The following is a 72,089-nucleotide window of genomic DNA, read 5'->3' on the forward strand; positions in this document are numbered from 1 at the left end:
CCCTAATACACACGCATGTTGGAACCTACCATGCAGACTATTTCTTGATGTGATATAAAGCACCTGTACAGAATGAGACAGGAGAACTTTTGAGTGCATATTCAAGCTGGTGTGAAATCTCAGGAAGTTTTAATGGCTAACAATGGTGAATGAGGACGATTTGAGTTAGTGAGACATTTTTTGGGAAAGATTTGAAAGGAAACATTCATTTAGATGCATAGGAATTACTAAGGTTTTTATAATCAAGCCTTGAGGAAAATTTGGCTTTGGAAGCAGGAGATGCTCAGTGGCTCTGCCCCAGGAAAGTCTCCTGGAAAGGGCACCTCTGCTTATGCTCAGTACAGGGAGAACATTAGCAGGGAGGGAAAGTCTGCTCCCCATGACATCAGCTGTCCCTTCTTGGACATTCTATTGTCTCCTAGAGAGTTCTGGCATCCTCTGTGATGTCACCAGTGTTGTAGTGACAACCAGTGCCCTAGTTTCTCTCAGTCTGAGTCTGGCGGTTACAAGCTAAGACATGTTTTTCCGTCTTCGCAAGCGTTTTGGGAGGGGGAACGTCGATTCTGGAGAGACTAGAGTGAAGGAGTCTGGCCTTTCGTCTCAAAGTAATGATGGAGAAAGACAGCACTTCTGGGTTATGTGGAGTAAGTTCTGGGCAGTGTATTTTGAGCTTCCTGTCAGGGGGGCTGCAGGCTTAAGCTGACCTTTCTAGCAATGGGCCACAACAACTGGAGCATCTGAAAAAGAATTGAATTTCCATGAATATCACAATTCCTTATAGTCAAGGATTTCAGAACTTTAGTTTCCCCATCCCCACTGGGAGGATATGGTAAGGCCAATGCTATTATACTGTGAACTTCTGGTCTTTACTTTTCAGTTCATTTGTTCTCCTACATTGATATAATAACACCATCAGTAGTCATGGATGGTCCTCCTTTTCTGAGTTTAGACAGGGCAGCAATGTATTTCACTATCATTGCTTCTTTAAATACAGTGGGTATCTGACAGTAGTAACAGGGAGAGATTGTGCTCCAGGCAATAACCTTATGTTGTTAGACCTTCTCTGATTTCTTCTAACTGGCAGGGTCATTGTTAGCTTTATATATTAGAGATGTGTGTTACAAACATGTTTCTAAAATACCAAAACTATTTGGAACGTGTAGACCAAGATTCAGCCTGTAACCTATTCGCACTTCTGGGGCATTTGGTATTTCACATAGGGACACTGATAAGTCTGTTGAACATATCCTCCCTGGAAATGTGTTTTAAATCCAAAGTTGTTGGCTTAGAGTATCAGGGTAGGACATCTGAGTGTCTCCAATCACTCAAGTTTTCTGGATGGTGAATTTATCATCTGAGTTCTGAAGCCACAGGAGTGAGGGTCCTGAAACCAAGCTGTACCCTGTTCAGCTGATAATAATCCTGGAGAAGCCATCTCCGTGGTACATGTAAGCACGTGATGTCCGGCATAGGGCACACCTGGCTGCTTACATCTCTTGGTCTCTATAGAGTAGTGGGAGAACTGAGATCCCCTGAGGAGGTCTCTTAAGCATAGACCAATCGCCTAGCAGTGACACTGGGTTCCTGGCTTGTTCTCCTGTTTAGGCCTCACTGAGGTCTATGAACACTCTATGCATTCTCCCCATGCAGGTTCACTTGTGTTCTTCTACCGACAGACGCTGGGAGAGAAAAATCATCCCCTGGCACTGAACTAAGCAAGAATCAGGCCAAGAAGGAAAAGGAGAGGCTGATTAAAGACCTGCAGCTCATTACCGAGGAGAGAAATGACCTGAGAGATCGCCTGAGGTTTCTGACAGAGAGATCCATGAAGAACAGGTATGAATCGCTCCAAATGCTCTTGTTTCATTCCTGGGTCTGCAAGGTCACCTTCTTATCCTATTAAGGCTTTGGGTTCTAGAAAGCTGTGCTTCCCTAACCACCCTGTGCTAAACCTCTCCTCCCATATAGTGGAGATTCAGAACCTGACCCTTCCTGAGGAGTGAGATTGAAAATGGACTCATCTGCTTCCATTTATTGAAAAGCAGAACTTGTGGTCTGAATGAAGAATTCAGGGATAAAGTCAGGGAGAGTGAGTTCCCAGTGTGCATTTGCAAAGCCCTTGACAGCTGGTGGCTTTGCAAGATTGTAATTGCAGTGAGTTTATGGTGAGTCTCTGTACTTGCTAGGCAGGGGACTGAGTGCTGGAAGATCCAGGCAGCAGCCTGGGGTAATATAGGACCCACCCTGAGTTCATATATTCCTAAATGCCGATATTCATTATATTCTATCATTTGGGGCCAGGCCACACTTCAGGCCAAATCCATATTATGAAGACCTGGAGAGAATGGAGGAGGTGGTCATGTCAATTCTGCACAGCTTAGAGATGGAGAACACTGAGGTCCATGAGAACAACCATAAGCTGAAGAAGGAGATGACCTTCTCTAGGTAAGTCCTGGTCAGAAAGGCTATCACTTGTGGAATGGCCATTTCTGACTTTCTTTGTTCTGGATTGGACGGTCTTCAGCTCTGGTTCTATCTCTTGTGCTATTTACCCATCAGTGTTCCAGGGTCATTAGGACTCAGTTTTCAGTTCCATAAAAGACTGTTACTCATCCCAGGATTGTCTAGGCATCTTCAGAAGGCCCTAGAGAGAACAGGACTGATTGAAGTCAGCAGAAGGTTATTAGGCTGACCTAGACCTATGGTGTCACACCAGGTTTTACAAAACTCAGTGTGTGGACCACATGGTTAGTATGACCTTCTCTTGGTTCTACTGACCTCTTTTCAGGGTGTTGGCCCAGTACTAATTGATGTTGGCCCCATGCATTGGGCTTTCATGGATAGTTGTAGATCCATGTTCTTTCTCAGAGGTGTGGACACTAATTGGTGTCAGGCCAAGCAAACAATTTATTCTTCCCCGAATTAACTCTTTATGTTTTGTGCAGCAGCCTTATATGTATCAAGATGCATTTTATTAATTAATTATTAAGTCTTCATGGGTATGTGGGACCTGGTAGAGTTAGTGGGACTTGGGAGTAGGAATGGGAGAAAGGGCCAGCATGATCTTACTATGCAGACTGTATTTCCAGAAACCTGCTCAGCCAGCTCCTGATGGAGAACACATGTAGGAAGAAGTTGGTCCCACTGAAGCAGGAGAGCAAGGAGGTACATCTTGATTGTGCACTGAACCAGAAATATTTGGTTAACTTCAACAAGAAAGATAAAGACCAGCAACGTCCAGACCCAGCATCATCTGGTAGGGTTGAGCAGCTGTGTTAGCTTAAAAATATCTGATAAAGTTTGCCAATTTGATACATCTTTGCTCTCTCCTACCACCTTTGTAATTTACACTCACAACCAGCCAACCACCTCATGTAATGGAATTGTTCATTGCTCTGCCTATGCACAAGTATTTTAGGAAGTTAACCACTTTTCAGAAACTGAATTATTATGCAAGCATATTTTGCTGCTCTTTTTGAAGCTGCAGTCTAGAAATGGTGACAGATGAATAACATGTCATATTACTGCATATCCATGTGATACATTGGATCCTATGTAGAGTTTTGAACAATCTCTTGGTTCATTGACAAATGACACTCTGTGGTCATGTGACCTCTTGTGTAGGAAGCACCTTTGGGATAAGAACCAAGTGCAAATGTCAAATTAATACTTGTCATTGGCTTTAACCTTGGTGACATATGGACATCTCCTTTCTTCCTGCAACCCAATGAGGTTCCTTCCATTGCCCTGTTCTTGGTTTGCACTGGTATAAGTCTGGGTCCCATATTGGCAGCCCACATTACTGTGAGGCTCTCTGGGGATTTTGCCCTGCCCACAGAGTTAGCAACAATGGTATCACTTAAAATGTCCATGTTGACTGTCCAATAGAACTGAGGTGGTAAAAGGCAGCATTCTGACAGCTGGCTTGCATTTCCCCACCAAATCAGTGTCTGAAAAACTGCCTTCCTCTCCCAGGTCTCAGAAAGTGCAAGAGAGCTGGAATTGGACACACCCCAGTAAGAGAGCTTCCTGAAGAATAAGTTGCTTTCTCAGGAGTCCCTGATGACCAACATCCTGAATGGTAACAACATTTTTTGGATGAGTATTCATCCTCTGAGTTAATTTGTCATTTCTTAGAGACCCTAAATTTATATACCACTAAGCCAGCCTGACTGATTGAGGTCTTACTTTCTTCTCAGAAAACAGCACTTGAGAGACAACTTGGGGGACCGCCTTTCATTATGTGTGCTAGAGGAGAAACAGCAATACGTCTGTGCTTCTAAATGTTCGTTAAGAATATGCTTTTAGAAATATTTTTGTTATGATTTTAATTGAAGTTTTCTTTTTGTTGTTTCATATTTATATGTTCTTGTTACTATTTTTACTTTCAAATATTTTTAAATATTTTTATTCATTTTAATCCTGTTTTGTTGTAAAAATGTATTTGTTATGAATAAAAATTGAATTCTATCTCTTGACTCTTAAGACCATCATTCTTACTCAAGGGTTCTGTCCCTCCTGTGGACTTAGAACTGACAGCTAGAGATTGATCTCTGCATGTTCCATGGAGCCTGGGCTAATAAGTGAATTCAAAGTCACCAAGGGCTACCCAGTGTGACAGTGTCTTTTGTGTGGACAATGTGGCTATGTCTCTGACACACACTATATGATGTAATCACTGACATGCTTTACCCAATTGTTAGGGTCCATGTGGTTCTTCTGAGAGAGCAGCAGATGCTCTACCCTGTGAGTCATCACCACAGCTCCTGCAGGTGGCTTTTGTTATTCCATATGAGGTGCTGTGTTAGGTGGACAGGATCACATACAATTAAATAGAGAGATCTCAGGAGATGTATGTTCACAGGGAACTTACTGAGCTGTGCGTGCTCAACGTGTTAGGTTGTCAGGCATCCCTACAGGGCTCTGGTGTTCCCACTGCTCAGTGTGGGTCAGGATCATCCTCCAGCATCACTTAGTTTCCATATTAGAGCAGATCTTTCACCTATTGTCAATGATGACCATATGTATTCTGCACATCTGATAAAATACAGACTAGAACCTTGCTCCCTGTAAGCCAGATTGGTATAATGAATTTTTGAAAATTATTTTAATCTCAGCAGTTTAGGGAGGAACCTCCAGAGCATCCATAATGAATGCAGCCTGCAACTATGAATACAGGTTTCTGTTGGAGAGCAGGCCTGTGAAGCCCAGAACCTAGGTGGGACAGTTCAAGCTACCCTTTTTCCATGACCAATCTGGGATCGTATTGAGAATGTATTTTTTCCAGGTGACAGATTTCCAATTTATGGAATTGAACTAACTTACTGAGAGTGGAGGTGACTCAGGGAGTTAAAGTACAGAAGGACCAATCCAGAATGTCCATAAAAGATTGCTGTCACCCCAGGGCTTTTAAAGGTCAGCAGCTAGAGAAACAATGTAGTATTTGGTTATTCTCATGCTTAGGTCTAGTCATTCAATATAAGCTGACCATGACACAAAAAGTGTCATCTGTGTCAAAACTAGTTGTAACTAGATTCACCCCACACTATCACATCACCACCGTATTTGAGGTTCTCAGTTACTATCTAAGAACCTGGATGAGGCTGGGTCTTGCTACACAAACTCATAATTTATGTCTTCATGACACTGTATGCTTTGTTCTGTCGATGCTACCATTGGCATACAATACCTTGGATACTTTGTGCTAACATCTGTGACCTGAGACAATAGTTCATGTCATCCTAACCTGAATAAACTGTCCTTAGAGTACAGTGTGGTAGGAGGGGCCTTCTTTTCCTGTGAGATAGCAAAACATTTCCAGTCTTCAGTCAAGTCTGACAGCCATTGTTCAGTGCCTGTCTTAAGATGTGCACCTTTTCAGCTGAGAGTCTTCATCCAGGCTGCTCTGTAATTCTGTAGAAGATTAATAGGGTTCCAGCCCTAGGATTTAATTCAGTGTGACTGTACTTGCCGAACATGCTCAAAGCCCTGTGATCCACCCTAGCCCTCTGTGCTTTAGAGAAAGAAAATAAAGAACCACATTGCACTTGAAATTTCTCCTCCAACAAAAGGAGAGCCTGCACAGGGCCTTTAAGTAACTCTAAGCCCCAGCTTCCCCACAGCTCCCTCCATCAATTCCATTATTGGTGTGTTTTCTTTACTGCTCACTTTCTTCCTTGTGTGCAAAGAATGTGCACCATGTCAGTAAAGTGTGTGTGTGTGTGTGTGTGTGTGTGTGTCTGTGTGTGTGTGTGTGTCTGTGTGTGTGTGTGTGTATGTGTGTGTGTGTGTGTGTGTGTGTGTGTGTGTGTGTGTAGTCCCTAGTGAAAACTGTCGAGGTGCATGCAGACTCATGCTACTACTGTCCCATGGCACTTTGGAGGGAACACTGAAATGGTGGCTACTTTAATACAGTCTAAACCGGGTGTGCATGTTTTTCAGTAAGATTTTGTCATCATCACCGCTACAGAGAGCAGAAAAAGCTTCAGTAGTTACATGGATGTGATCAATCAGTGTTAGTGTGTGCATTCAATAAACTATCCATTTTTGACTAAGGTAGATGCTTCTGCGTTTTGTGGGGTGACCCATTGTCAATGTCTAGTGAATTGGGGGCCCTGGGTACGGTCGCATACCCCCAGGACACAGGGGGTGCAGAGCAAAGGCAGAAGCAACTGCACGCAGTTGCATGCTTTATTAATCCCTATATAGCTGGGAATGTGCATTACTACAATTTTCATTTTGTCAAGATACCATAAGATCATTATTCCCAGGATACCAGGAACAACTGAGGGAAGACTAAACAAAGAAATACGAATAAACAAAGGCTTCTTCTCAAAATATTTATATAACAAATCACCTCTCTCATTATAATCAAAATATACTCACCATTACCAAGAGAGCGTGAGAACCACTTCCACAGAAACAGGACACAGCAGAAGATAGCTTAAGGCCAAGTGAGAAAAACATTTTCTTCTCCAGGGTGGCATTCTAGCTCCTACTTGTATCTGTCACCAGGCCTTTCTTGACCCTGCCTGGGAGCTGCATATCTATGTCTTAACAATTCCTTCTTTTTCTTTTGTTTTAAAAGAAACACTTTCCACAACATAGCAAAATGTACTTGTAGGGGTTTAATCATGTAAAATTAAAGCAACATAATACATAATGTACATAAGATTATGGCAAAACTAGCTCCTCCCAAGCTATGGAAAATCCTTTGAAGCCAAGCCTTGGGATCTAATCCTGTCAATTGATCATCCAATAATTTAGCTATTTACATAGGAGTAGTATCTTCTAGCTGTTTACCAAAAGACATTCGAGCATCATATTTCAAGGCATTAATTACTTTTGTAGCACTTTCATTACCTTCTAAATAGGCTTGAATTAACTTCCAATCATGTTCTGTATCATTATCCATATATTTATTAACACAAAAGTAGTAGGATTTCAATCATATCTCAAATCCTCATATTTTTCAATAAATAACATCTTTCCACCCAACCATTCTACTGTTTGTTTTGAAACATCTACTTGATGTTGAAGTCTAGTATCAGTTTTAGTTTGCTCTATCCATAAATCATGTGAATCTTTATGCCAGTCTTCAACAAAATGCTTTGTCTCAATAGATGTTTTTAATGCTATGCTGGAAATGGCTGCCAAAGTAGCAACAGAAATAAGGCTTAAAATAGTAGCTACAAACTCCAATAATTCTTTTACTGTTCCTCAGCAGATTATTAAAAAATTCAATAATCATATAATTAAGAGAATCTTGAGACCAATGATGTCTCAAATTAACAGGCATCCATACATATATTTTTTGCTGAACATCATAATAGAATATTTATCTATATTAAACTGAATAAGTGAATTAATACATGAATACTAATGACAGTTAGTACAAGCAAATCCATTAGCAAAATTAAATCTACCTATTAAAAAGAAATATGGCATAGGAATACAAGTAGTAACCTTTTCTTTCTTAAATGTTGTAAAATTATACTGAGAGGCAGATTGAGCAGTCCCAGAAAAGCTTCCATTAGCAAGCACATCTTCTTTTAATGCAGTGACAGTCCTCCACAAATGAGCTTGAAACGCATTAGGATCTTCCACAGAGGCCAGTCGAACATCAGCAATGCCTCCATCTCCACATTCCATCAGCAAGCATCCATTAAGGCGTTCATTCTCCTCTCAGTTCATCCTGGTAACATTTGACAAATCACAAGTGGTAACATTCCATTCTGAACATGTATTAATAATTGGCCATAAGGACCCCAATTTATTCATTTATCTTGAATAATGTTTCCAAACATACCAGGGCAATATTTCCAATTGCATGGGAGATATTTTAAGCCTACATAAGTAAACCAAGCACAAATAGGATATACTGGCTCGCTAACAAATGTAATGTTATTCCAATTTTGGTTATAGACCAAGCTGTCAATCCTGGAGCCTGTAACAATTATTCCTGGTAATCGCCAATTTTAATAACCCATTTGTAGGCCTGGTCTCTTTCCTAAACACAAAGGCATCTTTAATCCAGCATAAGGAAAATTATACAAAGCTCCATCACATCTATTCAAAAGGTCAAATTATTCCAAAGAGATGGTAAATGCTTGGGGTGGTGTATAAACCACATCTGTTTCCCTGCCAAGTAGCAGGTTCAAATAAAGGTGGATAAGGAATATAAGCCTGATAACTCGCATTGGCCGCAACAGAAGAAACCGTGAGTAAAGCACACACTGCTAACAATACGTGCTCAGCAGTAAAGGACTTTCCTGTAGGAGACAACATAGTTTTCCTTTCAGTGCTTAATCCCTTCACCTAGGTAATGGGGTTGTCACTGCATCGATCCTTCTCCGTTGTCATTTGTTGACACTAAGAGAAGCCAGGGCCTCAGTAATGGAGGACACCTCCTTCATCTCCGGAGAACATCCATCAGGAGAGAATGTAGCTGGTTTAACTGGCTTCTTCTGAGGGTGGGGAGCGGTTCTTATCATTCTGTGCTTGGATCCGTCTCCTGGGTAACCAGAATTGTCCCCCATCCTGTAAGGAGACAAAATCCTCTCCCCTCCATACAGTAATGTCCCTTCCTGTCATTCAGCATCTCGGGCAATTTTTATCCATATTGTCTGTTCCATGCCATCAGGGAGAAGTCCAATAAAGTGTCTATCTGCTCTGCATATAACTTCACCTTGTGGTAAATTAAGAAGAGTAATAAAAAATAATGCTTATGCCAATATTACTCTGGGACTGGTATGCCAACCCCGTTCAGGCTGTGTAAGGTCATCTCTTTTCCTCCTTTTTAATTTTATAATTTGTCATTTCAGGGTATGGTGAACTCTTTCAACAAAAGCTTGTCCTTGTGGATGGTATTCTATACCAGTAATATGTACAATGTGATATCATTGACAAAATGGTTTTTTTTTTTTTTTGCTCTGATTGGTATTTTATTTCTCCTTTACAAGTTCCACATAATAGACAAAGGCTTTTTGATAACATTGTTATCTTTGCTGGAAATGATCATATAATCATTTTAAACAGCACAAATGTGCACATACAGGACTGAGGTTTCTGCAGCCTGTAAACACCTCTGTGGGTTTAACCAGGAAAAAAAGCAATTAACTGACAATTCAACTGTAACTCTTAGAAAAACACCGGTTTCCTTACCAAGCACGAGTGTCCTGTACAGGGACCTATCATCCCAGATGGCAATGAGTTCAAGCCTAGGGCAGCCAGGAGCAGCTCCCCATACCGGGTCAGAGACCCTCCCCACCCAGCACTTCTTCCAAGTGCTCCTTAACCTCATCACAGGTGACAGCAGTCTCCCCAAGAGAGGACAGAGCAGCAGACACATTGGTGGTGGTTCCTGAGTGTTGTGTGCGGCATTTCACATCCAGCGTCTCAGGAACGTGTCCATGCAAGCATGCGTACCATTCTTTAGACTGCTCCCCTCATTTCTCGAGTGAGGGGACCAGGCCTTCCTAATTCACTTTAGGTGCCTGGGGTAACAAAGTATTTCACCAGAAGGGGTGTAAGCAGTGCTATCTGATAAGAATACGAAGAAGGAAAAAGCAGATATCTTAAAGAAAACGTGTGTTCTACTCACACTAAAATATCAGACCAATGCACAATATACTGCAAAACTGTAACACAATACGGCCAAACACAATGTTCAAATATTGAACTGTTCAAGCATGTGAAGATCATCTTCTGAAAGACAAACTGGGTTCTTATTTTGTAGCTACCTTTGTGTAACTTAAACTGCTGTCCCTCAACAAAGTCTGACACTCTTGGTACTTGTTAGGAAGTTGGATGAGACAATGTAAGCTCAACAGTCAACTCCCGGGATCTCCCAGCGCTCATTTTCAGCATTCGTCTGAGGACTGGGCATCATCTTCATCCCCCACTTCTCGGTATCTCCCTGAAGACTCCCCTTTCTTGATTGTAACTCTGCATTGTAATTTTCAGTCTCTCGGCTAGTTTCTGTGCTGCGAGCTTTGCTCGCATCTCCTCATAATTCTGCTCTGCTCTTTCTGCAGAGCCAGCGACTCTCCTATGGAGAGCAGCTGTGCAGGCAGGGGGTGGAGCAGAAGAAGGCGAGCTGCTGTGACATCATCAAGATGCTGCCTAACCCTGCGTCTCTGCTCTTCTGAGGAAGCAGGAGACTGAGCCCTCTGACAATGACTTGGTGAGTCACTCTGTTGTGTGGGTAACACATTGGTCTTAAACTTATGAGGAGGGGGCACTGGGTTTCTAGCTCACATTTCTAGCACTGTCATGTAATGAGGCTTCTTAGGAGTCTCACTCTGCAGTTCTGGAAAGTTCTCAGTGCTGGTGTTTTCTTCTGAGGGTTCAGTCTGGTCTGCAGTTGTGATCTTTTGCAATTTATTGATAAACAGACTGTCGACGCTGCTGGAAACCTCTTCCACTTGACGTGAATGCTGGGGGAGATGTTCATTAACTTCAGATGGGGGAGCCTGGGCTGTGATGCGGACAGACAGGCTGGTACTCACTGTGCAGCCAGTCTCCAAAGTCTCTTCATTGCCTTTGTGAGTGAGCTGTGTAGGTCCCTGAGTTTCTGAGGTTGTTTTAGATGATTCAATGTCTACTGACGGACATTCAGGAACTAATGATGAAGTATCAAGCATCAGGTCAGAATTCTGGGCCTTGTCTATGTCGGTATCAACTCTTGTGGTTGCTTTATTCCTTAGCTTACAGTCAACACTAACAGGATGAAGTAGTTCAGTTCTCCCTCTGACCTCTTCACTTTCTGAAATGGCAGCTTTCAGTTTGGCAGTGGTGTCTGAGATCTTTTTACCTTTGTAGGGCAATTTGCAAATGAATTTTTCTTTGCTCAAAAGTCTCTCCTGGTGCCTCAACCTCTCCCGCAGCTCCGCCAAACTCTACCACCCCACATCCTCAGGAACTGGGGGCTCGAAGCCGCGGGGCAGGGAGCACATTGTGCATGGGCTGAGGCTGGCCCCGCAGGCAGGGTTCCCCAGCAGGGCCCATGGCGGTCGCAGGCTCCAGGGCAGCGGCAACTCTGGAGCACGTGCAGGAGTCGCCATTTTCCCGGAAGAGCCGATAAAATAGTTTAAATTGATAAGAAATATATGTTGGTCCATAATCAGTTTTAATTTTAGAAGGCGGTCCCATAACAGCAGAAGTTTCCAATAGATGCTGTATAACATGAGCAGTGCGTACTCCTGGCAATGGTGTAGCCCATACAAATATTGAAAAATTATCTATGCTTACATGTATATATGAAAGGCGACCAAACTCAGAAATATGGGTTCCATCCATCTGCCACGATGTATTAGGTTGCATTCTTCTGGGATTAATTTCAGATGGAATACATTTTATAAGTGAAGGCTCACAAATACCACATTAGCAATAATTTGTTTGGCTTCAGAATAGGGAAACTTATATTTAATATGCAAATATCCTGTATTGGCATGATTGTAACTGTTTTCTTCTGGGGTAGCAAATGCCACTAATTGATCTACCATATGATTGCCATGTGTTAAAGATGCTGGCAATCTTGAATGTAATCTAATATGTGTAATAAATATTCTAGAGTTTCATAATAACAATAGTCCTTTAATATGTGAGAATAACATTTAATATAGGCTCAGATGTAGAAACAACAGCAGTTGCAATATTCTGTACTACTTCTACAACATAAGCTGACTCGGCTTTAATATTTTTACATCATGAGTAAAATCCGGCAATACATTAATTACTGCTAATACTTCATTTTGTTGTACTGACCGAAAAGAAGATTCTTGTCCCCAAAATTTATCTTTGGTCCAATAAGCCATCTGTCTTAGATCTTTGGTCTTAGAGCCATCTGTAAACACAGTAACGGCAGATGGTAATGGATCAACAGAAATTAGTGTATTTATCACATTTTTTTTTTGTTTTCTTAAGCAATCCCAGAATTTACTATGGGGAAAATGAAATTCAGTATTTCTACTGTAAGAAATCATGGCTAATTGAAAAACTTCAGACGTCTGCATTAAATATTCCACTTTATTTTTGCTTAATGAGAAAACAAAAGCAGCACAATCATATCCCCACAGTGTAACAGGTCTTTGTATGCCTTGCTGAATAATTAAAGAAATTTGTTCCTCATATGTTGTTAATGTTTTATTAACGTTAAATTTAATATATATCCATTCTTTTTTTTAAAGATTTATTCATTTATGATATATAAGTACACTGTAGCTGTCTTCAGATACACCAGAGGAGGGCATCAGATCTCTTTACAGATGGTTGTGAGCCACCATGTGGTTGCTGGGAATTGAACTCAGGACCTCTGGAAGAGTAGTCGGGACTCTTAACCACTGAGCCATCTCTCCAGCCCTATATATCCATTGTAAAGGGAACTCATCTTGAGCAAAAGTGCCTATAGGATATTCAAGAGTATTTCAATGTATAATTTAATAACTCTATCTGGATCAATACGTGCCAAATATGCATCTTTCCATTTTCAGAAAAGATATCCTCTTCCATGCCTTCATATAAGCATTAATATCTCCAGTTTCCTTTCTAGGTAATAATGCTCCCCTGTACTCTTCATTAGAATTTTCAAAAGCAAGCATTTTCAGCAGTTGTCCTCTAGCTTCCTCTCCTACCACTGTTCTTTCCATTGTTAATTTTAGTATACATAAAAACTTAATATATGGTTCATAGAAAGTTACTGCCTTTTTCAACCAACCACTATCATCCTTTATAATAAGTTGGTTGGGCCACACCTTGAACCGATGATAGACATTGTCCCAGGATAGACATTCTTTATCAGCAGGTCTCAGGGTAGAACTGGATATGTGACCCTGTGCTATAGCACTGTCCAGAGTGATAAATGCAGCTTCTGAAGAGGAATGCAGGCTTGGCCTCTAGACCTCCACCTTCCAGGCCTGTCTGGAGAGCCTGATGCCCTGGCAAAAGAGATTCCTTCTCTCCAGAGGAGCACTGCAGTCAAATGACATCTCAGTGATGAAAACTATCAGTCGCCAAAGGCATGCCACTGAGCAGAGATAGCCTCAGTCATGCACCTCTGACCATCCCCAGTTCCTCGTGTCAATAACTCAACCCTTTCATGAACTAGATGGCAATACTTGAGGCAGGATGATCAGTAGTTTACTGGCCAATCTGGGCTCTATGAGACGCTCTCCCTGAAATCAGAGCCAGCAGGAAATTCAGTTTGAAAACTCTTTGTAGCCAAGCTCAACAACCCGGTTCAGAGCCTGGGACCCCACACAGTAGGATAAAGTGACTCCCATGGCTTTTCCTCCACCTTCAACACTCATGCTTTGGAATGCACACCCCTACAATGAGATCAATACACATAGAATAAAAATTAAACATAAAAATTAATGAAGACAATGCAGACAATGTTTTAAAGGATCCTGGGAGTCCTCACTCTGCACTTCCCTTTCCTTTGCCTTGGGAACATCACCTGCACCAGAGACTGGAGACTTCCTCCAAGAAAGAGAGGAGAGATGCACTGTTCATTCAGCTGGAGTGCTGTGCAAAGACCAGAGCCACCCGCCTTTTCCTGTCAGTGGGAGCTGGGACCAAGTGTGGGCTGCTCCTACTAGAGGCACCACAAGAAGAGGACCACCTTCCTCAAACCTTCCTGGAAGTCAGAGCACTGGCTATGGACTTCCCTCAATCCTCAGAGGACTCTCTTTCAGCGATGGCTCAGAGCCTCTTAGGACAGAGAGGGACCAGAGCTTCCCCCGAAAGCAAGACCCCTGTCTTATCTGACAGGTATGAGGGCTTAGGGATGGGACAGAGGATGTGACAAGGTTACATGTAGCACAGGGGCTAGGTTAATAAAGAAATCAAAGAGGAAAGAAACCTGGGAGATTCCTCATCTGTTCTTTTTTGCTCTATTCGTAGGAATGAGGTGGCAGTGTGGGGTAGAGGACTAGGACACAGCACAGCCTTCTCTGCTCATGGTGAGCTTTCTAGGCTGCCTGGTCACTGTGACCAGCAACTTTTCAACTGTGCCACTCTACTACCAAGGCTTACACAACTGGTGACCACGTAGCAATAGGACTGTACTGACTTAGGGACATCTGGAATCACACAATGATCATGTGTCACAGGAGAGTTTCTTTTTTTAGAAAAGGATTAAAACAAAAACTATTTATTTTGTCCATACGAGTGAGTACACTGTCCCTGTTTTCAGACACAACAGTAGAGGGTAGAAGATGAGATTAGAAATGGGTATAAGACACAGTGTGGTTGCTGGGAATTGAACTAAGATCCCCTGGAAGAGCAGTCAGTGGTCTTAACTACTGAGCGATCCTTCCAGCCCCAGTATATTGTATTTTCAATATTGTTTGTTTTTATTTCTTTTCTCACCTATGTCTGTATGGCGTTTCTGTGAGTACAGGTACTCATGTGCTTGTGTAAAGGTCAGGGACAACCTGAGCACAGGTCCTCACCTTCTACCTCTCGTCCATGGCTGTGTATGCTAGGCTAGCCCTTCCCCCTAATCCTAGAGACTGTCCACTTTAGGCTCCTATCTCCCTGTGGGAAGGGCTGGTGACAGACACTACTGCATCCAGGTTTATGTGGCTTCTAGGGACCTAAACTGTTGTTGGGCTTGTTCAGATGAAAATAAATCCAATTTCACAGCCCTGGCTGGGCCAGGCAGCGCACAGGTCTTTGCTGCTCTTGCAGAAGATTGAGTTCAGTCTCCAGCACCAGGGTCAGGTGGCTCACAACCACCTGAGGCTCCAGGTCCAGGGACTTCCAAGCTCTTCCGGGTAAACCTACATGGCAAAAGCAGGGCTGGGAGCTGGAAGACTCTGGTGTTGGCTTCTCCCTGCAGTAGGGGGCAAATCATGGGCATGTGAGGTAACATGGAACCCTGTAATTCTACAAAGTGCAGGAGCTCCTGATGTCCCTCATGGTGCCCCAGAGCCTGCTCACCACACATGGAGGCTTCAGTAACATGGCCTTGTCCTGACCTGTGTGCACTCTGCATCCTCACTCTCTACCCCCTGCTTTTCGGCGTTGGAAGTCTCAGGTGTAGGAGGCGCCTACCATAGGCCTCTTCTCTCAGCATTTCAGCATTTTACATTTTATGTAGTTTGTGGTGTTCCTGTGCCATGATATGCACATGGAGAGCAGAGGACACAATGTGGACTCAGTTCTCTGCTTTCATCCACGAACAAACTGAGGCCATGAGGCTGGGTGGCAGAACCTTTACCTGCTGATCTGTACCCACTTGACCTTCACCAAGCATCCTTTGCTGTACACAGATATATCAGCCTGTGACCCTCATCCTCCAGACTCTTATGAAGCAAACCCCATAGGTGTGGAGCTCTCATGTTAGCCAGGCCTAAAGGGGAAGGCAGCAAGCCCTTCAGGAACTCTAGAAAAATGTCTATACTGGGACTAAACTCGTGCTGCCATGTAGGGCTACATTTTTCCTTTAAAACAGAAGGATGTGTGGTGGTGGTGGCACAGGCCTTTGATCCTAACACTTGGGAGGCAGAGGCAGACAGATCTCTGTGAATTCTAGGCCAGCTCCCTCTACAGAGCTAGTTCCAGGTCAGCTACACAAAAGAAACCCTGTTTCCAAGAGTAAAACAAAGAAAGATAAAGAATGAAAGGAAGAAAGGAAGAAAGGAAGAAAGAAAGAAAGAAAGAAAGAAAGAAAGAAAAAGAAAGAAAAGAGGAATTTATATTTTGTATACAATGAGATGCCTGCCTGTCTATGCCTGAACCATCATGGTAACTATAACTCTTGTCACATCTGCATTAATTCAAATACTGAAGGCCAAATGGTTAAATCTTAATGACAATACAATGGGGGGGGTGGTTGGTTTAGTGGCTAAGAGCAGAAGACCAGGGTTCAGTTCCCAGTGTCCACATGGTGGCTCCTATTAGCCTGTAATTGCAGTTCAATGGAATCGTTATGGACTTCATGTGCACCAGACATACCACATGGTGCACAAGCATTTATTAGGTGAAACACTCAGGCACATAAAATAAGTAAGTAAAATATATGGTTAACAGACACTGTGATTCAGGAAGTTCTTAGTGACTTTGGTTATCATTTCTCTCTCCTGGAGACCTATCTTCCTCATGCTCAGCCTCCCTCGCTTCGAGGACATTTCCTAGCTCTGTGGAGCATGAAGTACTCAACACCATAAGCCAAGCATTGCAAAGCAAACTGCACCTTCATTGCTACACCTTCACCATGGCTGTGTCTAAAGGGAGAGACTTGGAATCCCACAGATGCAAGGCCAAACCTGTTTGGCTATGTGAGCCCAGCAACCCAATAGTCAGATCTACTCCTGTCCTTGGCTATGGCATGAGGCTCTTAAGACAAATTAATCTGAAGGATCTCAACAGCTATGCTGTTAGACTTCTCATTGCTCTGTCCGACCTACAAGCTCCTTTACTGGCTCAAATTCACACCCGAACTCCTCTCCTGCCTCAGCCACCATCAGCTCTTCTATTCCTCTCCACCTGTGCTCTGAATAATCCACACTAAGGTGGACGTTAACCTCTTGGGGACCTCCAGACTTATGCTTGTGATTACTCTTCATTGGCTGTTTTGTATGGGTAGGCGGGTACTTCTAGTCTTATGCAGAGCACTGCTCACACATTTTGGATCTTACAACACCCTCTTGATTGAGAATCCTGACTAATGACTGACTGAGCCTTCCATGCCTGAAGTCACCCTCTGTCTCCCAGTCCAAGATGAGAATCCCCACCCTAACCCCATGGTGTCCAGTTTCATCTCAGAAGCTAGACTCTGCACTACTCAATATCATTTGGATCTCGGCCTCTAATTCTCTGTTAAATCGTTCCTCTCTTCTTTAAAACAAATTCATTTTGTTGTTTATTTTTTGAGACAGGGTTTCTCTGTTTGGCCCTGGCTATTCTGACATGCTCTCTGTAGATCAGACTTGTCAGGAAACCAGATATCGGCCTGCCTCGGCCTCTTAAGCACTGGGATTACTGGATTGTGCCAGCATGTTTAATTAAAAATTAATTAGTGGCAGTGCATGTAGGCACATGCCTTTAATTCCATGGATTGGGAGGCAGAGGCATTGTGAGTTCCAGGACAGCCAGGGCTATAAATTTACACCTTGTCTCAAAGAAAACAAGCCAAAAATGAAACAAAAATGTTGCAATATGGTCTTAGGTATGTAACTGAGTCTGTTCTTGAACTCTGAATCCTCCCACTTTCACTCAGGTGCTAATCAGCAGGCTTCTGTCTTGACTTTCACTGTGCACTCAGGGCTGCCAGGACTGTTACCTCTCCCAGTGTAACTCCTGACTCTCTCATCAGCATCATCACAAAACTCCTGCTAAGAATTAAGGAAACCTGAATTCTAAGGAACAGTCGGAGCTCCAGTATTTCCAAAGCTCACTCTAATACAGATGGATCCTATGCTGCAGTAAAATGGTCACAGCTGGAGGTCTTAATTCCAGGACTTGGGACAGAGGGGTTGGAGGATCTTGAATTCAAGGTTATTTTTCTGTTACATTGTTGCTCAAAGCGAGTTGGGCTGCTAAAAGATACCCGGTCTCAAAACTATACCAAACACACCTAAAATGAAACAGAGGAGTTTGAGTGGGCACAGATGGGAAAGCTCCGCACTTTATGGCTAAGCCACCTGCTGCCAGCACCAAAGTCCATGCATAGCCCCGATTCTGAGCTACCTCTGGGACCCCACTTAGGAGCACGCACCAAAGTAGCTCAGATCCAGGGCTTTTGGTCTAAGAGGAATTCAGGCAGTCACACTTTGGATGCCAGTTCTCCAGCTCAACTGCCTGTCAGCCCAGGATCTGGTCTTAGTCATGGCTTGGCACCCCTAAATTCCTCCCAGCTGTGCTCTGAACTCACCCTGTGCCCCGTTCTGGTGAATCTGCCATTCTCCATGGGAGTAGCCTCAAGAAGTCCCTCACATCTGAAGCACCACTCTGAGTGCACTAAATACTGCAGGGGAGGGGCGTGGCCAGCAGAGCACCCACCCCTTTCAGCTGTAGAACATTTAGCTCTAGAGTGAGCAGTGCTGTGCATTGTGGAACTTAAGCAGTATCCCAGCCTTGGCCTGGGAAGAGCCGTTGACACCCACACTTTCTGGAGTGACATTGTCTCCTGAGGATAGAGTCAGATCAGGAGCAGCAACTGATGTTCACGAGAGACAAACTTTCTTCACCACCTGCCCATGCTGGCCCTAGGATCTGGGCTTTTTGGGTGACATGAGTGCTGAGCCCCCCAGGTAGATGGGGTTTCAGGGGTCAGGTGGTTATTGTCACCAAAGGTATCCACAAGGATAAGTCATACTGTACTAATTCCCATATTAGATCCCTTCTCACGGGTCACAGAGGCCGTGCTGGGTCCTAAATGTGGACCCAGGTTCCTGCACACATTTGAGGAGACTGGGCAGGGTGCAGGCTTCATGACATTTTGTTTGAATTATTTTGGGGGATTTTATTTTTCCTATTGGGGACAAGCCTAAGGCTGCCATGTGCTGGGAAAAGGCTTTGCCACAGCTGTAGATCATCCCTAATTATAAACTCCTAAATTCTCCCAATCCTGGAACTTTCTAGGTCCCTCACATGATGCAACCTTTGGGGGATTCCTCACATAGAATCATGGGGTGGATTGCATCCCAAAGAGAGAAATGTTCCCCAGTGTCTGCCTGTGGCTGTGGTGATGAGAGTGCTGACCAGTGGATGGCAGGGCCCATGTGAAACCCTTTTCGTTTCCACTTGAGTGGAATCTTCACCATGCCTTTTTTTTTTTTTTCTTGAAACACAGGTTGCCCTGGAACTTAGTCTTCCATCACTCTGACTCAGTTTCCCATGATTGGGCTCACAGGCTAAAATTACTATGCCCATCTATTTTTTTTTTTTTTGTATTTATAAATCTTCTAAAAGCCAGAAGGATCTAGAATTTAAAATTTTGCGGTCCAAGGCATTTCCAACAGGGGATTCTTGACCTAGGAGTATCCAGACCAGTTTTTATTGTGTGGGTACTTCATTCCCATAACAGCTTATGCTTGACAAAGAGTTCCAAGGTGTGATGTCACTGGGCATCAGGCGGTGTCCCAAATAGCAGCACTGACTCAGGTTGTAATTTAGGCTGGAGAAACTTACTAGGACCCTGGTAATCCTAGCACCCTGGGGCCTTAGCTGTCCTTAATCATATCTGGCTATGAATCAACTGCTCTTGAGGGTGGATTGGAATTCTAGTCACTGTGAGGCAGGAGCATTAGTATCCTACATCCACTCTGGGCTCCATAAGAAGATCCTGTTTCAATAGTAAAAGGGGTCACCTGCGAGTTCTTACTGTCTTCCCTGAGGCCTTCCTGCTGGAGTTAGAATAGCTGTCTCACCAAGTTGACGTAGAGGGCAGAATGTTGATGCCTTCTATAATGAGGACTAGTGACGGATAGTCTATAGAAATTCTAGAAAGATCTACAGGTATTTATGTCCTGTGCATGGGAATTGCTGGCTTCCCTGTGTCCTTTGCCTTTAATTTGTAGTCCATGGTGCACCTGGCAATGTCCCAAAACCAGGCTGCACACAGGACTTGTCCCATGATTCTCACTTGCACCCAGTGCCTGCCTGATTGTCATAAGTCTGACAGAGCCACTGTATGCTCTCCTGACACCTGCGGAGAGCAGTATATGGGACCCTACCATCCCCACACTGCCCATCAGTGTCTACAATGTCCCTATATGGCACTGAGATGGTCTAAGCTCCTTCCTGCCTATATGCTGCATCAGAATCTGACCATTTCTAATTTCCTCCTCTCACACCCACACTAGAAGCCCTGTACCCACACTAGCCCCAGCTGGCCTGTTGCCTACTGACATCTCATGGACTCTGCCCCAATCCCCTGCCCAGCCCTGCCCTGCCCCAATCCCTTGCCCTGCCCTGCCCTGCCCTCACTCAGCTGACAATGTGGACATCTCAAGACAGTCACTGGACAATGGCTGACACACTTGTCTGAAGACTGGAAATGTTTCTCGATCTTGGAGAGGAAAGAAGGACCCTCCAACTACACTGTCCTCTAAGGAAGTTTATTCAGGTGACGGATGACAGGGACTGTTTTGTCTCACGTCACACATGACAGTAGAAAATATCCTAGGTATTGGATGCCGCTGTTAGCATTAACAGAACAAAGCCCATAGTGTTGGGAAGATTAATAAATTATGAGTCGAATTAGAAAACCCCAAGCCTCTTCCAGGTCCTAAGAGAGCAAAAAATACCACCAAACACAGCATTAATGTGATAGGTTGGTTAAATCTAGTTACTAGATTCTAGTGTGATAACTATGACCCTTTTTGTGTCACGGTCAGCTTACAATGACTAGAGGACCTAAGCTTGAGAGTCACCAATGCCTCTCCCTTGCTTCTCCAGCTGCTGAGCATTGAAAAGCCCTAATGAGACAGCATCTGTTTGCAGACATACTGGATTATTCTTTTGCACTTTATCTCTCGGAGTCACCTCCACTCTCAGTAAGTCAGTTTAATTCCATAAATTGGAAATGAGTCACGTGGAAAATATACTTTCTCAATACAATCACAGATTTCCACGTAAAAGGTGAAACATGAACTGTCCCACCTAAGTTCTGGGCTTGCACAGACCTGCTCTGCAAAAGAAACATGTGGTCACAGCTGCAGTCTGCATTCACTATGGGTGGTCTTGAGGTCCTCCCTAAACTGCATAGATTAAGATAATTATCTTGCTTTCTATCAAAAGAATTCATTATGCCAAGTTGGCCTGTAGAAGGAGGCTAGTCTCTTCTGTATTTTATCAGATGTGCATAATCTATATGATCATAGATAGTAAGTGAAAGATCTGTTTGGAATTGAAACTGAGTGATGCTGGAGGATGATGCTGAATGCACAATGAGCAGTGGAGGCACCAGAGCCCAGAATGGATGCCTAGCAGGCTACCACATTGAGCAGGCACCGCTCAACCACCTGTACATACACATCTCCTGAGATCTCTCTCCTTAATTGAAGGTGATCGTGTCCATCTAGTACAGCACATGCCCTGGAAGGACAAAAGCTACCTACAGGAGCTGTGGTGATGGCTCACAGGTTAGAGCATCTGCTGCTCTCTCAGAAGAACCACATGGTCCCTAACAATCATCTACAATGGGGAATGCTATTCCCTCTTTTGGATCATGAGGGAAATGCACTCAGGAGTGGCCCAGATACATTTGAAAAAAAAAGATCCATTGAGTTAAATGATAAAAATAAATATAATCAGCAACAATAAAAAACACAGCATATGAATGATCAAGTGAAACAGCACCTATAAAAACCTATTTCCCAAAATGACGTTGATGGTCATTATCTTTGTGGTTTAATACTAATGCTGTATTGTAAGAAAAACTGAGGCACATGGTTCTCCATTAGGATTATTCTATATTCCTTTGTGTAAGTTGTCATTTTTTTCTGCAGCTCTACAGGCATGAGTGTGTGTTACTCAATATCTGGTGCACACAGTCAATAAGGAATGTGTGTTGTAGACTGATAGAGACTAGGATGAGCAGAAGACATGACAGCATGGATACAGTATATCAGTGATTACATCATAAAGTGTGTGTCCATAAAAAAAGTCACATTATCCACACAAAAGACACTATCACCCTGTGTACCCCTTGGTGGCTTTGAATTCACTGGACCATGCAAAGATCCATATCTAGCTGTCAGTTCTAAGTCTACAGGAGGGGAAGGACCCTTGAATAAGATGGTCTTAAGAGTCAAGAGTTACAAATCAATTTTTATTCATAAGGAATACAATTTACAAAATACAGGCATAAAATGTACAACTAAAATGGTATAAAAAATGAAAAACAGTAACAAGAATATATAACTATGAAATGACAAAAAGAAAACTTCAATGAAAATCATAACCAAAAACATTTCTTAACAGAATTTTCTTAATGAACATTTAGAAACACAGTTGTAGTGCTGTTTTTCCTCTAGGACGTGAGATGTCACGGCAGTCCCCTCAGTTGTCTCTCAAATGGTGTTGTCGGTATGAGAAAGGAGAAAGACCTCAATGAGATAGGCTGGCATACGGATACATAAATTTAGGGTCTCTATACATTGAGGAAATTATCTGAGAAGAAGAATATTCCCCCAAAAAGTCTTTGACTGTGAGGATTGTCGTCACAGGGAACTCCTGAGAGAGAAACTCATTCCACAGGGGGCTGTCTTCCTGGGATCCGTCCTATGCCATGTCTCCTGCAGTTCCTGAGACCTGGGAGGAGAAGGCAGCTATTAAGACACTGATTTGGTGGGGACATGCATACCAGCTGTCAAGTTGCTGCCTTCTGTCCCCTCAGCTGCATTGGACAGACAGCACTGATCTTTTCACTGAAATCATTGCTGATATCTCTGCAGGCTGGGAACATCACCAGCAACCCTCACAGTACTGTGGGAGAACAAGCTGCTCCTCAGACTCTACCAGTGCAAACCAGAAATGGGGAAATGGGGAGAGACCTAATTGGGGTGCAGGAAGAAAGGAGAAGGCCACATGATACCCAGATCAAAGCCAATGACCAGGACTCATTTGCCATTTGCACTTGGTTCTTATCCCTACAAGGTGCTTCCAACCATAACATGACCCCTGTATGACCTTTGTCACACGACCAAGAACTCGTTCAAAACTCTTCATAGCATCCAATCTGTGATAGGGAGATGCAGTCATATGATATGTTATTCCTCTGTCACCATTACTGGACTGCCGTTTCAAAAAGGGCAGAGAAGTATAATTGCCAATAATTCAGTTTCTGAAAAGTGGTTAACATCCCAGAATACTTGTGCATAGACAGAGCAATGAATAACTCTATCACATGAGGTGGGTGACTGACTGGGTGTGGGGAGATTAGAAAGGTGATAGGGGAAGCAAAGATGTATCCAATAGGCAAATGGTATCAGACATTGTTAATCTGACTCAGCTGCTCATTCCTACCACATTTTGCTGGGTCTGGAGGTTGCTGGCCTTCTCCTATTCATCTTCATCCTTCGAGTTCAACTCAAACAAATATCGCTGTACCTCCTTGCTCTCCTGCTTCAATGTGACCAACTTCTTCTTCATACATGCCTGGTCCATCAGGAGCCGGCTGTGCAGGTTGCTGGAAACACACTCTGCATAGTAAGATCCTGAAGCCTCTTCCTCCCATTCCAACTGCCAAATCCCACAAAGTCCACCAGGACCCAGATACCCATAAAGACTTCATAGAATACATCTCCATACATGTAAGGCTGCTGCACAAATAGCAAACGGCCAATCCAGGGAAGAATAAATTGTTTCTGTGACCCAAGCACCAATAAGAGTCCATGTCTGTCCAAAAGAACAAGGGATCTACAACTACCCATGAGAGCCCAATGCATCGGGACAGCATCAATTAGTAGGCAGTAAACAACCACAAGAGGACAGTAGAACCAAGGGAGGTCATGCTAACCATGTGGTCCACACATTGAGCTTTGTTAAACCTGGTATGACCCCAGAGCCGCAGGTTGGCCTAATAACACTCTGATGCCTGAATCAGTGTAGTTCTATCCAGAGCCTTCTAAAGATGCATAGACACTGTGGTGATAACTGACAGTCTCTTATGGAACTGAATCTGAGTCCAAAAGACCCACGGCACAGTGATATTTAAACAGCAGAAGAGATGGGCCCAGAGCTGCAGACCCTCCGGTCCAGAACAAAGAGAGGCAGACATGGCCATTACACAAGTGAGGGGCCCTTCTGACCAGTACTTACCGATAGAAGTTAATCTCCTTCTTGAGCTCCTGAAATTTCTCACGATGTTCAATGTTCTTTGTGTCTAAGTTGTGCAGTAATGACATGACCTCGTTCTCTTTTATCTTCAAGTTTTCATAAAATGGATTTGGCCTGAAGTAGGGGCTGGCCCCAGGAAGATAGAACGCAAAGAACATCGAGGTTTAGGATTATATGAACTCAGGCTGTGTCCTGTACTACCAAAGCCCTGGAAGGACACTTTCTGAATTCTACATATTTGGATCTTCTTCAGCTTCAGAAACTTGGAATTGTGTGCCCAGGACAACAGAAGCTAAGCACCCAGATAAAGGGTTCCCTGGCTCACTTTTTTCAATCAGGAGGGCTGGATCTGCATTCAAACCTATTATGCTCTCAATAGCCTAGGCCACAGAGCTTACCCAACCACACACACACACACACACACACACACACACACACACACACACAAACACACACACACACACACACACACATCCAGAAACCTCTGATTTCATTTTTCCTGTTTTGACAAGTGGAATGCTACAAGCCGAATAACTAATATTCTAGAGACAGACAGTACACATAATTCTGGAGATGAGACCAGATATTGCCACAAACTTATAATCTGCCCAAGGCATACAAATGTATAGACAAATGTGACCACACAGGCAAAGAACTGTGCTCTTGAAAGTGGGGCTTCCAAAATAAAGCACTTACACCTCCATGAAACTATTATACAGGTATATCCTGATGTCAAAAAACAGACCCCTAAATTCCAAGTGTGCAGGGACATAGAAACATATAAAAGTTGTGCATATGCATGCAGACCTGTGCACACACAGACACACAAACTGGGACACACCCACAAGAAAAGAAAAGTAAACAGACTCAGAGAATGAGAAAGAGAGACAAATATGGAAAGAGCACAATGAGAATCAGTAGAAATGTATGCACCATTACTGTCTCAGTGTTTAAGGCACACAGACAAGAAGGAACAGGCCAGAGCCTCAGGCCTTCTAGTTAAGCATTGATATGAACAATGTGGGACCTGTTACCTAAGGGTGCTGCCAGGAGATGATAGCGTTCAGTCACCTTCCTAGCAAGGACAAACACTGTCCACAAACTCACAGCACCTAGAACCTTGCAAAGCTACCACCTGTGAAGGGCTTTCCAATTGTACACTGGGAACTCATGCTCCAGTGACTTTATCCCTGAATTCTTCACTCAGATCACAAGTTCAGATTTTCAACAGGCAGAATCAGAGAGTCCATGTCCAAACTCACTCCTCAGTAAGGGTCAGGTTCTGAATCTCCTCTCTATGGGAGATGAGGTTTAGAACAAGGTCGTTTGTTTGGAGCAATGCACACCTCTTGCTCATGGATCCACCTGTCACATAAAGGAGGTGATCTGTCAGCTCATTTCTCTCCTTGGTAGTTAGCTCCAGTTCTCTATTCAGCCTCTCCTCTTCCTCGTTGGCCTGCACCTTGTTTAGGACATTTTCAGGGGATGACGTCTGTCTGCAGGCCTCTGTAGGTAGAAGAACACAAGTGAACCCGCATGGGGCGAATGCATAGAGCATACACAGACCACAGTGAGGTCCAAACAGGAGAACATGCTTGGAAGCCAGTGTCATTGCAAGGAGTTTGGTCTGTGTAAGAGGCCTCCTAAGTGGATCACAGTTCCCCCACTACTATATAGAGACCAAGAGATGTAAGCAGCCAGGTGTTCCCTATGCCCGCCCACACAGGCTTACAAGTACCAGAGAGATGCCTTCTCCAGGATTATTATCAGGTACGCAGGCTACAACCTGGTTTCAGGACCCTCACCCCTCTGGTTTCAGAAGTCAGATCATCAATTCAGCATCCACAATGACTTGATTGATCAGGGATACTCAGATATCCTACACTGTTACTCTATCCAATAACTTTGCATTAAAAAGACATGTAGGGGGAGGACATGGTCAACAGACTTATTAATTACCCCTTCTGAAATGACAAATGCCCCAGAAGTGCCAGTAGGTTACAGGCTCTTTCTCTACCTGCCCCATATAGTTTGGCTACTGTAGAAAAATATCTGCCACACAGAACCTCTAATGTATGAAGGTAAGATTGGCCCCGTCACCCAGAAGTAGTCAGAGGAGTACTAAGAATATAAGGTCATGGCCAGGAGCACAATTCTCTCCCTCTTACTACTGTCAGATAGTCACTGAATTTAAAGAAGCAATGAAAGTGAAGTACATTGATGCCCTGTTTAATTCAGAAAAGTTATACCCTCCATGACTACTTATGGTGTTATTATATCAATTTAACATACCGAATGCACTGTAAAAGTAAAGACTAGAAGTTCACCCAATAATAGCATAGGCATTGCCATATCCTCCATGTGGTTATGGAGAAACTAATGATGTGAAAACCTTGACTTTCAGGAGTTGTGATAATCATGGAATTCAATATCTGTGGAGATGTTCCAGTGGTTGTGGCCCATTACTAAAAAGGCCAGCGGAAGACCCCCACACACACCCCTGACAGGAAGCTCAACATACACTGCCCAGAACTTACTCCACATTCCCCATGTCCTGTGTCCATCATTACCTTTAGGTTTCGTTTGCTTCACTCTAGACTCTTCTCTATCAACATCAACTCTCCCAAAGCGCCTACAAAGACGGGCAAACATGTCTGTGGATATATCCTTTGGACACTAAGAGAAAAAGTAGGGAATTGGTTGTCACAACGATACTGGTGACATCACAGGGATTCCAAGGTCTCTCTAGGAGACAATAGAATGTCCAGGAAGGGACGGCTGATGTCATGGATAACAGACTTTGCCTCCCTGCTAATGTTCTCCCTGTACTGAGCAAAAGCTGATGTGCCCTTTTCAGGAGACTTCCCTGTGTCATAGCCACTGAGCACCACATGCTTCCAAAGCCAAATTTGGCTCTAGGCTTGATTGGAAAAACCTAAGTCATTGCTATGTATCTAAATGTGTGCTTCCTCCCCAATCCCTGCACAGAAATGTTTCATCCTACCTCAAATTCTCCTCAGTCAGCAATATTACCCATTAAAGATTACTGAGAAATCACACCAGTTCCTATAAGGAGCCAAAGAGGTCTCCTGTCTCATCATGTGCGGTGCATGAAATCACACCCAGAAATAGCCTGTAGGGTAGGTTGCAATGTGGGTGTGTGTTATAGGTACAACCTGAAGCTTTGTGCTTAACATTTGACAGTTGCCACCAGATTCCTTAGGAGAAAGAATTGCATTCATTATGGTCCTGGCAACAAAGTGGTGATCTGTTAGCAGAGGAAACTGAAATATTGGTCCACCAGTGAATGAACCCCCAGGCTGAGTGTAGGGCTCTCCTCTTTGCACTTAAGTTACCAAAGTAGGATTGCTTACAAGCCTCACTAAGCTATAACGTGTGATTTCATCTGAAAAATAAAATAGTCAGCAGATGTGGGGGGGGGATGCAGCCAAAGGAGTAGGACAAGCGTAGAGACATAACTCACTGGACAGAGTAAGAAACAAGCATCTTCACTCCTGTTTCATAGATCACCTCACTAAACGCAAAAGCATCTATCGTACTAAAAAAAAAACCAGTTTTTTTATTGAATGCATACACTAATACTGTTTACAGTATTAGTGGCAAAGCTCAGATTTTGGGGGCAGATCCATGACTTGAACTATCTTCCTGACAACATATAAAGCAATAAATAAATAAATAAATAAATAAGAAAAAAACACAAAAATAAAAAACACAAAAAGCACAAGCCTCTCATGTGAAGTTACAGAAGAGTGGTCCAGTGGTCACTTCTGACCAAGCCATTTTAGCTATGACAGTGCATAGTGACCCTTAATTTGATGGGTCCTATATAAAGCTTTGTGCAATATTGTCATTTTAACAAACCTCATCCAGAACATACATAACGACACAGGATATGATTGCCATGTCCTTGCTGTGTATCAAGTTATTTTTCTGTGTCCTTGATTGTCAGGCATATTGCACCAACAATCTGAGATGGCTGGCAGACTTGGAAGAAAGTGGATATGAAAGATCCCCGTTTGATATCAGTACTGCCATTTCTTAAGCATGAGAATCTTTTAAGCTGGCCCTCGCTTAGCCCCTAGACGTTAGACAATAGACCAGAAAGTACAGAAAGCACATTCCCACCCACTCTCTAGGAACCTGCCCGACCATAAGAACAGAGGGTATAGAACATATTTACTGCAGGGCAATTACAAGACAGGAAATATCTCTGGGAAGCTGACTGACCACTATAGAAGTGAGATATCCTTGGTACTGAATGCAGCTGTCCTATAGGCTGACATGCTATAGCCTTGTCCTGAGAACTCCAGAAGAGAAACACCTGCCAAGACAGATATCCTTGGTCCTTGTCCTGGGAACCCCAGGATAAGAAAACATATATCAAGTCAGACGTCCTTCCTACTGAAATAGCTATGTTGATGTGGTTACGGCCTTATCCCAGGACGAGAAACATCTGCCTAGTTATCCTTGGCACCAAAATAGCTGAGCTAATGAAACTGTGTGATCGTAAATGACTGTTTAAGCTGTACATTTCTGTTGTTCGAGGCTCTTCACATCCCTCCTGCGTGTGGACCATGTCGAGCCCCAGTGCATTTGTATCCCAAAGTAAACCTCTTGTTTTTACATCAAGACTGAGTCCTCTGTGTTCTTGGGGTGGTGATTGTCCTCAGGACTGGAGCGAGAGTCTCCTCTGTCTGAGGGTCTTTCAGATAAAGCTATAGTTGTGGGTTACACACCTCAATTCTCATTGGCTAATGCTGTCCTCACAGTCCTTGGAGGCTCCTTTGTAAGACTACCTGTTGGAAAGTAGAAGCAGCTTTATTTGAGCTCAAAGTGAACCTGACGAGCAACGTAGAGAACAAGATGGGGTAATTGAGAACCTGTCTAAAACCAGCACAAAAACCCACCCTTCATTCAAAGCATCATCTACCAATTCTTGAATTTTTACCATTCTCTGCCAACCAGTCTTTCATTCAGGAAAGGTAGAAAAAAACTGGAAATGATCTTTGTATTCTAAGGACCTTGATCTGTCTTTCCTTAGGTTCACGTTAAGAACAAATGAAATGGGTACCACCATCTGAACAACTTAGTATCACCTACTCAGCATTTCTAGCCTAATACTGTGCCAATGGCAATCTCAAGCTTCCCTGAGTGTTGCTGCCCCAGCAAGAAGAATGAAGAACTGAGGTCAAACCCCAGCGAACCTTTCAAGGGGTTAGAAGAAAGCCATCAGAGCTACTGCACTTCTTTGTCCTTAGATTAAATCAAGATGATACAACGTGAATCTATTGGGCTATTCAACCATACATCTTCCTCACAACCCCACCTATCTGAGTTCATTGCTTGGCAGAATTCATGCCCCACAATCCTAGATATTTCTTGATTCATTGCTGCCCAGGGCCAGGTTTCCTGAGTTTTGTTTTTTATAGAATTGGGTGTAGTCAATCATAGTTGCCCTCTGTAAGAAATGACAAATATCTATAATAACTGACCACACTGTACTTGTGTATACAAGTACAGTAGTGGAAAATTCAGCATAACTGAGGAGTGGGAAATCACCACTGTGTCCTGGCCTTTCTCTGCCCATATCACAGCTCACAGGCAGCTGGGGCAAACCTTGAGTTCCTCTGTAGAAACAGAGTGATGTTGAATGGACACTGAGCAGGCAGAGCAACACAGCTGAGGCAACTCAATTCCAGCAACAAATGCATTATTTGTTTCCCATCTTAACAGCTCCTTTTGAGGACTTGTCCCCACACCTAGCTTAAACACAGCAATTTTCATACATGCCAGCCTGCTATTTCATATTGTTGCTGTAATATGCCTCCACATCATAGATTTCAAAAAAGAAAGAAAATAAACCTGACACTGAGAAGGGTCATGCTTGTCAACATCTAGTGTGTTGGGGGCCCAGGTATGGTCACAAATAACCAGGACACAGGGGATGCAAAGCAAAGGCAGATGCAACTGCATGCAGCTGCAAGCTTATTAACCCTTATATAGGCATGAATATGCATTACCTCACTTTCCCTTTTGGCAAGATATAATAAGATCTTTATTCCCATGATACCAGGAACGACTGAGGGAAGACTAGGCAAAGAAGTGAGACTAAGCAAAGGCTTCTCCTTAAAATATCTGTATAGCAAATCACCCCTCTTCCTAGTATCACAATATACTTGTCATAACCCAGAGAGCATGAGAGCCGCTTCCACAAAATAGGACATAGTGCACCAGAGTGTGAGGTAAAGTGAGAAAAACATTTCCTTCTCAAGGGCGGCATTCCAGCCCCTGCTTGCATCTCTCAGCCATCTTTCCTTGATCCTGTCTGGGAAGTGTCTCTCAGTGACTCCTCAATTTCTCTCTTTGTCCTTTTGTTTTGAAAGTAACACTTTCTATAACACAGCTAAATGTCCTTGAAGGGGTTTAATCATGCAAAAAGAAAGCAATATAATATATAATGTATGCAACCTTTAATGAGTGTATCTTTTCTTAGGGGTATTATTCAGATACCTTCCCAGATCTGGATTTAACTTTGGTAATTGTTATCTGTCCAGAAAATCAACAATATCAAATAAATATTTCAGTTTTCTGGTATAAAGTCCTCGGGAGTAAGAACTAATGATTTTGGAATTTGCTCGGTGTCTATTGTTATGTCCCTCATTTCATTTCTGATTTTTAATTCATGTATTGTCTCTCTTCTGCATTGTTAGTTTGAGGAAGGGGTTGTCTCTCTTGTGGATCTTCTCAAAAAAAAAAAAGGAAGAAAACAAAAAGACAGCTCTTTCTTTCCTTGACTTTGTATTTTTCTCTTTGTTTCTAACGGCTTGATTTCAACCCTGAGTTTATTGCCCTTCATCAGATCCTACCAGACTCTCTATGGGATGAGGCTTTGCCTCACCTTGGTAACAGCAGCATGGAATAAATGAAGCTTCTGCTGATCTCTGTTGTGGTGTTGCACATCACAAACTCACCGAAAACCATGCATAGCCTGGTTTTAGGCTCTATTAAAGCAGCCCACTAATTCAGTGTTCCCTGCAAGGTGCGATGGAACGGTAGTAACATAATTCTGCATGCACATCGACAGGTTTCTCCACGGTCTTCTGGGTCATTTGATAATAATTTATAGTGAGTTCATGGATGAACACACACACACACACACACACACACACACACACCCTTTACTGACATGGTGCATATTCTTTGCACACCAAAAATAAAGTGAGCGTTACTGATAATGCACCAATAATGGAATCAAAGGAGGGAGCTGTGGGGAAGCTGGGGCTTAGAGTTACTTAAAAGACCCGATGCAGATTCTCCTTCTATTGGAGGAGAAACTTGATAGACAATGTGGTTCTTTATTTTCTTTCTCTAGAGCACACAGGACTAGGGTGGCAGCTAGGGCTTTGAGTGTGTTTGCCAAGTACTGTAGCACTGAATTAAATCCTAGGGCTGGAACCCTATTAATCATCTACAACAATTACAGGGCAGGCTGGATGACGACACTCAGCTGACAATGTGGACATCTCAACACAGTCACTGGACAATGGCTGACACACTTGTCTGGAGACTGGAAATGTTTCTCGATCTTGGAGAGGAAAGAAGGACCCTCCAACTACACTGTCCTCTAAGGAAGTTTATTCAGGTGAGGGATGACAGGGACTGTTTTGTCTCATGTCACACATGTCAGTAGAAAATATCCTAGGTATTGGATGCCGCTGTTAGCATTTACAGAACACAGCCCATAGTGTTGGGAAGGATAATAAATTATGAGTAGGATTAGAAAACCCCAAGCCTCTTCCAGGTTCTAGGAGAGCAAAAAAAAAAAAAAAAAAAAAAAAAAAAAACCATGAAATATGGCATTAATGTGATAGTTTGGTTAAATCTAGTTACTACTTTCTATTGTGATACCTATTGTCTGTGCCTGCGCCGACAGTGTGTGAATATTGGGTGTAGGTTTGTGGGGTTGAAAGAAAACACGTACACGGTTCACCCCTTTTTAGCGAGTGCCACCAAGGCTTTACTGAGATCTCCTTATATACCAGAGGCAAAAGCCGTGGAAAAACAACAAGGCAGGTGAAAATCCCCAACCAGAAAAATAGGATAAGTCTGTGTGGTGAAAATTCCAGCCCAATCAGGGGCATAAACAGCTTCTTAAAAACAAGAAGCAGGAAAGCTCAGTGGGGAGGAAGGGTGCCATGGAAAATCCCAGCCCCAAATCAGGGGCTAAGAGCAGCTGTCAAAGGTGTAAACAATTTCTTGCTATAGCAGGCTGAAAGGCTCAGCGAGGGGGGAGGGAAACACCAAGGTAGGGCCCAACAGGAGCCTTCACTGGTGGCTCTAATGTTTCACTTTCCTCTGCCAACTGGCCTCCACACTGTTTCTAGCACCATAATGATTTCAAGTCTTCCTCCTAAGGAATTTTGTGGCAACCGTTGAATGCTAAGCGCAAGGCTTCATGAGTGTTCCCCTAACACACACCCACGTTGCAACCTTCCATGCAGGCTATTTCTTGATGTGATTTCAAGCACCTGTACATAATAAGACAGGAGAACATTTTGACTGCATATTCAAACTGGTATTATTTCTCAGGAATTTTTAATGGCTAATATTGGTGAAGGAGAATAATTTGAGTTAGGATGAGACATTTTTGGGCAGGATTTGGAAGGAAACATTCATTTAGATGCATAGGAATTACTAAGGTTTTTATAATCAAGCCTTGAGGAAAATTTGGCTTTGGAAGCAGGAGATGCTCAGTGGCTCTGCCCCAGGAAAGGCTCCTGGAAAGGACACCTCAGCTTATGCTCAGTACAGGGAGAACATTAGCAGGAGGCAAAGTCTGCTCCCCATGACATCTGCTGTCCCTTCTTGGACATTCTATTGTCTCCTAGAGAGTTCTTGGCGTCCTCTGCTATGTCACCAATGTTGTAGTGACAACCAGTGCCCTAGTTTCTCTCAGTCCGAGTCTGGCAGATACATCGTAAGACATGTTTTCCAGTCTTAGAAGTGTTTTGGGAGGGGAGATGTCGATTGTGGAGAGACTAGGGTGAAGGAGTCTGGCCTTTCATCTCAAAGAAATGATGGACAAAGAAAGTAGTTCTGGGGAATGTGGAGTAAGTTCTGGGCAGTGTCTTTTGAGCTTTCTGTGGAGTCGGGGGGAGGGATGGTGGGGGTCCTGCAAGCTTAAGCTGACCTTTCTAGCAATTGGCCACAACAACTGAAGCATTTGCAAAGGAATTGAATTTCCATGAATATCACAATTCCTGAAAGTCATGGATTTCAGAACATTAATTTTCCCATCCCCTGTAGAACTAGAGTTTCATAAAGGTTACTCATTGTCAGAGCCCGAATGTGCAGAACTAGAGTTTCATAAAGGTTGCTCTTTGTCAGAGTCCAGATGTGCAGGGTGGGACGTGCCTGAGGGAGAGCCAGAGATAGGACTTGCCAAACCAGCTATCAGCCCCAAGGACACTGACCATCCGTAGCTACCCCCTCCCCTTCCTTCACCCCCCTGAGTGAGATGAGTCACCCTACCTGCCTGCGGAGCTGCTGGAGAGCACGTACTCCTTGCTGATGTAATTTCGTGCCGAAAGTAACTGTGCACCATTTGAATTGACCAATCATGTGCAAACTCGTGAATGCCCCTTACCTCCCCTATATAAACCCCCGAGTCTGGAGGCTCGGGGTCGATTCCTCTGTCTCCTGTGTGAGATACGTGTCGACCCGGGATCCCGCTAAGACCTGAGATCTCGTTAATAAAGCTACCTCTTGCTGTTACATCAAGAATGGCTCCTCGTGATTCCTGGGGGCACCCCACCCTGCGATCGGAGCGAGAGACGCGGCTCCCCGTTTTGGGGTACGCTCTTTCATTTGGGGGCTCGTCCGGGATCGGAGCGTGACCCCCTGGAACCTCGAATGCCACTTGGAGGTACGTTGGTGTGAGTGTTGAAAGCGGCCGCTGTGTATGTGTATGTATGTGTGTGTGTGTACGTTGTGCTTCTCGTACTGTGTATTGTGCCATGGTCTAAGGTTTAAGTTGGGTGTGCTCGGGTGGAAGGACTTCCCACCCCGAATTTGAGTGCACCCCGTTTTCGAGTACATCTGGGCAGATGGGTTTCCTGCCCCGTATTTGAGTGCACTCGGGCGGAAGGGTTTCCCGCCCCGGACAGAGAGTACACTTGGGCAGATGGGTTTCCTGCCCCGTATTTGAGTGTACTTGAGCGGAAGGGTTTCCCGCTCCAGACAGGCGCCTGTGAGTAGAAGGGTTTCCTACCCCGAATACTTTTTCTTTCTTTTTTTTTTTTCCTTTTTAGAAAGCGCACCGGGGGACGCCCCAATCGCGCAGGCTCTGGGACGCGTGAGAGACGTTCCACGAGCCGAATTTTGTCGGGAGGACCCGGCAACGGACAGTCAAAAAGATCTGACTGTGACTTTGGAGGTCGCGTTCGGCTGCCTATTTAAGTATAGGCACGGACAAGTGTGCTTAGATGTGTTAGTGTCTGTTGTCTGTATTCTGTTTCTGTGTTTGGTATCCCGGAAGCAGCTAAGGTTAAGCTGCAGTTTGGGCCAGGTACTGAAGGTACCAGGTATCTGTGGAAATTGGTTATAGGATGCTTTGTCTTGGTCTTGTTTTTCTGGATTGTTTTCTGTGATATTGTCCAGTGTCTTTTTGACTTTTGTTTCGTGTTTGAATTTGGACTGACGACCGTGTTTAAAATCTTGGACCGACGACTGTGTTTGAAATCATGAAACTGTTTGCTTTGTTCGTCGAAGAGTTTTACTTGGTCCCCTTAATGCTTAGTGAGTAAGAAACTTAATCTTATGGACCCCGCTCTAGTGGTGGTGTGTTGGTTGATAGCCAAAGTTAATTTTTAAAACAGTGTTTTATCTGTGCTTGTGCTCGCAGCCAGCGGTGATGAGTTGGGGAAGATTTAAATTTTGCTTGGGAGCAAAGAATCTTAAAGGCGGAGTTTCAGCAGGTATGACACTTAGTGCGTAGCTGCCTAAAAGATCAGAAATGCTGTTAACAGGCTATAAAGGGGGGACAGGCTGTGTTAGAAATGCTACAGGAAGAATGATCTAAAAAGGCTGAGAGCTAGGTGGGGCTATAAGGAATTTCTGACATTTGCTCACAGTAGGAGAGCGCTCATTTAGAGAAGTTCTTTAAGGAAGCCTGCCTTATCTGCTGTCTTTATTCCAAGGGAGGAGTCAGTCTCCAGCACTAAATTACTTGGAGGTAGCAGAGGTCAGGATTAATGTTTTCTTTTCCATGGACCTTTAACCCAGTGAGACGGTTTGGCAAAGGGCTACTACTGAGGTCCTGATAGCCCCAGGTGAACTGGTTATGATTATTTTGTCAGCCACCTGGCATCTAGCAACCAGGTTCTAACCATTTCTCCATCCTTTTGTTATTAGTTGTTACTAAAAGCCTAGTGTCATTTGGAGGCAAGTTCTCTTGAGAGACAAAGCTACGGAGCTCACACTGAAGAGAGATGTTCCTTGAGGGAAAACCTAACTCTAGAGAGATAGTCGATAACAGATTGGCTGCCTCTCTGCTCACCTTTCCGTTTCATAGACAAAGCTTGTGCTTATTTGTACAATGGCCTTTTCGTTCCAAGAAAGGCCTCCTGGTTTAACTGTGTGACTAAATGCTGTTTGCCCTCTTCAGTAGACTCTATTCTCAAGATTCTCTTGTTTTCTCACCATCCCATTTGATATGCTTGTTAGTAACTGTTACAGGTCTTCTTTACCACCGAGGAAAGACGGAATCCTACTAGAGGCCAGAAAAAAAATGTTCCAGACACGGATAGAAGGCCCTCACTTCTGCCTGCTCTCTTCAGACGCCTGAAGGTAGGGAGTGCCAGGTCTGCCGCCAGGCTCCAAAGGTGGGTCTCTGAGGGGCTGGAAAATGCCCCACCAATCTGGCTAAGATAAGGAAAGGATATGAAGAGAAAGTTACAGAAACTTGAAGGGTTAAGCTAACTCACTGAGAGAGTTATTATAAATTGCAGAGAAAATAAGTTGATGCGTGGTTCAGGGTCTGTGCAGAAAAGTGGACAGCACCTAATAGCTGTAGAAGAAGATGCAGAGAGACTGAAGGAAAAAAGAAAGAAAGAAAGAAAGAAAGAGGTAAAGAGTGCAGGAATCTAGGGAAGAAAAGAGACAAAAAGAAGAGGAAATTAGAGAGCTAAAGAGATAAAAGGCGAGAGAGGAACATATACTGGCCACAGTAGTTAGGGAACCTAGGAAGATAGTACCTGGCAACAGAAAAGAATTCCTGGCTAAAGATCAGTGTGCCTAATACAAAGAAAAAAGGACACTGGGTCAGGGACTGCCCAAGAAAGAACAAGAGGGGCCACTGGAGAGCTTCTTGGTCCTAGAGTGCTGGCTATGTACAGAGATAGAAGGGAAGTGTGGATACAGGGACCCAATGCTCTGTGCTCCTATGCCCCCCAGTGGGCCAATATCCAAAGACCTTGAGTGCAAGGGGCTACTGGCAACGAACAATACTTATGGACTGCCCGAAGAACAGTGGACCTTGGCGTGGGCCGGGTAACCCACCCACTAATTCATGGTCATCCCTCACCGCCCCTATCCCTTGCTCATGAGAAAATTGCTCTCCAAAATGGCTTGCGTGGGCTAAAATGGCTGGGTGAGGCCATGTGTATGCATATCTGCAGACTGTGTATGTGGAGCTTAAGACCTGTCTCAGTGCACCAGTACCTGATGCTGGGAGATGTGTGGCTTAGTCCTGATCTGCCTGGAACACATCACTCCTGCCAGCCAGGCACTAACAATTATCACCCAATCCAGGACTTAAACTGTGATAGAGTGGCTGATGTTCTGCCTTTGAATAGAGTGTCCCAAAAGATGGGACCACTGGTCAGCTGCCATGGACTAGATTCTCCACCGGTTGGGGACAATCTGGTCACCTTGCTGCCCAATCCGGACCTGGACCCACCACAGCACGAGTGTCAAGTACTGGCAGAAGCCCATGGGTGGAGGAAAGACCTCTGCGACTGGCTGATTGACCCCTGCTGAAGGCCGAGGCTACCTTGTCTACAGACGGGAACAGTTGTCTTCATGAAGGTCAGAGATAAGTGGGTGCTGCCATGGTGGACAACACGATGTCATCTGGGATGGCTGAACCTCAACCCCCCAGTACATCAGCACTGCAGATGCCTTTACCATCTCTTGGATGCCCTGGTGAAGCCAACAACTGTGAGTACTATTCATTGCTCAGGATATCAGGAGGGAAGAGATTCAGTGACATGGGGCAATAACGAAGCAGATAAAGTGGCTCGAAAAATGGTTATGCAGGAGCCCATCCTGGTTGCAGGCCTGCAAGAGACAGCCACTGGGAACTGGGATCGGACTAAGGGATGGCCTCACTTAGAAAAGGCCCAAATTGCTTAAAAGATAAAGGACAATGGCACGCTTGAGGGGAAAGCTATACTCCCCCAGAGAACAAAGAAAAGACTCACTTTGCCAAATACAGAAATGGACTCATTTAGGAGATAAGAAGTTTGTCCAAATAGTTAAGGTATATGTAACAGACTTTAAGATTTTAGCCAGAGAGACAGCAGAAAGTATAAGGTATGTCAATAAGTGAATGCTTAGCAAGCAAACAGGGCAAAGAGACCTAGAGAGTTTAGTGAAAAGTCGAAGTGAACTTCACTGAGATAAAACCAGAAAAATATAATCACAAGTATCTCCTAGTGCTTGTAGATACTTTTTCAGGAATAGATAGAAGCTTTCCTCACCAAATGAGAGACGGCCTCTGCAATCATCAAGAAGATACTGGAAGAAATCTTCCCCGGATTTGGAATGCCCAAGGTAATCTGGCCAGACAAAGGCCCTACTTTCGTTGCCAAGGTAAGCCAGGGTGTGGCCAAGTATTTAGAGGTCAATTGGAAATTACATTGTATTTACAGACCTCAAAGTTCAGGACAGGTAGAGTAAATAAATAAAATTTTAAAAGAGACCCTGACCAAATTAAATTAACCATGGAGACTGGCACAGACTGGGTGACACTCCTTCCCTCTTGCTCTCTTCAGAGCAAGAAATACCCCTTCCAGATTCAGCCTTACCCCCTTTGAGATCTTATATGGGGCCTCAGCCCCCCTGACTGTATTAGATGATGTTACTGAACCAACATGTCATAGTGCCATAGTAATAATGATTTGTGTGCCAGGCTAAAAGACCTACAGGTGATACAGAAAGAAATCTGCTCACAGCTGACAGCAGTCTATGCCCCGGAGACCCCTGAGACATCCCATCAGTTCCAGGTCGGAGATTGCAGCTACACTGAGCCCAGACACTCGAGCCTTGCTGGAAAGGACCGTACCTGGTGCTGCTGACCACCCTGACAGCTGTCAATTCTCAGCCCTCACCAGCCGCGTACTAGCTGTTGGGGCTGAGAGCTGGGACCTAGAGGGAAATTCAGTCATGTTTGTCCTGGGTTCTATCAAGATAGGTGTGAGATAGGCTTGATTTCCATTACAAATGATGTAACATTGCATATGTTAGTACTCTTAACACTTCTTGGGACTGTGCCTCAGGGATCACAGTCCGTATAAGCTTAGAAGTTCTAAAAGCTAGTCATGACCTTGGTGGATAGGCTTGGATAGTGTCCAGGTTAGAATCCTCATGTTAAGACTACAATACCAAGCTGTTATGCTAGATGAAGCTGAGTTCTCCATGAAGTTCTAGGATTAGAACTATTAACAAAAAAAAAAAGAAGTGGGGAATGTAGAACTAGAGTTTCATAAAGGTTACTCATTGTCAGAGCCCGAATGTGCAGAACTAGAGTTTCATAAAGGTTGCTCTTTGTCAGAGTCCAGATGTGCAGGGTGGGACGTGCCTGAGGGAGAGCCAGAGATAGGACTTGCCAAACCAGCTATCAGCCCCAAGGACACTGACCATCCGTAGCTACCCCCTCCCCTTCCTTCACCCCGCTGAGTGAGATGAGTCACCCTACCTGCCTGCGGAGCTGCTGGAGAGCACGTACTCCTTGCTGATATAATTTCGTGCCGAAAGTAACTGTGCACCATTTGAATTGACCAATCATGTGCAAACTCGTGAATGCCCCTTACCTCCCCTATATAAACCCCCGAGTCTGGAGGCTCGGGGTCGATTCCTCTGTCTCCTGTGTGAGATACGTGTCGACCCGGGATCCCGCTAAGACCTGAGATCTCGTTAATAAAGCTACCTCTTGCTGTTACATCAAGAATGGCTCCTCGTGATTCCTGGGGGCACCCCACCCTGCGATCAGAGCGAGAGACGCGGCTCCCCGTTTTGGGGTACGCTCTTTCACCCCAAAGAAAGGATATGGTAAGGCCAATGCTACTATTCTGTGAACTTCTGGCCTTTACTTTTAAAGTTGATTGGTGGCTTGTTTTTTGTTTGTTTATTTATTTATTTAGTGGGTAATATTATTTAAGCCAAAGTCAAACATCTGGGTTACATCCTGGGACCCACATGACAGAAGGAGAGAAATGGCTCCTTAAAGTTGTTTGGTCATGTGCTGCACACACACACACACACACACACACACACACACACACACACTCACAGACACACACAGACACTCACACTCATACACACACAAACTTTTATGCAATAGTAATTTTTCTTAGAGTCTGTTATAATTGGTTCTAATACAAAGACAGCCTGAGTGTAGTTACTATATAATTAAATAGTACTCATGCTCTCAGGCAAAGAGTTTAAAGTTTATAGGTACCTAATAAACTCGCATTGGGACATATAAAGAACATTTAAATGTTCAGCAGAAATACAAAGAACAACTAATTTAATTTGTTAAAGTGAAAGCTTATACAATTCTGAAGGTTTTTATGCTGGTTTTATTATACATGTAATTAAGAAAAGAAAACATACATACTTGATCAATGAAATGAGGAAGATTGATTTAATGAACAGAAAAATGGATGGTACTTCAAAATTTCCATGATTACATATTATCTATTTAATTCCCTCCACAATAGCAAGAAACGGACATTATTATTTATGCGACATTACAGATACATAAACCGAGAAAATATTGTTTGGCCTGATTTTCTGAGCTTCCTTAAAGATATAGTTAATTGACAGAGCTGTGGTTTAAAATTAGGGTCCATATTCTTCTGTTTTAAATGTGTGACACTTTTCTCTTTTTTTCTCCATCTTTATTAAATGGGTATTTCTTATTTGCATTTCAATTGTTATTACCTTTCTGGGTTTCCAGGCAAACATCCCCCTAACCCCCCCTCCCCTTCTCTATGGGTGTTCCCCTCCTCATCCTCCTCCCATTACCGCCCTCCCCCCCAACCATCCCTTTCACTGGGGGTTCACTCTTGCCAGGACCAAGGGCTTCCCTTTTATTTCTAGTGGGTGCTTCTCTCCCTGCTCCGTGGGAAGTGGATGGGGGTAAGACACAGGCTCCTATATCCAGCATAATCCTCAATCACCATAAAAGGAGGAACCAGGATATTTCATGACAAAACCAAATTTAAAGAATTCTTTTCTGTAAGAAAGCACAACAGAGGCTAATAGGAGGAAAACTCCAAGACAATGAACTAAACTATACCCAAGAAAAACCAAGAAATTAATCTTCTCTCAATAATTTAAAAAAAGAGAAGCACACAAACATAATTTCACCTATAACCAGAAAAAGAAGAGAATGCAGCAATCATTGGCTTTAATATCTGAACAGATCTTCTTTTCCTAATCCTCAAGCTCCCAGGGGCCAAACTGCCAGCCAAAGTGTATGCAAGGATGGCTCTATGGTTCAAGGTGAGGCCTGTAGCCCCACCAAAGGCAGATCCTAGAGGTGTGAGGTGGGAATGGATATGTGTGGGTGGGGGAGCACTGTCACATAGGCAAAGCTGAGCAGAAATGGGATGTCAATTTGATGAGGGGATTCTGGAAAGCAGGACAACAGTTGAAATGTAAATAAATAAAATAACCGATTAATAAAAAATAGCCAAAAATAAAAGAACAAGTAAAAAGGTAAATGAAAATTAAACCAAACCAACCAACCAAACAAACAAAAATCCCTGTGGTGGATTGGCCTAATGCTGCTTGTATTTTAATGCTAATTTGGAGAACTCAAGACTGGTTAACCCCAAATAACTGACCCTGCTCCCAGTTAACTGTGATTATAATGAAGCCAACAGCCAACAGCTGCACAGCAGAGAGATGGGGGAGGGGAGTTTCTGAGGGCTTTGCTAGAGAGGATCATGAGGAGGGAAGAAGGAAGAAGAAGCTGCCATAGAATAAAGGAAGAACGTATGTGATGGAGAGGAGAGAGGAAGAGGACAGCAGCCATGGTTAAGGGAGAGGAGAGCCTGGTCCTGAGGGCTGTCCAAGTGCAACAAAGAGCAGCCAAGATGCTACACAGCCTGTAAGAGTTAGCGTTATTGTTTGGAAAGTAGATCTGGTACCATGGAGGGCAGGCGGCTGCACAGCTACTGTGCTAACTAATACACACTAAAAATAAATTTAACAAAATATGTATAACCAGTAAGACTGCTCTGTAGAGGATCCTAAAAGAAATACTTTAGTTTGAAGGGAAGGACAAAATACCAGAGAACACAGGGGATAAATTAATAAAACTTGGAAAGTTAATCAAAGAAGACTGTGAAAACCACAAAAATTAACAAAATGACAAAATTTAACACATAGGTTTTAATAATAATTACATATCACTAAACTCAATATCTAGGGTGGTGGGGCATGAATTCTGCCATGATCTGAACTCAGAAAGGTGGGGTTGGGAGAAACATGTCTGGTTAAATAGTCCATCCACATTGTGACAATGTGATTTAATCTAAGGACAAAGAAGTGGAGTATCTCTCATGGCTTTCTTCTAACCCCTTGAAAGGATCACTGGGGTGTGTCCTCAGTACTTCATACTTCTTGCTGGGTCAGCGAAACTCAAGGAAGCTTGAGATTGTCATAGCACAGTATTAGGCTAGATATACTGAGTAGATGATACTAAGTTGTTCAGATGGTGATACCCATTTGCATGTGTTCTTAATGTGGACCTAAGGAAAGAGAGATCAAGGTCCTTAGAATAGAAGGAACATTCCCAGTCCTTTTCTACCATTCCAGACTGAAAGGCTGGTAGGGAGAAAGTGGTAAATAATAAAGAATTAATAGATGATGCTTTGAATGAAGGGTTGGTTTTTGTGCTGGTTTTAGACAGGGTCTCACGTATCCATGTTGCCCTCTCCCTGGCTGGCCCGGTTCACTTTGAAGTCAGTGCTTCCATTTCCAATAGATAGTCTTACAAGAGGGGCCTCCGAGGTCTCTGAGGACAGCATTAGCCATTGACAGTTGAGGTGTGCAACCCACAGCTATAGTTTTAGCCACTTTGTTCCATGTCTACCAGCTATTTCAGATTGTTGCTGTTCTATGCCTGACAATCAAGGACACAGAAAAATAACCTGATAGAGAGCAAGGACATGGTGATCACATCCTTGCCTCTGCTGTATGTTCTGGATGAGGTTTGTTAAAATTCCAATATTGCAAAAAGCTTTATATAGGGCCCATCACATTAAGGGTCACTATGCACTGTTTCATCTAAAATGGCCTAATCAGAACTGACCGCCAGACAACACTTCCTGCGAAGTTCCTATGAGAAGCTTAAGTTTTTTGTGTTTTTTCTTCTTCCTTCCTTCCTTCCTTCCTTCCTTCCTTTCTTTCTTTCTTCCTTTCTTTCTGTCTTTCTTTCGCTTTATAGGTTTAGAGGAATGTATTTTGGGCCACGGATCTGCCCCTAGTATCTTAGCTATGGATGTGATCAATCGGAGTTAGTGTATGCATTCAATAAAATGTCCATTTTTGACTAAGGTAGATGCTTCTGTGTTTTGTGGGGTGACCCATTGTCAATGTGTAGTGAGTTGGGGCCCTGGGTATGGTCGCATACCCCCAGGACACAGGTGGTGCAGAGCAAAGGCATAAGAAACTGCACGCAGTTGCAAGCTTTATTAATCCTTATTAAGCTAAGAATATGCATTACTACAATTTTCATTGTGTCAAGATACCATAAGATTATTATTCCCATGATACCAGGAACAATGAGGGAAGATTAAACAAAGAAAGCCAAATAAACAAAATTCTAAATATATTAAACAAATATTCTAAAAATATTCATATAACAAATCACCTCTCATATTATAATCAAAATATACTCACCATTACCAAGAGAGCGTTAGAACCACTTCCACAGAAACGGGACACAGCAGAACATAATTTAAGGCCAAGTGAGAAAAACATTTTCTTCTCCAGGGCGGCATTCCAGCCCCTACTTGAATCTGTCACCAGGCCTTTCTTGACCCTGCCTGGGAGCTGCATCTCTATGTCTTAACAATTCCTTCTTTTTTCTTTTGTTTTAAAGTAACACTTTACATAACATAGCTAAAGGTCCTTGTAGGGGTTTAGTCATGTAAAAATAAAGCAACATAATACATAATGTACATAAGATTATGGCAAAACTAGCTCCTCCCATGCTATGGAAAATCCTTTGAAGCCAAGCCTTGGGATCTAATCCTGTCAACTGATCAGCCAATAATTTCGCTATTTCCATAGGGGTAGTATCTTCTAGCTGTTTACCAAAAGACATTCGAACATCATATTTCAAGGCATTAATTACTTTTGAAGCACTTTCATTACCCTCTAAATAGGCTTTAATTAACTTCCAATCATGTTCTGTGTCATTTTCCATATATTTACTAACAGAAAAGTAGTAGGATTTCATCATGATAAGCAATATAAGCCCCATAACTGGCATTGGCCGCAGCAGAAGAAACCATGAGTAAAACACACATTGCTAAGAATAAGTGCTCAGCAGTAAAGGACTTTCCTGAAGGAGACAAAATTATTCCTTTCAGTGCTTAATTGCTTCACCTGACCCCACATAGGTAATAGGGTTGTCACTGCACGGATCCTTATCCATTGTTGTTTGTGGACACTAAGAGAAACCAGGGCCTCAGTAATGGAGGACACCTCCTCATCTCCTGAGAACATCCATCAGGAGAAAATGTAGCTGGTTTAACTGGATTCCTTTGAGGGTAGGGAGCAGTTCTTATTATTCTGTGCTTGGATCCATCTCCCGGGTAACCAGAATAGTCTCCCATCCTGTAATGAGACAAAACCCTCTCCCCTATATACAATGATGTCCCTTCCTGCCATTCAGCATCCCGGGCAATTTTTATCCATACTGTCTGTTCCATGCCTTCTGGGGGGAAGTTCAACAAAGTGTCTATCGGCTCTTGATATAACTTCACCTTGTGGTAAATTAAGAAAATTAATAATGTATAATGCTTGTGCCAATATAGCTCTGGGACTGGTCTGCAAACTCCATTCAAGTTGCATAAGGCCATCTCTTTTCCCTCTTTTTAATTTTATAATTTGTCATTTCAGGGTATGGTGAATTCTTTCAACAAAAGCTTGTCCTTGTATATTGTGTTCTGTACCAGTAATATGTACAATATGATATCGTTGACAAAATTGTTTATATTGATAAGAAATATATGTTGGTCCATTATCAATTTTAATTTTAGAAGGCAGTCCCATAACAGCAAAAGTTTCCAAATGATGCTGTATAACATGAGCAGTGCGTACTCCTGGCAATGGTGTAGCCCACACAAATTATGAAAAATTATCTATGCTTACATCTATATGTGAAAGGCGACCAAACTCAGAAATATGGGTTATATCGATCTGACACGATGTATTAAGTTGCATCCTTCTGGGATTAATTTGAGATGGAACACATTTTATACGTGAAGACTGACACATAGGACAATTAGCAATAATTTGTTTGGCTTGAGAATAGGGAAGCTTATATTAAAATATAAATATCCTGTATTGGCATGATTATGATGTGTTCTTCTGGGGTAGCAAATGCCACTAATTGATCTACCATATGATTGCCAAGTGTTAAAGATTCTGGAAATTTTGAATGTGATCTAGTATGTGTAATGAATATTCTAGAGTTTCATAATAACAATAGTCCTTTAATATGTGAGAATAACATTTAATATAGGCTTAGATGTAGAAACAACAGAAGTCGCAATATTCTGTACTACTCCTACAACATAAGCGGACTCAGCTATAATATTTTTACATCATGAGTAAAATCCTGGAATACATTAATTACCGCTAATAATTCATTTTGTTGTACTGACCCAAAAGAAGATTCTTGTCCCCAAAATTAATCTTTGGTCCAATAAGCCATCTTGGTGTTAGAGCCATCTTTAAACACAGTAAAGGCTGATGGTAATGGATCAACAGAAATTAGTGTATTTATCAAATTTTTTTTTGTTTTTTAAAGCAATCCCACAATTTACTATGGGGAGGATGAAATTCAATATTTCCAGTGTAAGAAATCATGGCTAATTGAAAAACCTCAGACATCTGCATTAAATATTCCCCTTTATCTTTGCTTAATGGGAAAACAATAGCAGCACAATCATATCCCCACAGAGTAACAGGTCTTTGTATGCCTTGCTGAATAATTAAAGAAATTTGTTCCTCATAATTTGTTAATGTTTGGTTAAAGTTTTATTTAATATAAACCCATTCTAAAGGCAACTCATCCTGAGCGAAAGTGCCTGTAGGATATTCAAGAGTATTTAAACGTATAATTTAATAACTCTATCTGGATCAATACGTGCCAAATATGCATCTTTCCATTTTCAGAAAAGATACCCTTGCATGCCTTCATATAAGCATTAATATCCCCAGCCTCCTTTATAGGTAATAATGCTCTCCTGTACTCTTCATTAGCATTTTCAAAAGCAAGCATTTGCAGCAGTTGTCCTCCAGCTTCCTCTCCTACCATTGTTCTTTCCAATGTTAATTTTAATATACATAAAATCTTAATATATGGTTCATAGAAAGCTACTACCTTTTTCAACCAACCAGTATCATCCTTTATAATAAGTCGGTTGGGCCACACCTTGAATCGATGCTGGCCTAATTATAGGAAAAGAAAAAGCAGGTGAATTCGTCATCATCATCGTGTGAATCTAATGGTCAACATGCCATCCTCGGGAAATGACTTAGAAAAACCTGCTTCAGGCAGTGGTGCAGAGGGCAAAACTTTTACTTTCGTTTTGTCTTAATGAAGCACTAGCTTCTTGTTCTGTATTCGTTATTACCCTGTCTGCATTCATGGCCTTGAACACAGTAAAAATTACAGCCCAAAGAGACCAGAAATTGGAATCTTTTTGCCCTGCCTGACAGCCTTTTTCACCTTAACTTTCACTTTGACCCAGATATCAGAATCCCTGGAACCCTCGTCAGGGAACCATGGAGTTTACTCTTGCTGTCTCTAAACACTTTTCTAAACCAGACTGATAGACATGAATTCCCTGCACTCTTAAAGATGCTTAAGCATAGCGAGATGAAGAGAAGATTTATCTTGTCCCATTTCCTTGTAATAAATTGTACTTACCTTATCTGACTGTCCAGACTTACCTTCAGGGACCCTGTTCCAGTGCCATAGGTCGACGTCTAGGGTGTTGGTATCCCTGCGTCCGGTCGCATTCCTTTCTGTGTTTCCCGATGCTCAGTGGCCATGCCACTCCAGCATGCTTTGAAATGAACCAGTCCGCAACCACCACCACCATCACCACCACCACCACCACCACCACCACCACCACCACCACCACCAGCACCACCACCACCAGCACCACCACCAATTTGGTTTTGTAAATAAAGTTTTATTGACATCGCCATACTCAGCATTTACATCCTGTTCAATGCTGCTTCTGGCTGCAGCTGCAGGGCTTAGGAGCCACAGAGCCCTTTAGGCTCCCAGAGCTGAGAGCATTGACCTTTGCCTTGTTTGTGAAAGAGGTGACTGACCCCTGTGCTCAAGGTGGCCTTTCCGTGCCCCTTAACCCATAGCATAGGTCTCTGTGCCATCCTCTCCCTTTGCTATGGTGTGCACTTCCTGGTACATTTCCGTTAGCTCTTGACATTTCCAGAGCATTGGGTCTTGCAAATTGAATTTGCATGGCACCAGGAATAGACCTGATAGCAGGGTGTGGGACACTCCCTATGGGGACCCTGCCCAGGGGCATAAGCTTACTTTTCCAGTCAACTCCCTGAACAGTGAGCCTTTGTGGGACAAGGTACTTCACGACATGACTTGACCTCTCTGCAGTGCACCCAATCCCTGCTTAGCTCAGATGTCCCCCAGAGAGGTTGTGTGAGTGTCCCCAGTAGAGGCAGCACTCGGTGTGGTGGCATTGACATGGCTTCCAGGAAAATCAAAACCAGAGGGACATGTCGGGCAGTTGGAAGCAGATGTCTGCGTCCATGGGGAGCAGGATGGACTAGACACTCCTGCAGCGGGTGAGCTGAGAAGCACTTCCTTGGCTTATTCACAACCATACATCCTGCATGCCATGCTGTGTACCCATGCTGAGCTGAAGCCCCAGGCTTTGAGTCTCCCACAGCTGCTGTGTCCTGGGGCCAGAGTAGGATTAAGCAGACTTCAGCAGGAGAAAGGTGAAAACCCTGGTTGCAGGGTGGGGATGGCACAGTCATAACACACCTGCGCATGAGGCCCCTGACTTAGAGCCGTATAGCAGCTGTGACAAGCCAGCTCTGGTGACACTCATCTGCAATGCCAGGCCATGGGGTGTAGAGGCAGTAGGATCAGTTGTTTAATTATCCTTGGCTACACGGCAAGTTTGAGGCCAGCCTGGGCAACTTTGTTTATGAAAATAAGACAAAATGAGATCTTGACTCTGAGCATCACAGTCTGTACCTGGCACAGTTGCCCCACCCAGGTAAGAAACCCCTCTGTCCAGAGGCCATAACTGCAGGAGACCCCTGGCCAAGTTTCTATACAGCGCCCTGTTTGACTGGATTGTTCTGAGGACCAACCACGCTCTCCTCCACAGGAAGGACATGGGAGAGGCTGTTTCTGTGAGATTCCAGGCCCTGAGACAGCCAATAATAAACCCTGTCCTTGGGAAAAGCCATGGAGACTGGGAACCCACAGGATCTCTGCAAACACCAGGGCTGGCAGAGGATTCTGATCCTCTACAGCAGCTGCTCTCAATCTGTGGGTTCTACATCAGCGCTCCTGCACACCAGACATTTACATTACAGTTCCTCACAGTAACAAAGTTACACTCATGAAGTAGCTCTCCAATAAGTTTATGTTGGGATGATAACGACATGAGGAACTGAAATAAAGAGTCACAGTGTTAGGAAGGGTAAGAACTGCCATTATATAGGAACCCAGGCATCTGCACTCGGTGTCTGGAAGTGTGGTAGGCTAGGCTTCACCCTCAGCGATGCCAGCATGTGGGCACCAAGCCCAGGTTCCACCCCAATGCTTACTGGATATGTGCAGGCCTGGTTCCATCAAGAAGTAATAAAGGAACCTTGGCAAAAAAAAACACTGAGTACCAAACTGGTCAGGAAAACACACCACCTCTGCTGCAACTCCTCTCAGGAGGGCTAGTCTTTCCAGGAGACCCTGGCTATAACCACACCTTGTCTCCCAGTGCTTGCCCATTGGTGTCTTGGCCATATTCAGATTTGAGGACTTTGAACAGAATAGCTTCCAGCAGATTTGCATCAATGAATCCAACAAGTAGTTGCAGTCCTACTTCATCCAGAGCACCTTCAAGCTGGAGCAGGTGAGAGTGGACACCTATTCCCCAGCCCAGCCCAGCCATCACCCTGAATGTCAGCTGTGTCCCTCAGTATCAGCAGGATGGGGCCTGGGCACCATAGGTTCCCCAGGACCTAAAGCTATGTCCTTGAACTCAGTGCCATGCTCAGCCCTTCCAGCCTCTTTCAACCCTTCTGGATGCTCAACTGCTCCTGCAGCAAGGCAGCAGTGTGCACATTCTGTCACGTCATTTGTGTGTGTCTACAGGAGGTCAGAGCCTGTCCCCTTTGTTCCTTTCTTTTGGTGTATTTGCCTTTCTTAGGAGGCAGGACCCACAGGTATGGGAGGAGCCACATGCATATTCTGTAGCCATGTCTGATTCCTCTGAGCCTCAGTCCCACTTACACACCTACCCTCCAACCTCCCCACTCCATCTCACCCCTGGGGCTCTGTAAACCTTCCTGCTTTCTGTCTTTATATAACTGGTGACACTCCAGCCCTCAGTGGTGTCATACCGTGTTAGTTTGTTTTTGCACTGCCTGGAGGTCTGACTTAGGAGAATGGCTACCATTCTCATTCCTCTTCAAGGGTCAGAATCTGAATCCTATGTAAGGCTGAATAATATTCCAGCACATGGCTGGACCACGTTGAATTTACACAGTCACCTATGGATCTTATATTTTGGCTTGTAAACACACACATATAAGACTCAAGTGACACCCAAGTGGAGAATTGCTGGAGTCCTCCATGGCTTTCTGAACCATCTGAGAGACCATCCTGTCCACAGTGTATAGGGCACCATTTACTCATAGCTCACACAGCATGAGAAGATTAGGGAGGGTTAACCTGGCTTCTCTGTCTCCTACTTTCTGCCAGACTAGCCCTAGCATCTTTCTGTATTGCAGTGAATGTTTAGAACCCAGGAGGATTCCAGCTTCCTTGCTCAAATATAGCAAGTTCCTCCTTGCCTGCTTTGAGACTGAGTCTCATGCAGCCCAGGCTGGCTTTGATCTCACCATTAGTTACGATGGCCATGAACTCCTGGTTCTCATGCCTCAGACGTCTCTGAGTGCTGGGTGACAGGTATGCACCACTCTTAAGTCCTGCCACTGGGACAAGAGTGAGCAGAGCCAGCTCTGAAGCACACACTTTGCTGGTGTCAGTGATGACTGACTTATGATCCTGTCTTCCTTGCACATGGCCCTTCTCCTTGGTGCATGCCATCCTTCCTCCCTGTGACTCATGGGGACACCAAGCCTGAGGATGTCAGGAAGAAGTTTACTTACTTCACTGGGTTGGAGGCTGTTAGGTTCCTGCGTCAGTAGGTGAGATTCAAGCTAGAAAGTTTGTGGCATGAGAAAGTGGGACAGAACTGGAATGGCAGGAACAATCGTCGCCTGGCTCTGAGAAGACCAGGTGGGCAGAAACTCATCGTTGGGCAGGTATTGAGCTCAAGACCAGGCTGGGCATTGCTCAGCACATGTGAACAGGTGTGCTTACATGGACATGTGTTTCCCCCACATGGTCACCACTTATCCAGGCAGGGTGAATACTCCAAGGAGCTTTTTATGTTTTAACATTTTGTGTATTTGTGTGTCCATACATACATATACACACATACATTCGTACATATACACGAATACATGTACATGAAAACACATGCATATACATGACTATACACATTCATGCTCACACACACATATATACACACCTACATGGATACACACATACACACACATACACACATACACACATACATGCATACACACATACACATATACATACACACATACACACACATACAATACATATACACTAATACAAATACACCTATACACACATATAGACAGACATATACACACATATACATATACACGTATACACATACATGCATACACACATTCATATCCACACGTACATACAGACATATACATATATACTAACATACATGTAAGCACATGAGTGGAAGCCGGAGGACAGCTTGGCCCTTGTTTCTCTCCTTTTTACCACGTGGGTCCTGGGGATTGAGTCAAGCTCATCAGACTTGACAGCAAGCCCCTTTAACTGTAGAGACCTCTCATTGGCTGCCAGTTGCCTCTTTCCACAAATTCTATCCATGGTGGGATGTTTAGAGTTGTTATTCTAATGATTCCTTCAGCAATAGTGCAGACATCATTTACACTGCATTAGGAGTTATAATTCATGTAGATGTCAGGAGAGCTGGAGGCATGGATCAAGAAGAGAGCCCACTTTCAATGTCATTATGTGGTATTGCCTTAGGCCCTTTTATACACTCCCCTGGCTTTGTCTGAGTATATGTTTGAGGTCTCTCTATGACTGTGCAAAGAAGTAAGAGATAGGGCTGGGCCACAAAATAGGAAAGTACTTGTTCATCCAAAAACAAAAACAAAAAACAATCAAACAAACAAACAAAAATAGCTCTAGGGTGAAATATTGGTGCTAGTACTGAACTACACAGCCAGAAGGTATTTTTCTAAGTAAATAACACAATATTGGGGATGACAATATGATCAAATATCCTACAACATAAGTTTGCAATGCTACCTACATTTTATAAATCAAGTCTGACCACCGTTTTGGTTGTTTCCAATGATGTCTGAGTGCATCATCACGGGAATCCCAAGGAAAATCAGAAATGGGTTCTTGAAGCTGTTGCACAGGGCCAGTATAGACCTAAATACCACAGAGGAAACCTTGATCCTTATCTCATGGGATCATTCACCATCCCTCTTGTAACATAACTTATGACAAGACATCACCTTTCCTAAACTTAGCCTTTTTCCCAAGTGCTGCAGAAGGGAAGATCTGGTGTCAAGGGGTCTGGATTCAAACCACAGGAACACTGAATTCATTTAAATAGGTGTAGTTTATTAATGCACACACCAATACAGTTCAACCAGAGCAACAGCTCACAACTGTGTACTGGACATTGCTAGGCCCTGCTCATTGCAAAATCCACATGGGCTCATGCACAAGTGTTGGAAATGCTTCGGTCTATGGGCCCTGACTCAGGCCATTTTACACATAATTGTTCCAATTTTCCTTGAATCTATTGGGTCCTATGTGAAGAATACACTTGGGGAACTTGTTAAGATTAACAAACCTCATAACATACAGAACATAACAGGGTATGTGACCAGCACCACACAGTTCAACGTCAGAGTTTTTTGTTCTTTGTTAGTGTTTTTCTTGGCATCCATGATGTGGAGGCATATTACAGAACAATAGGAAAGAGCTGGCTGCTGTGTAGCAAATTCACTGCTATTAAGGTAGGTATGGGGGCAAGACCTCAGCAGTAGCCCTTAAGATGGGAAGGAGATGATGTGTTTGATAACTGAAAGGAGCTGCCTCAGCTGTGTTTCTCTGCCTGCTCAGTGCCCATTCAACATCACTCTGTCCCTGAAGAGGAACTCAAGGTCTGCCCCCTGCTGCCTGTGAGCCAGGAAGAGGCACAGAAAGGCAAGGCCACAGCACTGGTTTCCAATCCCTCAGTAATGCTGGATTTCCAATAGCGTACTTGTATACACAAATACAGTGTGGTAAGTTGCAAGAGATACTAATCATTTCTCACATAGGGCAGCAGTTGATTGACTACAACTAATTCTATTAAAAAAAAGAAACCTGGCTCTTGTAGAAATATACAAAGAAATATCTAGGATGGTGGGGGATGAATTCTGCCATGGACTGAACTCGTGGAAGTGGGGTTGGGAGAAAGATGCATGGTTAAATAGCCCACCAGGTTCACATTGTGTCAACTTGATTTAATCTAAGGACAAAGAAGTGGAGTATGTCTGATGGCTTTCTTCTAGTCCCTTTAAAGCATCACTGGGGTTTGAACTCAGAACTTCACACTTCTTGATGGGGCAACTACACTCAAGGAAGCTTAAGATTTTCATAGGCACAGTATTATGCTATATATACAGAGTAGATAATACTAAGATGTTCAGATGGTGATGTCCATTTGTATGCACTCTTAATGTGCACCTAAAAAAAGAGAGATCAAGGTCCTTAAAATAGAAAGATCAGTTGCAGTCGTTTTCTACCATTCCAAACAGAACGACTGGTAGGGAGAGAATGGTAAATAATCGAGAATTCGTAGATGATGCTTTGAATGAAGTGTGGATTTCTGTGCTCGTTTAAAACAGGGTCTCAAGTATCACATGTTACCCTCTACCTGGCTGGCCAGGATCACTTTGAGCTCAGATAAACCTCCTTTCACTTTGTAATAAATAGGCTTATAAGAGTGGCCTCGAAGGACTGTGCAGACAGCATTAGCCTTTCACAGTTGAGGTGTGTACCCACAACTATAGTTTTAGCCATGTTTTTCCATGTCTACCAGCTATTTCAGATTGTTGCTGTTATATGCCTTACAAACTAGGATGCAGAAAAATAACCTGATACAGAGTAAGGACATGGTGATCACATCTTTGCCTCTTCCGTAGGTTCTGGATGAGGTTTGTTAAAATTCCAATATTGCAAAAAGCTTTATATAGGGCCCATCACATTAAGGGTCACTATGCACTGTTCTATCTAAAATGGCCTAATCAGAACTGACTCCCATATAACACTTCCTGCAATCCTCATATGAGAAGCTTGAGCTTTTAGTTTTGACTTTTTCTTTTCTCGTTCTTTCTTATTTTTTGCTATATAAGTTGAGACAAAGATAGTTAAGGCAATGAATTTGCCCCCAAAATTTGAACTACAGATGTGATCAATCAGTGTTAGTGGGTGCATTCTATAAAGTATTCATTTTTTACTATGATAGATGCTTTTGTGTTTGGTGGGGTGGCCATTTCCCAGTGTACAGGTGCTGGGACCTTGCTCTATCCACTTAATGATGTTTATAGCCTCATTTTAGACGTTTCTGTGCCACCCTCTATATCTCTTGTGTATTTTATTTTTCTGATAAAAGCTCATGGTACATCTTACTCAGGCCTGTGAGCAGTGCTCCTTTGGCGAAATTGGTGCAAAGAGCAGAACCCCACAAGCAGCATGAGGTTTCCTTCACTGGTGTCTGCAATATTGCATTTTCCTCTACCAACTGGTCTCCACACTTTTCCTAGCACCTTAAAGACTTCAACTCTTTTTCCTAAGGAATTTTCTGGCAATTGTCGATTGCTAAGCACATGACTTCATGAGTGTTCCCCTAATACACACGCATGTTGTAACCTACCATGCAGACTATTTCTTGATGTGATATAAAGCACCTGTACATAATGAGACAGGAGAACTTTTGAGTGCATATTCAAACTGGTGTGAAATCTCAGGACGTTTTAATGGCTTACATTGGTGAATGTGGACAATTTGAGTTAGTGAGACATTTTTTGGGCAAGATTTGACAGGAAACATTCATTTAGATGTATAGGAATTACTAAGGTTTTTTATAATCAAGCCTTGAGGAAAATTTGGCTTTGGAAGCAGGAGATGCTCAGTGGCTCTGCCCCAGGAAAGTCTCCTGGAAAGGGCACCTCTGCTTATGCTCAGTACAGGGAGATTATTAGCAGGGAGGCAAAGTCTGCTCCCCATGACATCTGCTGTCCCTTCTTGGACATTCTATTGTCTCCTAGAGAGTTCTGGCATCCTCTGTGATGTCACCAGTGTTGTAGTGACAACCAGTGCCCTAGTTTCTCTCAGTCTGAGTCTGGCGGTTACAAGCTAAGACATGTTATCCTGTCTTCGCAAGCGTTTTGGGAGGGGGAACGTCGATTCTGGAGAGACTAGAGTGAAGGAGTCTGGCCTTTCGTCTCAAAGTAATGATGGACAAAGACAGCACTTCTGGGGAATGTGGAGTAAGTTCTGGGCCGTGTATTTTGAGCTTCCTGCCAGGGTGGCTGCAGTCTTAAGCTGACCTTTCTAGCAATGGGCCACAACAACTGGAGCATCTGAAAAGGAATTGAATTTCCATGAATATCACAATTCCTTAAAGCCAAGGATTTCAGAACTTTAGTTTCCCCATCCCCACTGGGAGGATATGGTAAGGCCAATGCTATTATACTGTGAACTTATGGTCTTTACTTTTCAGTTCATTTGTTCTGTTACATTGATATAATAATGCCATCAGTAGTCATGGAGGGTCAACCTTTTCTGAGTTTAGACAGGGCAGCAATGTATATCACTATCATTGCTTCTTTAAATACAGTGGGTATCTGACAGTAGTAACAGGGAGAGATTGTGCTCCAGGCAATAACCTTACGTTCTTAGACCTTCTCTGATTTCTTCTAACTGGCAGGGTCATCGTTTGCTTTATATATTAGAGGATGTATGTTACAAAAATTTTTCTACAATACCAAAACTATTTTGAACGTGTAGACCAAGATTCAGCCTGTAACCTATTCGCACTTCTGGGGCATTTGGTATTTCACATAGGGACACTGATAAGTCTGTTGAACATATCCTCCCTGGAAATGCGTTTTAAATCCAAAGTTGTTGGCTTAGAGTATCAGGGTAGGACATCTGAGTGTCTCCAATCACTCAAGTTTTCTGGATGGTGAATTTATCATCTGAGTTCTGAAGCCACAGGAGTGAGGGTCCTGAAACCAAGCTGTACCCTGTTCAGCTGATAATAATCCTGGAGAAGCCATCTCCGTGGTACATGTAAGCACGTGATGTCTGGCATAGGGAACACCTGGCTGCTTACATCCCTTGGTCTCTATAGAGTAGTGGGAGAACTGAGATCCACTGAGGAGGCCTCTTAAGCATAGACCAATAGCCTAGCAGTGACACTGGGTTCCTGGCTTGTTCTCCTGTTTAGGCCTCACTGAGGTCTATGAACACTCTATGCATTCTCCCCATGCAGGTTCACTTGTGTTCTTCTACCTACAGACGCTGGGAGAGAAACAACATCCCCTGGCACTGACCTAAGCAAGAATCAGGCCATGAATGAAAAGGAGAGGCTGATTAAAGAGCTGCAGCTCATTACGGAGGAGAGAAATGACCTGAGAGATCGCCTGAGGTTTCTGACAGAGAGATCCATGAAGAACAGGTATGAATCGCTCCAAATGCTCTTGTTTCATTCCTGGGTTTGCAACGTCACCTTTTTCTTATCCTGTTAAGGTTTTGGGTTCTAGAAAGCTGTGCCTCCCTAACCCCCCTGTGCTAAACCTCACCTCCCATATAGTGGAGATTCAGAACCTGACCCTTCCTGAGGAGTGAGATGAAAATGGACTCATCTGCTTCCATTTATTTAAAAGCAGAACTTGTGGTCTGAATGAAGAATTCAGGGATAAAGTCAGGGAGAGTGAGTTCTCAGTGTGCATTTGCAAAGCCCTTGACAGCTGGTGGCTTTGCAAGATTGTAATTGCAGTGAGTTTATGGTGAGTCTCTGTACTTGCTAGGCAGGGGACTGAGTGCTGGAAGATCCAGGCAGCAGCCTGGGGTAATATAGGACCCACCCTGAGTTCATATATTCCTAAATGCCGATGTTCATTGTATTCTATCATTTGGGGCCAGGCCACACTTCAGGCCAAATCCATATTATGAAGACCTGGAGAGAATGGAGGAGGCGGTCATGTCAATTCTGCACAACTTAGAGATGGAGAACACTGAGGTCCATGAGAACAACCATAAGCTGAAGAAGGAGATTACCTTATATAGGTAAGTCCTGGTCAGAAAGGCTATCACTTGTGGAATGGCCATTTCTGACTTTCTTTGTTCTGGATTGGACGGTCTTCAGCTCTGTTTCTATCTCTTGTGCTATTTACCCATCAGTGTTCCAGGGTCATTAGGACTCAGTTTTCAGTTCCATAAAAGACTGTTCCTCATCCCAGGATTGTCTAGGCATCTTCAGAAGGCTCTAGAGAGAACAGTACTGATTGAAGTCAGCAGAAGGTTATTAGGCTGACCTGGACCTATGGTGTCACACTAGGTTTTACAAAACTCACTGCGTGGACCACATGGTTAGCATGACCTTCTCTTGGTTCTACTGACCTCCTTTGAAGGTGTTGGCCCACTACTAATTGATGTTGCCCCCATGCATTGGGCTTTCATGGATAGTTGTAGATCCATGTTCTTTCTCAGAGGTGTGGACACTAATTGGTGTCAGGCCAAGCAAACAATTTATTCTTCCCCGAATTAACTCTTTATGGTTTGTGCAGCAGCCTTATATGTATCAAGATGCATTTTATTAAGTCTTCATGGGTATGTGGGACCTGGTAGAGTTAGTGGGACTTGGTAGTAGGAATGGGAGAAAGGATCAGCATGATCTTACTATGCAGACTGTATTTCCAGAAACCTGCTCAGCCAGCTCCTGATGGAGAACACATGTAGGAAGAAGTTGGTCCCACTGAAGCAGGAGAGCAAGGAGGTACATCTTGATTGTGCACTGAACCAGAAATATTTGGTTGACTTCAACAAGAAAGATAAAGACCATCAACGGCCAGAACCAGCATTATTAGGTAGGGACGAGCAGATGTGTTAGCTTAACAATATCTGATGAAATTTGCCAATTTGATACATCTTTGCTTCTCTTACCACCTTTCTAATTTACACTCACAACCAGCCAACCAGCTCATGTAATGGAATTGTTCATCGCTCTGCCTATGCACAAGTATTCTGGGAAGTTAACCACTTTTCAGAAACTGAATTATTCTGCAAGCATATTTTGCTGCTCTTTTTGAAGCTGCAGTCTAGAAATGGTGACAGATGAATAACATATCATATTATTGCATATCCATGTGATAGATTGGATCCTATGTAGAATTTTGAACAAGTTCTTGGTTCTTTGACAAATGACACTCTGTGGTCATGCGACTTCTTGTGTAGGAAGCACCTTTCCGGGATAAGAACCAAGTGCAAATGTCAAATTAGTACTTGTCATTGGTTTTAACCTTGGTGACATATGGACATCTCCTTTCTTCCTGCAACCCAATGGGTCTCTTCCCATTGCCCTGTTCTTGGTTTGCACTGGTATAAGTTGGGTCCCATATTGTCAGCCCACATTACTGTGAGGCTCTCTGGAGATTTTGCCCTGCCCACAGAGTTAGCAACAATGATATCACTTAAAATGTCCATGTCGACTATCCAATAAAACTGAGGTGGTAGAAGGCAGCATTCTGACAGCTCGCTTGCATTTCCCCACCAAATCAGTGTCTGAAAAACTGCCTTCCTCTCCCAGGTCTCAGAAAGTACAAGAGAGCTGGAATTGGACACACCCCAGTAAGAGAGCTTCCTGAAGAATAAGTTGCTTTCTCAGGAGTCCCTGATGACCAACATCCTGAATGGTAACAACATTTTTTGGATGAGTATTCATCCTCTGAGTTAATTTGTCATTTCTTAGAGACCCTAAATTCATATACCACTAAGCCAGCCTGACTGATTGAGGTCTTACTTTCTTCTCAGAAAACAGCACTTGAAAGACAACTTGGGGGACCGCCTTTCATTATGTGTGCTAGAGGAGAAACAGCAATACGTCTGTGCTTCTAAATGTTCGTTAAGAATATGCTTTTAGAACTATTTTTGTTATGATTTTAATTGAAGTTTTCTTTTTGTTGTTTCATATTTATATGTTCTTGTTACTATTTTTACTTTCAAATATTTTTAAATATTTTATTCATTTTAATCCTGTTTTGTTGTAAAAATGTATTTGTTATGAATAAAAATTGAATTCTATCTCTTGACTCTTAAGACCATCATTCTTACTCAAGGGTTCTGTCCCCTCCTGTGGACCTAGAACTGACAGCTACAGATGGATCTCTGCATGTTCCATGGATCCTGGGCTAATAAGTGAATTCAAAGTCACCAAAGGTTACCCAGTGTGATAGTGTCTTTTGTGTGGATAATGTGGCTGTGTCTCGGACACACACTTTGTGATGTAATCACTGACACTCTTTACCCAATTGTTAGGGTCCATGTGGTTCTTCTGAGAGAGCAGCAGATGCTCTACCCTGTGAGTCATCACCACAGCTCCTGCAGGTAGCTTTTGTTATTCCACATGAGGTGCTGTATTAGGTGGACAGGATCACCTCCAATTAAATAGAGAGATCTCAGGAGATGTGTGTTCACAGGGAACTTACTGAGCTGTGCGTGCTCAACGTGTTAGGTTCTCAGGCATCCCTACAGGGCTCTGGTGTTCCCACTGCTCATTGTGGGTCAGCATCATCCTCCAGCATCACTTAGTGTCCATATTAGAGCAGATCTTTCACCTAATATCAATGATGACCATATGTATTATGCACATCTGATAAAATACAGAATAGAAACTAGCTTCTTGTAGGCCAGATTGGCTTCAGTAGTCACATGGATGTGATCAATCAGTGTTAGTCATGCCCTTCCAGCATGGTAGACTGCAGGTTGTCTGTCCCGATCACTTTCCTCTCTTGTGCCCAAACAATGCCAAGGTCAGGGCCGTTGAGCCGTGAGGCAGAGGCTCACCACCCTCAGTGCTGCCTAAGACCCCTAAGACTGTCTCTTTCGGGTGTGTGCGTGCTGGACACTCATGGATCCTGAGATCTCCGCAGCTGAGGTGAAACAGTACCGGAGCCATTGCAATGTGGGCACACATTTGGCTGTGGAGCTGGGCCACTCTTTGACTTTTATTGAGTGGAGAGACAACTGTTGGCTGAGCCTTTGGTGAACCGGATGGCCCCTGGCCACGTCAGCAGTCAGCAGTATCAAAGCTGAGCAACCAGTGTTTTATGTTCCATTTTGTCATCGCTGGTCAGTGTTCTGATGCCACAGCACATGGCTGGTTTCAATCTCCCCATGTGGCCACAATCCCTAATTGATATTGCCTCCACTTCCCAAGTGCCACTGGGATTTCTGTAGAACCCCTAAGGCAGCAGCAAGCAGGAGCTCCTGGCTATTCCCTCCCTGCTCTCTGGATCTGCAAGTCGTTCTGTGTACATATGGCTATGTCCTCATATACTCTTGATGCCATGATACCTTAATAAACACTTGAATCACGCCCTTTCTTACAGAGACCCCATAATGGCCAGTTTTCAACTGCTACCTGACACAGTCTATAATCACCTGGGAAATGAGGGACAGTGTGGATCAGACTGGCCTTTGAGCGTGACTATGCGTGACTGTCTTCGTTGCTGTGGGAGATGCCAGACAGCCTCTTTTCTGATCCTAGAGTCCCTATACCCAGCCACTTGTCCCCTCTACAGCCAGACTCTACTTCTGCTCCTAGGCACTGTCTTGGACTTCCTTCCCTCAGGTGGCTTCTCTCCTTTGGTTGCTACAGAAACCTGTTATGAGGACAGAAACAGGGAGTTAAGAGTTCAAAGCCATCTTCCCATTGATGTTCTTTCTCAGAGGTCAGTGGGACACTTAAAGAGTTTTGTGTATACATTTTATTAAGCAAGGGACAATCATGCATCAGAAACAGGAAACTAACAACACATCTACTGGACCTCCTTCAACACCTGGGCATCTCTTCTGGCCTGTGCTTCTGTGTGCTGAAACCTGGGGACCAACTTCCTGTGGTGTTTCCCAGGATGACTATGCACATTACTACACTGGCGTAAATCCTCAAAACTCACAAACAGCAACTGGACCGCCACAGGAACGGTTCTCCATCAACAGATACCACAGACCAGCAAGCAGAAGCATGGGAGGGTGGGGCTGTGGTTCACACACTTCTCTTTCCTCACTAGGGCAGGTGACCCGCTGAAGAAAACAAGGAGGCAGCAGGATGGAAGAGGAAAACTAAAACCCAGTCCTTGCATTAAACACCCAAGCACATTTAGACTAGAAGAGAGAAGTTTGCCAAGAATGAGGGCCACTTTGGGCATCCATCATCAATAGCCCTGGCTGTCTAGGCCAGCATCAGATCCAGCCGTCTCCAGGCAGGTGTCAGCCAGGCCCTCAAGGGCGCTAAGAGCATTAACCATGAAAAATAGGACAAGATCTCTGCCTCTTCCCTGCCTGACAGCCAAGCATGTGTATGCCCTGGCTATGCTCACGCTGGGACCCCTGCTAGATATTAAGATATAGAGACCTGATAGTTGATTAGGACCCTGTTCGAAAAGGAAGATACCGGATATTTCCCTCTGGCATCCATATGTGCATGCATGGTTGTACAAGCTGGTAGAATCAATCTCTCTCTCTCTCTCTCTCTCTCTCTCTCTCTCACACACACACACACACACACACACACACACACATATTCAAAGTTTTGAAGCACAGCAGAAGAATCTCTGGGACTCTAAGCCTGACCAGCTCATCTGTGAGTCACAGCTTCTGTGTGAGAGCTCCTTTGTGTGAGAGGCATAGGGTGACTGAGGAAGGTTGCTGGTGTCCATCCCTGGCCTGCATGTGCATGCATACAGAGACATGGACACATGCACATGCTGAGTACCCCTCATCCAATCCTGAAATCTGAAAACACTGAATTTCAAATCCAGGCATTCTCCTAACCTACACCTTCCCTCAGGAATTGGAGATGAGGCCTTGCAAGAATCCTCAACCAGTGAGACTGGCCCAGACCTTCTGAGATCCATTCTGCCCCAGGAGAACACAGCAGGTGGTATCAGGACAACACAGAAACTCAAGACTCCAGCCTGATGCAGGGACCGCCTGCTGGGTTAGGAGAAGACTCAGCATCAGGTTCCTGAACGAAAACATCACCTCTGAACACACGGGGTCGCTGTGGCTATGCCTTCAAGGCATCTTCAGCAGCAGCTTAAATGGACTAGGGTTGACTATGGGAATCTGCCTGCAGGGTGATGTGGGAATCCTTTTGCTAAGGCTTGGTCGCTAGATGTTGCCACAGAAACCCTTGAACTCTTCTTGGAGTACAGTCCAGGCAGAGGCTGAACACAAAACATTCTGATTATGAATTGAGTTTAACAGATAATCCGGAACCTGAAGGCCACAGGCCCAAAGGTCTGCACTGCAGGGGTGAGGCATCACTACAGGGATGACCACACACTGCAGGGCTGAGGTGTCACTCAGGGGATGACCAAACACTGCAGGGGTGAGGTGTCACTGCAGGGATGACCACACACTGCAGGGATGACCACACACTGCAGGGGTGAGGAGTCACTGCAGGGATGACCACACACTGCAGGGGTGAGGTGTCACTGTAGGGATGACCACACACTGCAGGGGTGAGGTGTCACTGCAGGGATGACCACACACTGCAGGGGTGAGTTGTCCCTGCAGGGATGACCAGGAAGCTGATTGAGCTCCTCAGGGCACTCCCTGTCCTGAATGTGCTTCCTTCTAGGTGAGCACTGCAGCTTTCAGGGAGCTGGAGGCCTGTGTGGGCAGCAGTAGAAACTGCTAGCCTTGTTATTCACAGCTGAAACTATCACACAGGGCATTCCAGAAGTGAACACCACCAAAGTGGGGCATTTCACAGCATTCTGGGTAGGATGGCACAAAGCCCCATGACAATTTCGCCTGTGATCCATACCAAATGTCTGCTGTCAGTGCCTGTCTCTTAGGAGCCACCTGGATGATTCAGGGGATGGTCCTGAAGAAAAGGCTTGGCAAAATTGAGGTCCCCAAAGCCAGAGGAGCAGTGAGGAGGTGCAGGGGCCGTAGACCATGGAGACTGACATATGCTGATGCTAGACTACCCAGACTTATCCCTGTGTCCAAGTCTGGATGTCACAGAGGCACCGGGCAAAGGTCCCAACAGTTTCCTTCAGGATTCAGCTGTCTCCCTACTTGCCCTCCACCTAACCCACTCCCAGTGGCTCTGGGAGTCAAGGACTTCATCACCTTTTTCGTTTTCTTGTCATATTGCAGGTACTGTGACTCGACCACTCTTCCTCCTGCAGGAGACACATCATGTGTCACAGAACAGGACTGCTGCACCAGGAAGACCCATAGCATAACCAGGACGCTACAATGAAAACATGACTGGCCCTTCATGCTGAATGACAGGAAAAGCACCCGGCCTTCTCTTTGTTGCAGACTGGATTCCTCAGCCTTCCTGTTATGAACAGGGCACTAGTACCCTTCACAGGATACTTAGTGTTTATAAGACATTTATAGAATTCATCTTGTATATAGGCCATTGGGCTAGGAGCCAGCATCAAGGCATCAAGTAGGAGGAAATACAGAAACATTCTAGGAAGGGACAGCCAGGGGCCAGTGGGATGGCTCAGTGATTGAGGACCAGAGTTCAGATCCCAGCACCCACATGGATGTTCACAGTCATCTGTAGAATCAGATCTAGGGGGTCCCATGACCTCCCCAGCTCCCAAGCAGCTACATGTGTGCGTCTTAGACACTTCTCACTCACCGTGAAACAACCTAAGCCACAAAACATCCCACACCTTCTTGGATGGGCCCATCCCTGGGGGAGTCTTGTGTGTTCTGGGCTTCAACTCTAGGAAGGCTTGGCCTTGTTTTATAGGATGTCTGATTCCTTATTTCAGCAGAGAGAAAAAAATCCAGTCCTGGAACCCTAGAGGACACTGCCATGATGTCACTGCCGTGCTGGCATAGGCTTAGAGATATCTCCATGATCCATCCGAGTCACATAGAGCTCAGGGAATGATGGAAAAGTCCATGTGAGTTCGCCCAGAGCTTGCAACCATGAGAAAGCTTAGAAAACACAGGGCACATGTGGTGTTTGATCCTGGGTCAGTTCAACCCTCTTGAGCCTGCAGCTAAGACAAACAGTTACACTGGCCTGAGTGCACAGGCCAGATCTCAGAACCTGTTTGCCAGCCATGGAACACTCTGGATTCCTCCTCTCAGCTGGACCTTCTTCCTCTACACCTCATCCACCCAAGCTTCTCAAGAAATGATGCTACCAGGTTAATACAACCACAAACTGAAGGCAGCAAGAGCCTTCAGCCGCCCTGTGGCAGTAAGGTCAGTCCATAGGTCTCCTGTCCCTGCACCGTCAGTACCTGTGAGAGCCATGGCCACCTATTCCCTTCCGAGGTGAGGACAATTATACCCACAACCTTGCTTTCAACAAATCCTGCCTTGGCCATTGGTGGGACCCTCATGAGACTCAATCTGATGCAGGCCTCCTCAGACACTTTGGCTTCCTTTCTGGCTGCTGGAGCTTGGGCCCTCTGGCCTGGCCTAATATAGGATCAGCAACATCCAACTCTGTCGGGCCTCAGCCATCCCACATTGGGGGCCCTGCTTCACTCCTAGGTGCATCCTTTTCCCACATCTCTTCAGTCTCTCCCTCATCCCTAATTCCCCTCGCCTCTCAGGCCCAGCCCTTCAGTCTCTGATGGAGACTGTCCTGGAGGGACAGGAGCCCCTCCCCTGAGATACTCTCCCACCCCATGCTGCTGGGCTCTGACAACTCCGCACTTGGGTTGACTCATCTCTACAGGCACAGCCTGCTGCTCCCCTGCCCCTGCAACCCACTTCCTAGCTCTGCTTCACACAAACACTCTGAGATCTCTACACTGGCTTCCCATTCTATTTTGCTCCCTCTCTGTCCTCCAGAAGTTCTGCTGCTCTCTCTCACCACAGCAGGACCCACTAAGACACTGCTCCTGACCCCAGCAGCCACCAGCAGCCCAGGTCATGGGGCTACTAACAGCTTTGGCCCAGGACTCAGGGCTCCTTCCTTCTTCAGTATCGAGACCAGGCTGAGACCATCTGGCCTGCTGCTGGGTCCTTGAAACCCTCAGTCTCACAGCCTCTGGGCACTCTGAGCCCTAGTCCTTATGGCTAACAAGTAGCTGCCCAGTCAAGCAACATGGGCCTCACTGGCTTCCTGGTGTGCCATGATGCTTTCCCTGCATGGCCGGGGATGACTGCATGCTAGGAATATGTCTGGAACTAGACCTGCAGGTAACACCTAATGGGTTGGCCAGGCTGTCCTCCTACTCCTGTTCTCAGGAGATTCTCCTGACTAAGCCTCCCAAGTGCTGGGATGACAAGTATGTGCCACCATGCCAGCTAGGGGTCTTCAGGTGTGATGAAAGACTGGGATCTGTGGTCCTGGTTATTTCCAACAGTGGGGACACCAGTGTTCTGAGCATTCTGTCATCTAGGACTTATATTCCATGTACTTCACACGAACACTGGGAGACTTCTGCACTGGTTACCTGTTCTCTTTGAAACCTGTCTTCAGGTATCTGACAGTGGGAGTCTCCATGAAGTTTTTGTCACCCTGAGGATGTGGCTATATTAATAAGCTCAGGCAGCATGCAAACACAGCAGAGGTTACAAACAAGACTACCAGGATGGGGCCACTAAGTGATAGAGTGCTCCTTTGGCATGGTGAGGGCCCATGTTCTCTTGCAACCAACATCTGCTGGGGATGTAGCTCAGTGATTAGGCACTTGCCTAGCATATGTGAGGTCCTGGGCTCCATCCCTAGGACTAAACCCTCATCCCCTACCCTGAACGCACCAGGTCCAGGCATCACTGTCAATCCTGAGGTCTTGAGTTTGATCCTCAGGCCCTCTCTGATACAAAAAGAGAAAAAACTCCCTTGATTTGTGTTTGACCCCTACATATGTCATGCCCACCCCACTTCGAGTGTACAATTAAGGAAAGCATGAGTAAGTGGTTGAGAGGCACTCACTGCCCTTGCAGGAGACCCCAGTTTGCTTCTCAGCACAAACTGCATGTGACTCAGCAGGTCTCAGGGTAGAACTGGATATGTGACCCTGTGCTAAAGCACTGTCCTGAGTGGGGACTGCAGCTTCTGAAGAGGAATGCAGGCCTGGCCTCCAGACCTCCACCTTCAAGTCCTGTCTTGATGCCCTGGCAAAAGAAACTCCTTCTCTCCAGAGGAGCACTGCACTCAAATGACACCTCAGTGATGAAAACTATCTGTCCCCAAAGGCATGCCACTGAGCAGAGATAGCTTCCTTCATGCACCTCTGCCCATCCCCAGTTCCTCATGTCAATAACTCAACCTTTCATGAAGTAGATGGCAATGCATGAGGTAGGATGATCAGTAGTTTACTGGCCAGTCTGGGCTCTATGAGATGCTCTCCCTGGAATCAGAGCCAGCAAGAAATTCAGCATGAAAGCTCTTTGTAAAGAAGCTCAATGACCCAGAGCAGAGCCTGGGACCCCGCACGGTAGGATAAAGTGACTCCCATGCATTTTCCTCTACCTTCAACACTCATGCTTTGGCATGCACACCCCTACAAGGAGATCAATACACATGGAATAAAAAATTAAACAGAAACATTAATGAAGACAATGCAGACAATGTATTAAAGGATCCCGGGAACACTCACTTAGTACTTTCCTTTCCTTTGTCTTGGGAACAGCACCTGCACCAGAGACTGGAGACTTCCTGCAAGAGAGAGAGGAGAGATGCACTGTTCATTCAGCTGGAGAGCTGTGCAAAGACCAGAGCCACCCACCTTTTTCTGACAGTGTGAGCTGGGCCCAAGTGTAGGCTGTTCCTACTAGAGGAACCACAGGAAGAGGACCACCTTCCTCAAACCTTCCTGGAAGTCAGAGCACTGGCTATTGACGTCCCTCAATCCTCAGAAGATTCTCTTTCAGCGATGGCTCAGAGCCTCTTAGGACAGAGAGGGACCAGAGCTTCCCCCAAAGCAAGATTCCTGTCTTATCTGACAGGTATGAGGGCTTAGGGATGGGACAGAGGATTTGACAAGGTTACATGTAGCACAGGGGTAGGTTAGTAAGGCAATCAAAGAGGAAAGAAACCTGGAAGATTCCTCATCTGTTCTTTTTGCTCTATTTGTAGGATGAGGGGCAGTGTGGGGTAGAGGACTAGGACACAGCACAGCCTTCTCTGCTCATGGTGAGCTTTCTAGGCTGCCTGGTCACTGTGACCAGCAACTTTTCAACTGTGCCACTCTACTACCAAGGCTGACACAACTGGTGCACCATGTAGCAATAGGACTGTACTGACTTAGCAACATTTGGAATCACACAATGATCATGTGTCACAGAAGAGTTTTTTTTTTTTTTAAGAAAAGGATTTTAAAAAACTATTTATTTTGTCCATCTGAGTATGCTGCCCCTGTTTTCAGACACAACAGTAAAGGGTAGTATATCAGAGTAGAAATGGTTATGAGACACAATGTGTGGTTGCTGGGGATTGAACTCAGATCCTCTGGAAGAGCAGTCAGTGGTCTTAACCACTGAGCCTTCCCTCCAGCCCCAGTATATTGTATTTTCAATATTGTTTGTTTTTATTTCTTTTCTCACCTATGTCTGTATGGCGTTTCTGTGAGTACAGGTGCTCATGTGCTTGTGTAAAGTTCAGGGACAACCTGAGCACAGGTCCTCACCTTCTACCTCTCGTCCATGGCTGTGTATGCTAGGCTAGCCCTTCCCCTAATCCTAGAGACTGTCCACTTTAGGCTCCTGTCTCCCTTTGGGAAGGGCTGGATGACAGACTCTACTGCATCCAGGTTTATGTGGCTTCTAGGGACCTAAACTGTTGTTGGGCTTGTTCAGATGAAAATAAACACCATTTCACAGCCCTGGCTGGGCCAGGCAGCGCACGGGTCTTTGCTGCTCTTACAGAAGACTTGAGTTCAGTCTCCAGCACCCGGGTCAGGTGGCTCACAACCACCTGAGACTCCAGGTCCAGGGACTTCCAAGCTCTTCTGGATAAACCTACATGGCAAAAGCAGGGCTGGGAGCTGGAGGCTTCTGGTGTTGGCTTCTCCCTGCAGTAGGGGGCAAATCATGGGCATGTGAGGTAACATGGAACCCTGTAATTCTACAAAGTGCAGAAGCTCCTGATTTCCCTCATGGTGCCCTAGAGCCTGTCCACCACACATGGAGGCTTCAGGAACATGGCCTTTTCCTGACCTGTGTGCACTCTGCATCCTCACTCTCTACCCCCTGCTTTTCTGGGTTGGAAGTCTCAGGTGTAGGAGGCGCCAACCATAGGTCTCTTCCCTTAGCATTTCAGCATTTTACCCACTTGACCTTCACCACGCATCCTTTGCTCTACACAGTTACCTCAGCCTGTGACCCTCATCCTCCAGACTCTAATAAAGCAAACACCCATGTGTGTGGAGCTCTCATAGTTAGCCAGGGCTAAAGGGGAAGGCAGCAAATCCTTCATGAACTCTAGAGCTCCTGAGGCCTAGGAAAATGTCTATACCGGTGCTAAACTCATGCTGACCTGGAAGACTACATTTTTCCTTTAAACAGAAGGATGTGTGGTGGTGGTGGCACAGGCCTTTGATCCTAACACTTGGGAGGCAGAGGCAGACAGATTTCTGAATTCTAGGCCAGCTTCTTCTACAGAGCTAATTCCAGGTCAGCTACACAAAAAATAACACTGTCTCCAAGAGTAAAACAAAAAGAGAAAGAAAGAAAGAAAGAAAGAAAGAAAGAAAGAAAGAAAGAAAGAAATAAAGAAAGGAGGGAAGGAAGAAAGAAAGAAGTGAAAGAAAGAAAGGAAGGAAGGAAGGATTCACATTTTGTATACAATGAGATGCCTGCCTGTCTATACCTGAACCACCATGTTAACTATAACTCTTTTCACATCTGTATTAATTCAAATACTGAAGGCCAAATGGTTAAATCTTAATGACTATACAATTGGGGGGTGGTGCTGAAGAGATGGTTGGTTTAGTGGCTAAGAGCAGAAGACCAAGGTTCAGTTCCCAGTGTCCACATGGTGGCTCCTATTAACCTGTAATTGCAATTCTAGGGAATCAGTCTGGACTTCACGGGCACCACACATACCACATGGTGCACAAGCATTTATTAGGTGAAACACTCAGGCACATAAAATAAGTAAATAAAATATATGGTTAACAGACACTGTGATTCAGGAAGTTCTTAGTGACTTTGGTTATCATTTCTCTCTCCCAGAGACCTGTCTTCCTCATGGCTCAGCCTCCCTGGCTTCTAGGACATTCCCTAGCTCTGTGGAGCATGAAGTACTCAACACCATAAGCCAAGCATTGCAAAGCCATCTGCACCTTCACTACTACACCTTCACCATGGCTGTGTCTAAAGGGAGAGACTTGGAATCCCACAGATGCAAGGCCAAACCTGTTGGGCTATGTGAGCCCAGCCACTCAATAGTCAGATCTATTCCTGTCCTTGGCTATGGCATGAGGCTCTTAAGACAAATTAATCTGAAGGATATCAACAGCTATGCTGTTAGACCTCTCATTGCTCTGCCCGACCTCCAAGCTCCGTTTTATTGGCTCAAATTCACACCCGAACTCCTCTCCTGCCTCAGCCACCATCAGCTCTTCTACTCCGCACCACCCGTGCTCTGAATAATCCACACTAAGGTGGACGTTATCCTCTTGTGGGCCTCCAGACGTATGCTTGTGATTACTCTTCATTGGCTGTTTTGTATGGGTAGGCGGGTTCTTCTAGTCTCATGCAGAACACTGCTCACACATTTTGGATCTTACAACACCCTCTTGATTGAGAATCCTGACTAATGACTGACTGAGCCTTCCATGCCTGAAGTCACCCTCTGTCTCCCAGTCCAAGATGAGAATCCCCACCCTAACCCCATGGTGTCCAGTTTCATCTCAGAAGCTAGACTCTGCACTGCCCAATATCTTTTGGATCTCTGCCTCTAATTCTCTGACAATTCGTTCCTTTTATTTTATTTTATTTTTTTGGTTCTTTTTTTTTTTTTTTCGGAGCTGGGGACCGAACCCAGGGCCTTGTGCTTCCTAGGCAAGCGCTCTACCACTGAGTGGGCACAGATGGGAAAGCTGTGCACTTTGTGGCTAAGCCACCTGCTGCCAGCACCAAAGTCCATGCACAACCCCGATTCTGAGCTGCGTCTGGGACCCTGCTCAGGAGAATGCAGCAAAGTAGCTCAGATCCAGGGCTTTTGGTCTAAGAGGAATTCAGGTAGTCACACTTTGGATGCCAGTTCTCCAGCTCAACTGCCTGTCAGCACAGGATCTGGTCTTAGTCATGGCTTGGCACCCCTAAATTCCTCCCAGCTGTGCTCTGAACTCACCCTGTGCCCTGCTCTGATGAATCTGCCATTCTCCACGGGAGTAGCCTCAAGAAGTCCCTCTCATTTGAAGCGCCACTCAGAATGCACTAAACACTGCTGGGGAGGGGCGAGGCCAGCAGAGCACCCACCCCTTTTAGCTGTAGAACATTTAGCTCTAGAGTGAGCACTGCTGTGCATTGTGGAACTTAAGCAGTATCCCAGTCTTGGCCTGGGAAGAGCCATTGACACCCACACTTTCTGGGGCGACATTGTCTCCTGAGGATAGAGTCAGGCCAGGAGCAGCAACTGATGTTCACGAGAGACAAACTTTCTTCACCTCCTGCCCATGCTGGCCCTAGGATCTGGGCTTTTTTGGTGACATGAGTGCTGAGCCTCCCAGGTAGATGGGTTTTCAGGGGTCAGGTGGTGATTGTCACCAAAGATATCCATAAGGATAAGTCATACTGTACTAATTCCCATATTAGATCCCTTCTCACAGGTCACAGAGGCCATAGTGGGTCCTAAATGTGGAGTCAGGTTCCTGTGCACTTTTGAGGAGACTGGTCAGTTGTTTAGGCTTCGTGATATTTTGTTGGCATTATTTTGGGGGGATTTTATTTTTACTGTTGGGGCCAAACCTGGGGCTGCCATGTGGAGGGAAAAGGCTTTGCCATAGCTGTAGATCATCCCTAATTATAAACTCCTGAATTCTCCCAATCCTGGAACTATCTAGGTCCCTCACATGATGCAACCTTTGGGGCATCCCTCACATAGAATCATGTGGTGGACTGCATCCCAAAGAGAGACAGTGGGAAATGTTCCCCAGTGTCTCCCTGTGGCTGTGACGATGGGAGTGCTGACCAGTGGATTGCAGGCCCCATGTGAAAGCCTTTTGGTTTCTACTTGAGTGGAATCTTCACCATGCCTTTTTTTTTTTCTTGAAACACAGGTTGCCCTGGAACTTACAGTCTTCCATCACCCTGACTCAGTTTCCCATGACTGGGATCATAGGCTTAAATTACTATGCCCATTTTTCTTTTTTGTATTTATAAATCTGCTAAAAAGCCAGAAGGATCCAGAATGTAAAATGGTGCGGTCCAAGGCATTTCCAACAGGGGATTCTTGACCTAGGAGTATCCAGACCAGTGTTTATTGTGTGGCTACTTCATTCCCATAACAGCTTATATTTGACAAAGAATTCCAAGTTGTGATATCACTGGGCAGAAGGCAATATCCCACACAGCAGGACTGACTCAGGTTGTAATTAAGGCTGGAGAAACTTACTAGGACCCTGGTAATCCTACCACCCTGGGGCCTTATATAGCCTTAATCTGATCTTCCCCCCTGTGCTATGAATCAATTGCTCTTGAAGGTAGATTTGAATTTACAGTCACTGTGAGGCAGGAGAATTAGAACCCTACGGTCACTCTGGGCTCCATAGGAAGAGCCTGTTTCAATAGTAAATGAGGTCACCTGTGAGCTCTTACTGTCTTCCCTGAGGCCTTACTGCTGGAGTTAGACTAGCTGTCTCACCAATTGAAGTAGAGGGCAGAATGCTGGTGCCTTCTATAGTGAGGACTAGTGACAGATGGTCTATGGAAATTCTAGAAAGGTCTACAAGTATTTATGTCCTGTGCATGGGAACTGCTGGCTTCCCTGTGTCCTTTGCCTTTATTTTGCAGTCAATGGGGCACCTGGAAATGTCCCCAAACCAGGCTGTACACAGGACCTGTCCCGTGACTCTCACTTGCGCTCAGAGCCTGTGTGATAGTCATAGGTCTGACAGAGCCCGGACACCTGCAGAGACCACTATAAGGGACCCTGCAATCCCCACACTGCCCATCAGTGTCTATAATGTCCCTATACGACACTGAGACGATCTAAGCTCCTTCCAATCTTTATGCTGCATCAGAATCTGACCATTGCTACTTTTGCTCCTCTCATACCCACACTAGAAGCCCTGTACCCACACTAGTCCCAGCTGGCCTGTTGCCTACTGATATCTCATGGACTCTGCCCCAATATTCCCTCTTTGCCTGGGTCCCTGCAACTGTGTCCAGTTCTGGCTGCTTCCCTGCCTCCCCACTTCCATTTTCCAAATGGCCACATTGACACATGGGTTTCTGGGTCTCCCACTCCTCGGATGCTGGGAACAGGTTCATTCTTTGCTGTTTGAATGGTTGTCCTAACAATGGAGGACCTTGCTTCAAGTAGTGGCAGTCAAACCTGGTGCTGATCGTGTCAGATCTGTCCAGGCTGTCTGTGTGACTGTGGAATGCGCCTCTGTTTTGGCTGAGTGTTGTTTACCTCCCT

The sequence above is a fragment of the Rattus norvegicus genome, chromosome 19 (assembly GCF_036323735.1).
Source record: "Rattus norvegicus strain BN/NHsdMcwi chromosome 19, GRCr8, whole genome shotgun sequence".
NCBI classification, from domain to species: Eukaryota; Metazoa; Chordata; class Mammalia; order Rodentia; family Muridae; genus Rattus; species Rattus norvegicus.